The 72,089-nt window shown below is 39.2% G+C and overlaps 1 protein-coding gene across 1 annotated transcript; it reads right to left on the bottom strand.

Moving 5' to 3' along the window:
- Positions 1–15,784: 15,784 nt before the first annotated feature.
- On the bottom strand, positions 15,785–57,595 carry KATNAL1 (katanin catalytic subunit A1 like 1). Its single transcript, XM_070943870.1, has 11 exons — positions 57,479–57,595; positions 50,000–50,175; positions 44,576–44,736; positions 43,429–43,594; positions 42,275–42,402; positions 39,882–39,987; positions 26,017–26,175; positions 25,540–25,666; positions 22,922–23,056; positions 20,271–20,397; positions 15,785–16,213 (listed from the first exon to the last, which is right to left on the bottom strand). The coding sequence occupies exons 2-11, from the start codon at positions 50,159–50,161 to the stop codon at positions 16,015–16,017; spliced, it is 1,470 nt and encodes a 489-aa protein (XP_070799971.1). The 5' UTR covers positions 50,162–50,175; positions 57,479–57,595; the 3' UTR covers positions 15,785–16,014.
- Between the last annotated feature and the right edge of the window lie 14,494 nt (positions 57,596–72,089).

Below are 72,089 nucleotides of genomic sequence, written 5' to 3'. Positions count from 1 at the left end.
CAAGATAGATAGATGTTATTCTTCTTCTTTTTGTTGATGACATTATTAGTTTGAAATGTTGTACTTTAGATTATAAAGTACCATTGCAAAATAATTCAACAATAACTGAGGAACTTCTGAGCACAATAGAGATAAATCCAACAATTTACCTCTATAGGTGACAAGGATCTACTTCAGCTCAAAAGACAAAAAAGTGTTTTTGAGTGGTCCATGCCAGGGGTGGGTTCTAAATTTTCTTACTACCGGTTCTGTGGGCGTGGCTTATTTTGTGGGTGTGGCTTGGAAGTCATGTGACTAGGTGGGCGTGGCTAGCTGGTCAGAGTCATTTCTGGAAGGTCCTCGCACTTACAACCAGTCCTCGTACTTACGACCCGACTCATTTGTTTGCTTTTAACACTGATCAGCTGTAGGACGGCCCTTTGAAGCCCTGCAGCAAGAGTTTAAACAGTTTTTTTCCCTCTAGTCATCAGCTGAGACTCAGGAGGCAGCAATAGATTGGGGGTGGGACCAAATAAAAGGTAAGAATAATGTGGGGGGTGGGGGGGTGGGAGGGCGGGGGGAGAACTGGTTCGGTGACATCATATCGTCACTGCTACCGGCTCGGCCGAACCGGACTGAACCGGGAGGAACCCACCATTGGTCCATGCCACACATCAGTAACTGTTTAAAGAAACAACATTCCCCCCTCTCCAGGCTCAAATGGTAGCCATACACTCCTACAAAAATACATATTTCAAAGAGGTGCAAGCAGTGCGCCCATACTCTCTAGAGCACCTTATCGCTTGCTGTTAGCACCTTCGCAAAGTTGAATGTAATGCTCTATACCTGTGATGGCGAACCTATGGCATGTGTGCCCAAAGGGGCACGTGGAGCCATGTCGCCTTGCACTCACAGCATCACCCGTTCCTATTTTGGGTTTCTGCCGCGCATGTGCGTGCGATGATCAGCTGGCCTTCGTGTGTGTGGCAGTGCCGGAAATGGGAAGAGCTGGTCTTCTGTTTTCTTATGTGATCATGTTTTGGTCACCACGATGTAAAAAAGATGTTGAGACTCTAGAAAGAGTGCAGAGAAGAGCAACAAAGATGATTAGGGGACTGGAGGCTAAAACATATGAAGAACGGTTGCAGGAACTGGGTATGTCTAGTTTGATGAAGAGAAGGACTAGGGGAGACATGATAGCAGTGTTCCAATATCTCAGGGGTTGCCACAAAGAAGACGGAGTCAAACTATTCTTCAAAGTACCTGAGGGTAAAACAAGAAGCAATGGGTAGAAACTAATCAAGGAGAGAAGCAATTTAGAACTAAGGAAAAATTTCCTGACAGTTAGAACAATTAATAAGTGGAACAACTTGCCTCCAGAAGTTGTGAATGCTCCAACACTAGAAGTTTTTAAGATGATGTTGGATAACCATTTGTCTGAAATGGTGTAGGGTTTCCTGCCTGGGCAGGGGGTTGGACTAGAAGACCTCCAAGGTCCCTTCCAACTCTGTTATTCTATTCTATTCTATTCAATGTGCACTGGCCGCCTGATCATCATGCGCGCATGTGCTCTAGAAAACCAGAAGACTAGCTGACCAGCACATATGCATACGCTGGAAACCGGAAGTTCATTGTTCAAGTGCGCGCATGCGCCCTGGGCAGCTCCTATTCTGGGTTGCGGCACAGACTAGCCCACACACGCTCTCTCTCTTTTCAGCATTCAGTGCCGAAAAGGTTCGCCATCACTGCTGTATACAAACCACTTGTGCTCTCTTAGTTTTATGATGCCATCACCTTTTCACAGAAAAACATCTTCAATTGTCATGACAACCTACATGAGAGAAAGTAAATAGCAGAAACTAGTACATTAGCTGGGGTAGGAAAAACAGTACAGAGGAAGTAAGACATTTTAGTATTTTTAGATTTCATCTTTGTGGATTTAAAACCCATATTAAAACTCAACTGGATCAGTTTTCTATCATGAATGAAGATATACATGAAATGCTACCTTGCCATTATGCCATTGTTACATTATTCCTACGGTATTGATACAGGAAGTTTGTTCTCTTGCTGATTAATCAGAAATTAATTGATTGTCCAGATTGTATTATATGGGTGGTCAGTGAAGCACTTTTAAATATTTTTTACATAAAATTGACAAACCACTTCACATTAAGAGAATTCTGAAGAGAACACATGCACCCCTTAGCAACTAGTTTCAACGGCAGTCACATTTTGAACTGAACCAAATTGGTTCCAACCATCAACTTTCTGTCATGCTGGCAAACAGCCAAGTGTTTAACTTTTGGCCCTTCGATGCCCCAATAGTGACAGAGAGTTTAGAAAAGCTCTCACTGACTCCCAATTTTGATAATTTCCATTTGCCTGTTCTTGATTCGGGAATTATAGTGATCAGCCAACATATCAAAGGTTGCTTCCATATTTCATTTATTCTTTGAGGCTACAAAATGGCAGCAATCGCAAGCCCACCAAATACAATCCTTTAAAGTAGGGGTGGGCAATGAATTTTCTCAAGGAGCCACATAAGAAACGAGGACCAACATCATAGGCTGAACAGGGACAGTCAAAGGGACAGATAATAATAATAATAATAATAATAATAATAATAATAATAATAATAATAATAATAACAACAACAACAACAACAACAACAACAACAACAACAACAACAATAATTTTATTTCTATACCGCCCTTCTCCCGAAGGACTCAGGGCGGTGTACAGCCTATTTAAAAACACAAGACAAAACAGCGATTAAAATTTAAAATAATTAAATAGATTTGGCTCAAATTTAAAACCCCAGAAATTTAAATACCCCAATTTAAAACTATTATGTTGATAGCCCGGCCTGGCGGAACAACAGGGTCTTCAGTGCGCAGCGAAACACCCGGAGGTCGGAGATCTTACGTATTTCCGGGGGGAGTTCGTTCCACAGGGCTGGGGCTCCCACAGAGAAGGCCCTCCCCCTGGGTGTCGCCAGCCGACATAACTTGGCCGATGGCACCCGGAGGAGACCCTCTCTGTGGGAGCGAACTGGTCGGTGGGAGGCTATTGGTGGCAGAAGACGGTCTCGAAGATACCCGGGCCCTATGCCATGGAGCGCTTTAAAGGTGGTGACCAGCACCTTGAATCGCACCCGGAAGACCACTGGGAGCCAGTGCAGCTCGCGCAGGAGGGGTGTCACGTGGGCACAATGAGTTGCGCCCATAACCACCCGCGCGGCCGCATTCTGGACCAGTTGGAGCCTCCGAGTGCTCTTCAAGGGGAGCCCCATGTAGAGAGCATTACAATAGTCCAACCAGGAAGTAACAAGGGCATGAGTGACCGTGCGCACAGCGTCCCGATCCAGAAAGGGCTGCAACTGGCGAATCAGGCGAACCTGATAAAAGGCCCCCCTGGCCACGGCCATCATATGCTCTTCTAAAGACAGCCGTGCATCCAGGAGGACACCCAGATTGCGAGCCCTCTCCGTGGGGGGCAAAGATTCACCCCCAATAGTCAGCGATGGCACCTGCTGACTATATCGGGGCGCCGGAAGCCACAGCCATTCGGTCTTGGAGGGGTTGAGTCTGAGCCTGTTCCTCCCCATCCAGACCCGCATGGCCTCCAGGCAGCGAGACATCACATCAAGGGCATCGTTGGGGTGGTCTGGGGTGGAGATGTACAGCTGAGTATCATCAGCGTACAGATGACACTTCACCCCAAAACCACAGATGATCTCACCCAGCGGCTTCACATAAATGTTGAACAGGAGGGGCGAGAGGACTGACCCTTGCGGCACTCCCCATGCGAGACGCCTCGAGGTCGACCTCTGTCCCCCTGCCAACACAAACTGCGAGCGATCGGAGAGGAAGGAGGAGAACCACTGCAGAACGGTGCCCCCTATTCCTAACCCCCTCAATCGCTGCAGCATGATACCATGGTCGATGGTATCAAAAGCCGCTGAGAGATCTAATAGGACTAGGACAAAGGAGCAACCCCTGTCCCGAGTCCTCCAGAGATCATCCACCAACGCGACCAATGCCGTTTCTGTGCTGTACCCCTGCCTGAAGCCAGACTGGTACGGGTCTAGACAGATGTGGTCCATGGGCTGTAAAATGTCCAGGTCCACCTTAAAGCCTGTAACCGCCATCAAATTAGCCAGCCAAAGGAAGTATTGTGTAGCTAGCCTAGTCTTGGTCTCCTGGATATTACCTGATCCCTCTTCTAAAATTTGAGGCTGGAAGCAATTGTTTCAAGAAAGGGTTGTTTTCAAAACCATTCTGTTTTTGGATGTAATGGAAGAGATCCTGTTCCAATTAGGTAGCCAATATATACAACAGTACTGATAGTGTCCCTTGAAGATAGCTTGTGTACATAATAAGCCATGGAAACCTGATCAACGTACATCATGATATCAATGACCAAAATGATGAAACAAATCCTACTGATTGATGCTCTATTTTTTCCTCATAAGCACTCCAGATGAATAAAATTGTGAAGAAATACATCCAATATCTATACAAACTCTTTTGAGTGCTTTCTTAAAAGCAGAAAAAGTGATGGCAAAGCATAACTGGGTCTGTGTAATATAAATTGAGAGCAGCAGAGAAGTCCCAATTAATAGATTTTAATTATTGCTCCCTAGAAAGCAAGAATCAGTAGAGCTGGATTAAGGCTCAGGTCATTTTGATTCAACAAAGAATCAATACGTTCAATTTCGAAAGAGTCCGTTCAGTTAATTCTATTCTGCTGCATTCATGAAATTACGCAGAGCAAAATATTCATATTGGGCCCGCCCTACCATGAAGCAAAGTGAAGTAGTTGCCTAGATTTCAATGGAGGGAGGGAAGGAGTACTGGCAAGGGACTGTATGTTCCATACAGCATCCCTTCCATCCCCCACAGGTTGCCTCTACCGCCTTGGCTGTCCCCTTCCAGTTATATTGAGAAGCAATTGTTGACATTTGCAACTGAACATTTTTCAGAGGAGATAGCTTTGGAAAATATGAGATATAAAAATATGAGACATTACAAGATCCTGGCTGCTTCTGAAAAGAAGCAACCGATTTATTTAGAGCCAACAGACATTCAAACATCTGTTGTATCATTTGCTGTAGAAGAGCATTATCAGAAAATATGAGGTCCTGGTGCTTCACATCTTAATTATCATAGCATTTAATCTTCACAATATGAAGATTCCTCAACACTTAAGACTTGCATGTGCTCAGTGGAACTGAACGAGCCAGAGTTAATTAATTGGACAGGGTAAGAAATTTTGTGGCATTTAAAAAAAAAAAATCAAATGACAGACGTACGCTTTGAAGGTTAGAGTCCCTTCCATTTGTACTTGGAAATATCTTACATGTAACTGGTTTACATATCACATGAATTCTTAAGTCTGTAGGCCTGATCTGGTCCATTGGGTTGAGCTGTGATTATATTACTAGACGATAGAGAAATGATTTTAAGTGTCTCAGTGCATTTAATACCATTTTATTAAACATGTAGGAATTCTAAGCTATTGCTCAGCAGAAACGCTTCAGGTTATTCAACCCAAGTCTGCTAAAGTATATACTACTATGTTATTTCTGAATAATATTAATAGGAAAACAACTATTTCAAGAAAGCCCTTGGGATGTGATGTGGAAAAAATGAATGATCACAGCCAGAAATCAGCATGTGGTTTCTGCCTTCACAATACAGACATACTCATTATGAAGAGCGGTTGGCGGCAAACATATTTACTCACGTAATAGTAGTTTTAAATATTGCTCTGAAAATACATATTTCAAAACATAATACAATGTGTGTGTGTTGTCATAATATATGCCTCAGTATAGTGCCTTTTCTGTGCTGTTGCGACTACTCTGGAAAATCCCTAGAATTATATGCAACCTTTTCAAACTTTTCCACAGTGTATTTTGCTGCAGTGTTTCAGCATCCAGTCACTTTATTGTATTGTTCCCAACATAAATACTGAGATGATGGTTATCTTTAGGCTCCAACAGGTTTACATTTATAACATGTGGGATCCATAAAGCATTAAAGAAAAAAAAAATCAAACTAAAATCTGAATGCAAGTTATTTACAGCAAAAGTTCCTTAGAACTGACTGCCATCCCAAACCTAGTAGAGGACATTATTTGGATCTTCAGAAGTGAAGGGTTCCATCAGTGGTGAAATCCAATTTTTTTTACTACCAATTCTGTGGGCATGGTTTGGTTGGAGTGGTGTGGCTTGGTGGGCATGGCAGGGGAAGGATATTGCAAAATCTCCATTCCTACCCCACTCTGGGGCCAGCCAGAGGTGGTATTTGCCGGATCTCCAAAATACTCAAAATTTCCGCTACCGGTTCTCCAAACTGCTCAAAATTTCTGCTATCGGTTCTCCAGAACCTGTCAGAACCTGCTGGATTTCACCCTGGGTTCCATAATGGCAGTGATGAATAAAGGGAGAAAGCAGAAAATGCTGGGCTTTAGCACACACCGGCTCTGATCTTAACAGGACTCTGTGCTTTTTTAAACCATTGTATTAGATTTTTTTCAAATAAAAATAAAATAAAAAGTCTATCATTCTGGACTTTTTGCATGGAACAGGTGAAATATATATATATAACCTATGGATTTGATGATTAGGAAAAATCAGTATATAATAGAAAAAAAGAAAGTTACGGTGTCAACAACTTAATGTTAATTTGTACTTATATCTGATAAAAGAAAAAAGTCAGAAGTCATTTCTTTGTATTTCTTTTTCTCTCCACACTTTTGGTTCTCTTTTTTATTCTTTATTTTCTGCTCCTTTCTATCTTAATCATTACTTTTGTTAGTTTTTTAAAATCTTTTTATTTGAAAATAGGGATAGGAATTCTCCATATGCCCCCACTGACTTAATCTTCCGGATGAGATGATTCCCATTAAAAAAACAAAAAACAGTCCTGCAGATACTACCTGCCAAACCATTAAAGGCTTTATAGCATAAAACCTGTATGTTTGATTTTTAGAGTCTTTTTGTTGTAACTAGAACGGGAAAAGAACTCATTTGAGATCAAGCATTTCTGGGGAAAGTAAGAAACAGAACGAATAGCTCCAAGGTAGAGTATCAACTTTAAAATGTGCTTACTTCAGTCCTTCATAACTAGGTAGTTATGAAGGACTGGGAAAACTTTCCTTCATAACTATTAAAAGGTAGGGAAATCATGCAGAGACTGGCTTCAGAGGTTTTTTTCTAACGCCTTCACAGGTAGTCCTTGACTTACAACAGTTCATTTAGTGACTGTTCAAAGTTACGACACTGAAAAAAGTGACTTAAAACTGTTTTTCACACTTACAACCGTTGCAACATCCCCCTGGTCACATGATCAAAATTCAGATTATAGTTATGATGGTTGCAGTGTCCTGGGATCATATGATCCTCTTTTGTGACCTTGTGACAAGCAAAGCCAATGCAGAAGCCAGATTCACTCAACAACTGTGTTACTTAATTTAACGATTGCAACTATCCACTTAACAACTGTGGCACGACAGGTCGTAAAATGGGGCAAAACTCACTTAACAAATGTTTCACTTAGCCACATACATTTTGGGCTCAATCGTAGTCATAACTCAAGGGCTACATGTACTTGCAATGGCATAACCAAGTAACATTTGTGTCTATCTTTCTGTCCTTTTCTACCCAGGAATTTATCTGGATGTGGGCATATAAACAGATTGTATGTACTTCACGTATGAGTGAGAGATTCTAATCTAAGCAGGTGCATATCAGGGGTGAAATGTAAAATTTGTTACTACCGGTTCTGTGGGCGTGGCCTTTTTTTTTTTTTAACTTTTCAAAGCATTTTTTCTAATGCTTTGAAAAGCCTCTCTGCCGATCAGGCAACTCAGCTGGGATCGTCAGAGACTTTTCAAAGCATTTCGGCCAAGAGGTTGCAGAAAAAAATGCTTTGAAAAGCCTCTGATGATCCCAGCTGAGCCGTGCGATCATCAGAGGCTTTTTTTTTTAACTTTTAAAAGCATTTTTTCGTCGGAAGAGGTTGTAGAAAAAATGCTTTTAAAAGTAAAAAAAAAACAACCTCTGATGATCATGCGGCTCAGCTGGGCATAGTGGGGAGAGGGGGGCGCAGGGATTTTGCTACCGGTTCTCTGAACCACCCACCGCCATCGCTACCGGATCAGGCAATCCGGTCTGAACCGGGAGCATTTCACCCCTGGTGCATATACTGATGTATTTCTGCTGTCCTGTCACGGTGCACCTAAGCTTACCTGTGTAGGGGTCCACTAGGAAGCACAGCACCAGTTACACTATCTGCTCTGGATCACAGGACCAGGATTGGGAGGAATGGTGGCTTAGAATGACAGACAGATCACAACATTCAAGCTGCTATCTCTCCCAGAATATTTGGAGGAATTTTATTTTCTGAAATATTTTTCTCTAAAACTCCCATCAGATCTGGTTCATCTAAAAATATGATGGTTCTTGTGCTCAATTTTCCTACCCCCAAACCAAATTCATTCAGTTACTCTTCTTCTAGACCAGGGGTTAGCAACCTGTGGCTCTGGAGCTGCCTGTGGCTCCTTCACCCCTCTGCTGCGGCTCCTTGTCACTCAAAATATGCGTCACAACCGCCAATGTGTGACACCTGCCAGCACGCGATTTATTGAGCTTTTCAATCCCTGGTAGGCCAACCATGGATAAATCCAAGAAAAGAAAAGTTTCAGAAGAAAACAGAACATTTAATTCAAGTACATATGCTAGTTTTGTGGCCGCTCAAGAAATAGTCAGGCATGGGAAGGGTTTTGTGGCTCCCGGTGTTTTCTTTTCTGTTGGAAACGGGTCCAAATGGCTCTTTGAGTGTTTAAGGTTGCAGATCCCTGTTCTAGACGAATAGATTGATGGGGTCTCCATCCCCTTAATTTCTTTCCATCATTTCACTGGGTTGGAAAGAATAAAGGGAAACCTGGGAGAGAAGAGAAGTCCCTAACCTGAGATTTTGAACCAGGGTCAGGTAACATTTGGCCCTCCAGAGATCGCTGGATTAAAACTGTCAGCATCCTTACCTTAGTGATCCTTCCAGAAATTTTCATTCAGCAACTTCCTGAGAGCTCACCTCTAGATTTGAGAACCTCTGTCAAGGAGAAAATATGCCAGCCTAAAGGAAGAAATTGCCTGATTTTTGGCAATTTCCTCTGAGCAGAAAATATGTCTCTAACTCTTCGGTATCTAATGTTGGCAAACCTTAGCAAGATACAAGAGTGTTTCTGTCTGTTTCTCTGGAAAGCAACTTGGGGATGTATTATGACTTAGCTCCCATTATTTCCAATCAATATTCCAATGGGAATTTGGAGAATTGACCGAAGTCCAAAATTCTAGGGAGCATCAATTTAGAAAAAGACTGACTGAAACAAAAGAAATTTTTTTTTTAACACAAGATAGGGCTATTCATGTGCATACTGTTTTGTGATTTCTTAGCTTGGATACTGCAGTGTTGCCCAGAAGTCCTTTGTGTAATTTATTTAGTTCAAATTACTTATATTTATAACTCTTTCTTAGGGTTGCTATGGTTTCCGTTACATTCATCCCCAGCTAATTTTCCTTTATCTCCATCACTACAATCTTAGTGTGATTTCTTTTTAGTTACAATTTGTGTCATTCCAGACCAGTATGGACTAAAAAGCCCCATTAAGCCAAGGACAGCAGAAAAAGCATTAGAACAGTAAAGAATTAAAACCATTAAAACAGTAATTTTAGGCAGCCATAATGAGAAAGGGCCCATTTTTGCCCATTCATTGACCAAACCTAGTAAAGTTAAAGGGATTGATTTCTTCTAATTAAAACAATGTCACTAGAGATTTATATATCATTATAAGCTGCAGCAAAGTAATACACTGCAACTGCATTTCCTTTGTTAGGTAGTTGAGAAGCTTAAGTAATTCCTAAACTTTGTAAAATCTTATTGAAAATGTACTTGAAAATATCTATGTTAAGAGAAAGTTAAAGAAAAAGATATATTAGCTTAAAGAAAAACCTAGAGCAGGAATTCCCAACCGGGGGTGCTCGCATCCCCTGGGGTTGCGAGACGATATTCCAGGCGGTGCGAAAACGTGGGTTTAGAAGTTTCAAAATTATAGTGTATATATATAATTATATGAATATTATATCCATATAATTATTTATTTTTTTAAGGGGTGTGAGAATATATCAGAAGCTTTCTAGGGGTGCAGGGTATAGAAAAAACTGGGAACCCCTGATCTAGAGCTTTAAAAAGGATGTATACAAGAAGAAAAAATATTCTGAGGGTAACTTGGAGGGAGTGATCCAAATTTAATGAGGTAATTGGAGTTAGTTGGAATTTTATTAGTCTGAAAGTGAACTTTAATGTATGCATGCTAAGAGGAAGTTTTAAAAAAGATGTATTAGAATGTTTTAATTTTAGAAATGTTTTTAAAGAAAAGCTTAGTATTTTAAAATGGATAAAAATATTTTTCCTTTTAAGGTTAAAGAATCTGAAAGAATACAGTGAATTTTGTTAATATAAATGGTGATGGTTTATAAAGATTATTAAAGACAAATAGAAATACATATTATTTCAACAGCAAGGAAGATAAAACAGTAATGGTTAAATTGATTGTTCTATTCAAAGAGAAGAATATATTTGGATGTTTATATGGGTATCATTTCTAGATTTTGTGCTTGTGATAAAAAAATGAAATTTTAAGACTTTGGTTCTGCTGATTAGATAGAATTGTTGTTATAGAAATGGCTAGTTATATACTAATGTGTAAAAGCAAAAAAGTTGAGATTGTAATATTATCTTGTACTATTCTAAAGAGATGGAAATCAACGCCTTTTTTCCTTCCCTTGTATCCCATATTTTCTTTCTCTCTTTTTTTGTCCCATAATTTCCTATTTTTATTTTATTTTATTTTGTATTTTATACATTGATAAAACAATAAAAGTTATATATTAAAAAAAAGAGAAGTTAAGGGGAGGAACTGCTTCCTTTTAAAGATATTTTTTCAAATAAAATAATCAAAACTATCAACAGTTGTTAAAGAGAATAATGCAGACACATGTTGTTTTTCTGCTGTAATCTAAATTGCAGTCCTTAACAGTTGCTATGAAGTTTAAGAAAGTAATTTTAATTTTAAAAAATCACACATTTAATTATTGGTTTCCTGCCCAATATCTACTTCAACCCAAACTTACTTTTAACAGACATACTGTGACATTATCAACAGCTATAAGAACATTAATTCTTGGCTCAGCAATTTACTCATTAGTAATTTTAGGCATATTGTTTCTCAGCTGAACTCCGTTATCTCTATAAAATAGAATTGTAAACCAAGAAGAAAGGAGAGAACAGGAGTGAACAATTCTAAACACACTGAATAAATGTTTGGTAATTCTAAATGATACCATATGTTTAAAAAATTGGGTATGTTTTATGAAAATCTTGAAAGTGCAACCCCATGCAAATAAGGAAATATTGTTCTTGGCAGTTAATAATAGTAAACATTGTTCTATAACATTCCACAATAAAAAAAAGCTACAGATAGTACTGATATTTAAATTATTCTTTCCATTTCACACTAATACATTTTTAATTCATTGTCAAAACTGCGCTGAAAATGCAAATAAAAATAATAAAAATTAAATAAAACAATTTAAAAAGAAAGCAAAGATCACTACTATTAGAAAGCTCTAACTGGAAATCTTATATCCTGGGTCATCTTTAACACTAGATCAAACATCAACGTCTGCCTATCCCAGATGTTGGGAAGGACGCCATGGATAAAAAAATGCCAAATCCAGTATAAATATCTGGCTGATTGTGCAACCAACCATAATAATAAGCCCCAGATTCTAGATGGTTCAGCACTCCTCCAGATGAGTTGGTATACAATTCAATAGGTCCTCCTAACACTCATCGGTGGCAACTATGTCTAGGAAGGGCCTTTGCATAGATCTACCTGATGTGCCAATTGGGAAGCTTTGTTCAGAGTCACTCATGCCTTGGTCACCTGTCATTTGGATTACTGCAATGAACTCTACATGGGGCTGCCCTTGAAGATCACCTGGAAACTACAACTGGTCCAGAACATGATGGTGCACAGAGTGATGTATGCTTCTAGGTTTACCCATGGAACACTGCCATTGCATGAGCTGCACTGGCCGCCAGTTTCCTTCCAGGTACAATTCAAGATGCCAGTTCAAGATGACCTGTAAAGGACCCACTTATCTGTGGGACCAGCTTTCTTTGTGACCATTTGAAGCTACAACGGCACTGAAAAAAGTGACTTATGACCGTTTTTCACACTAAAGACCGTTGCAGCATCCCACATGGTCACGAGATCAAAATTCAGATGCTTGGCAACTGACTCATATTTATGGCAGTTGCAATGTCTCAGAGTCATCTGATCCCAATTTGCGACTTTGCAAGCAAAGTCAACAGGGAAGCCAGATTCACTTAACAACCGTGTTACTAATTTAAGAACTTAGCAACTGTAGCAAGGAAAGTCGTAAAATGGGGTAAAACTCACTTAACAAATTTCTCACTTAGCAACATAAATTCTGGAGTCACTAGAGATCGTAAGTCGAAGACCACCTATATAAATGTTCTACATAAATAAATAAAATTAATAATAATATGAGATTTGATTAGATGTTCCCCATCATAGTATCAGGAAAAAAATTGTCTACAGTTTTCAGATTAAAGTATCTTGTATCATCAGAATTAGAATAGTTGCAGTGACCTCTGCAAAGAAACTGTTGCACCTGTGTTAAATCAGTATTCAGTGATCCCGTCCCAGTATTTCCATCAAAGAAATACTGATAGCTAACTCCTCATATCATTCCTTTAGCAAGGGACTAAAGTGGTAATCCAGAACATCTGGGGTACACAATTGATTTTCCAGAAGATGAAACAAAATAAAGCAATCCAAATCAACTGGGAAAAACTAGCAAAGATTGCCAAATCCTGTAAATAGGTAGGCAGTTAAAATTTTAGGAATTATTTTTACTTTTAACATACAAGGTCTTTATTTTCAACTTATTTATGGTAGTATCTAGTTTTCCAAAAAACATTTATGTGCATATACTCTCAATAAATTATCATGCTGAAACTATCATGCTGATATTTTACAAAGATTTCAAATATTTTCTCTATTTTTTCTATTTCTGAAGTACAGAAAATGTGAGAGCAAAAAAGCATGCAACTTCTAGTAAGAAAACAGCAGAGGGTCCTAAAAGAATTTTATGTTCCCTATGAGAGCCCTTATTTTCCTTGCAAATTACAATGCCAGGCCACTTTGTTCACAAAGGAAAACAATGAATGGATCTAAAAGAGATAATGTTGTTAAAACTGGAAGATTTATGAGTTACTGATTTCCTCATATGTTTTCAGAACATCACTGCCAACTCAGCTACCGCAGGAGTGCAAAATCTGTCCACGGAACAAAAACTGCCACATAAAAGAAAAGTGAGTCATCATTAGGACATTTATTACCACTTCTTCTGTTCAAGGTAAAAAAAACTGTCTTTTGTTGGAAATGAACACAATGCACCATTCACAGTCTTGATACCAGATGACTTCAACTGCATTTAAATTGGAAAAAAAAATCTGGTTTAAACAGATTCATCCTGCAAATGCTTATGCTGCTTGATCATTCCTACTTGGCTCCTCCCCAAGTGGGTGTGACTAAACAAAACAACAAATCCATCTTGGGTGGCTTAGCGTTATGTTTGTTTAGCACTGGTTGAGTTCTTTCTTCTAACAAACCAAAGAAATACGTTAGAAAATGGCAAGATTATGTTTATGGATTTTAAGGGAGAGAGAAGATGACAATTCTCAGTTCTCATGTACAGATGGGACATTATGATTTGTTTACCTGCTTCTACTGGCAGAAGGAGCCAAACACCAACAAACGTTCTAGATTACTTACATTTAATATTAGGTGGAAATTGGTGCAATATCTTGTCAACATAACCTGCATAATTTGTCATATGTAGTGTAACAGGTCTCTGCCATTGGAGCACTGGCCTTTCTCTTTCCTACTGAGCCAAACCAAATTTGTCTCAGCTATTTTATTATCTCTTTCCTGGGTTTAATACAAATTTTATTTGTACAAATAAAATTATTAATACTGATCTATAACTGTAGACATGGCCAAAGATTCTACCAAAAAGTTGGTAATCACAATGTATAAGCAATGACACATGGCATCATTGTAAAGCAAATAAAAGCTATGGGTTAACTGAAATTAAACTAAAGCTGAACCTAAAGTACATCAATAAAGAAGAGATGTCAGCTAATTCTTAATATATGCTAGGGAGGGCAGAAAGGTTGCCAGGGATCCATTTCCATTTTATTGCTGGCATCAAAAATGACAAAAAAAGGGCAGCTTTGGGGTGCTTTACCTCCAAGTAAAAAATACTTAGAGAATCAGAACAGAGTACCTAAATAATGTTTTGACAACAAAACCTTAAGCTTGGATTTTCATAACATCTGAAACCAACAGGATGCAATCCCTTGACATGTAGACAGTTTGGTTTGGAAATCCCAATCCATGTTAACTTTTCTAGAGCCACATTCAAAATCAGAATCTGCCAGGACTTTTTATCACACATCTTTCTTCAACAATAAATAAATAAATAAACCAGTTCCACTCATTCAGAGGATCACTTCAAGATCTCAACTATACTTCGTGTCTACGTACTGTAGACATACCTCACAAATGATGACACTGTTTTGTAACACTTCCCATGTACATCATAAAAAAAAATATTTAGGCATGAATATACATTGTTACATCTGGGAACAGCATGTTATACAAAACCAATGACAAATATTAAAAGAATTTTTTTTTTCTAAAAAAAGGAAAAGGAACAGAGTAGTTCTGGATTTCAAGAACAACAATTCTATAGCTTCAAGTTTGGAGTGTCACTGTGTTCCACTTCAATATCCTATATTGTAAACACACAACTAGTGTTCATAAAATATAAATTAATGTTAAGTTAAATCAGTAGCCATTGGAATACATATGCATACAGTCGTAGAATGACTAAGATAGTTGAAGAATTAATATTTTCCTCGCTCACAGTGGTACGCAGAAATTGGTATAGTTATATATCAGCATAAAGCAGAAACAAGAGCAACAGTGGTTCTGAAATTTCAAGTAACAAAAGTATAAAGCAAGTTGTCAAATACCAATGCTTCCAATTTTGATGCAGCAATTGAGCTAATTGCATTTAATCTGCTGCTGGCTACAGTAAACATGCACAGATCAAAATTGTTTTTCAAATTTCCACAAGTGATGGGTACGATGTCAAGAGCTATCTTTGGAGACATATATCTCCTTTCCCTCATAACTTAACTCTTCCTGAATTGCGTACCCTCCCGGTGTGCTTGGAATGTAATTACCAGAATTCCCAGCCTTCTGGAAATGTTTCTGGAAATTATGGGAGCTGTAGTCCTGGTATATCAAGAGAACAGCAGATAGGGGAAAACTAAAACAGTTTTGCTTTATTACTGAATTCTAGCAAATATCATTGTAGCCATAGCAACCTGAATGCAGCATAAAATGATCCCCAATATTTTTGATGTAGATCATACTGATAATCTCTGCATAAAGGGGAAAAAACAAAATAAAAACCTTTCACCCTCATTCAAGGTAATGCAGATCTGATGCTAATCTGACAAATATAGCCTAATATTAAGGATGCAGTATTACTTATTTTAATTTCTTCCCATCCAATCTCATGTCTGATTAGCAGATGAAACTATGTCAACAAAAATAGGACACAGGCATTCACTGTTAAAGTGCAGAACACCAAAATTAGATAAGGATTTCTCCATTTCAAGCTGCTTCTATGGAATACTATGACCTCATTACATTTTCATTTGTTCCTCTAAAAGTGCAAAAAGCGAAAAAAAGAGGAATATTGTCCATAAGAAAACCACAAGCCTAAAAGGTTTCAAAATCCTTCCAACATTTTATAATTAAAAATCTAAAATCCTTCATAAAGAGATGTCTCCAGGATTAAGCAGAGCCAAACTCTGACATCCACTTCTCGTACTTCTCCAGATCTGCAGCTGAAACTGATTTGGAGATTTTCTTCAGAGCCAAGTCAAAGTCTCCCTTGGTGACGGGCATCTGAAGCTCTTCTTTAGAGAGGGCCCGGATCTCTTCTGGTGACAAGCCATTAATGCGTCGCCTCATTGCCATCAATGAGGCATCCCTAAAAATAAAATCCATAAACATATTAGTAATGATGTATAACAGCAAGGCTGAAATACCATTTTACTTATTTATAACAGGGTGGTGTTGGGGTTTTTTTGCATGGCCAACAATGATTCAATTACATTTCATTTCCTATATTTAAAAACAACAGCATAAAAATTTGTATTTGCTTACACATTTTCTTTAAAGGATAAATTCTTGTATAACCGATCCCCTGAAATTTTCTACTTATCTTCCAAAAGAGGTCTGCAAAATTTGGATAAGTATACAGCCTGAAAGCTAAGAGTTTGAATTGGCATGTTAGTCCAAGAAGTAGTTAATTAAAAAAAAGAACATATAGATTTCTATGTACCATGTTTCCCTGAAAATAATTTAATTTAATTTAATTTAATTTCCAATTTCTATACCGCCCTGTCTTATATTTTTTTGAACCCTGAAAAAAGTGCTTGGCCTTATTGCCATGCGCTCAAAAGCCCGATTGGGCTTATTATCAGGGGATGTCTTATTTTGGGGGAAACAGGGTATCAGTTGTAAATTCCCAACATGAATAGATAAAACACATCCTATCCTGTCTAGCTGCTTACCTCCACTTCCAATATAGAATCAAAATATATGAGTCTACATTGGATATGTCCAAAGGGCAGGTGGAGGGTTAGACTCCATGGTCTAAATTAGAATTTATGAGTTCACACCTCTTAAAGCTGCTAAACTTAAGAAACATTGATCTAAATAGTCTCTTCCCCTATGATTTTATAATCCTTCACAGACAAGGTTGGAACTAAACATGATACAACACTAAGGATGAAATTCACGAATAATTCTAGCAAATGGGCAGATGTAAAGGAAGCTATAAAGCAATTGTTTGTTATAATATATAGAGGTACTAAAGCATTTATTTCGATTATGAACTAAAAGGCAGTTTAAATTCATCACTGGACTTATTCTGCATTATACTATGTAAAAAGTTCACAGTCTGGTTGAAAAACCAACTCAATACATATAGATTGATAGATAGATAGATACAGAATATTAAAAGAAAACTTTTACGCTTCCTTCTGGGCATCATATCTTTCTCAGCAATTGCTTTACATCACAGAGCTGTTGCTAATATTGTATGTCAAAGAAAAGGCCAAAAATGATGTAAAATGGAGAAGGTCACCTACCAAAAGAACAAAACAGCCCAAACATCAGCTTTATATATAAACAGCTTTATATATAAACTGATCCATCAGATTACACTCCTTCAAACAGTTTTAGGCCTATTATGCCATTCTAAAAGGCTTCTTTCTACTGCCACAAACACTGCCACTTGGCAATGGCAACTTTTCTTCTATATAAAATTAAGCTGTACTACAGAACAGTGTTTCTCACCCTTAGCAACTTTGAGATGTGCGGACTTCAACTGAATGCAAGCTGGATGAAGAATTCTGGGAATTGAAGTCCACACATTTTAACATTGCTAATGTTGAGAAACACTTCTATAGACAGAATTAAAGTTCAGCCAGGCAACCTTGCCAGTACTGGAGACTTAGTAAATACTTGCCCCGTTCCTCAAATATACACAAACCAAATTGCAGATTTGGCACATCAATTATTGTGGCTGCTGTGACCTCCGCCTAATCACAAAATGACAGAGGACTATAGGGATGACAAATCCTAAGTCATAAATCATATTTCATCTCAGAAAGCAAATGGATGAGATGTGCTCTCTATCTTCTCATCTGGCACTTTCACCTAGATGTTCAATATAACTCCATATAAGCTTTTTTTTTTCTATCCATGTGAGAACATTTCCAAATAAGTACTATTGAACAGCCACCCATTATTTTCTATCTTACAACAAAATGTTTGTTTTGTTTTTTCCCCCTTTCATTCCCTGATTCTTGGAGACTACAGTTTTCTTGGCAAGGTTTTTCAGAAGTGTTTTGCCACTGCCTCCTTCCTTAGGGCTGACAGAAAGTGACTAGTCCAAGGTCACGCAGCTGGCTTCATGTCAAAGGCAAGACTAGAACTCCTGGTCTCCTTAACCTGTACAGCAAAGTAGTTCTCAACAAAATATTAGGCATACCTAAATATATTCTTGCAAATAAAAATGGTAGCTAGAATTTGGCGCTTCACAATATGGTCATTTTATTTTTTCATTAAAAGAATCTGAAGGAAAAGTAGATGGAGCAGGAATTTTTTTTCCCAGTGATATCTCCTGATGGATATTTCAGGTGCTACTGTCCAAGGGACCTAGAAAGTTTAACTCTTCCCTGAAGTGCCTGGAAGTATCTCTCCTAACTCTGGTTTAAAACAACATTAAAAACATGCCTCTTTCCTCCAGGGTTGAGACCAGGCTGAGTAGAGTTTCCACCTGGAGGAATATAATGTATATTATGGATTCCCAACTGTTTTGATTTTAACTGTAATTTGTACTTGTTTCCTATATGCTGCCAAGTTCTATTTCATGCTCATTGTATACTGCCCAGATTCACAAAAATGGGTAGCCATATAAATCTCATACATAAATAAGTCTACACAGCCTCCAAGAACAGTACCCAGGGGAACCATAATGGTAAAGTGGAATTCTAAGGACCAAGTTGAAAGCTCCTAGCCCAAAGATGTCTTCTCATGGAAAACAAAGCACTGACTCAGCTATATGGTGTCAAACTGGGTCACTGCTCCATTACAAAACACTTTAGCCACAGGACATTCAGAAGGCCAATCAGTGCTAAGTTGAGGGGGAAAATACTGGTAAAGAACACAGCTGAGAAATTCTCTAAAAAAACACCTATATTCATGGAAAACTGCCTCTTTGTTCTTTCAAGCCCCCATTGTTTTGTAGTCTTGGTTCATTATCTCAGTTATATTCTAATTACCTCACTGACTTCACTAAACATGATATGTTATATCCAGTGAAATGCCCAACTGCTATATCGAATCACAGGTATATTCTAATTGGTTAAATCTATAAAGAGAGACTATAATGCCATCTCTATATAGGCCTTGTTTGCTTCCACACTATCAATAATCCAATTTGTGTTCCAATGTAGCGCATCCTGGTCTCCAGTTTAAATGAAGCTACTCGAGGAAAAATATTTTTGACTACATTGGGAACAAGCAAACACCATACTGCCCAGCTACTAAATAAGCATAGTAGAAGTACAATTAACATAAATGCAAGAAATATATAAATGACTGAATATATTTAGCAGAAAATAATACTTTTTCACTAGGTGCATGATATTAAGAAATTTTATCTTGGAACAAATGGTAGAAGTAGACTAAATCTAATTATTTCAGTGGGAACAATCTTTTTTCTAATCCTTACTCAGTATTTTACTTATAAATCATGTATGCACTCTGACAAAAATATGCCAAATCTTTATTCACTAGTTCTAAAACATACCACTTTGCAAAATGTCAATCTCAACAGTTTCAATGACTTTCAGAAGCCATTTTATAATTACTAACATAAAAACCAATTCCTGTTACCAAGATCAAACCATTTGGCTTTAGTCATAAAACACTCTGTTAATCTGATTATTCTTTCATTTTCAACCTTGAAAAGTAATATAATAGTAAAAACTGAGAATTAACCCATTACTCTTCCACCAGTTTTTGCAAATATTGAATTTTACAAATTCAACATTTCACTAAATAAATATAGTATCTGCAGATATATTAAAGATATATTATTTTTAATTGAATCCAACCAATGTTGGTGAGTTTTGTGTTTCTTCAAAAATATCTTAGAGAGCCCTAAGTCAGAAAAGAAATACAGAGAAATATGAATATACTTCACTAACTGTTCATAATAAGCAAGAATAACACTTAGTAAGCTTGTTCAATTTCCTTTGTGTAGAAAGTGAATATCCTAAAAAAAATCCCAAAGATTTTCTGTTTTTTATAAAATATAAAAAGTGAGCAAAAAGTGCTCATTCCTGGGCAAAAAGTGAGAGGGGAGGAATTACCAGGAAAGTATGAAAAATGTATATTCTGAAAGATTCAGAGTTTAACAATGTTCTTGGAAAATGTGTGTTCTGATTGGTCTAGACAGGAAAACAGGATACCTGCAGACATTAGTGATATCAGCACCAGAGTAGCCTTCAATCTTCTCAGCAATTTCTTCCAGACTAATGTCAGGATCCAGTTCAACTTCCCGGAGATTAATCTTAAGCAGCTCCACTCTGCCTTTTCCTGTAAAAATAAATGTTTATAAAATTCTTTCATTATGGTTTCCTCAATTTTAGCTGAAATCAATTTCAACAGTTTTCTGTGTCAGTTGGTTCTCCATAAAGTCAAAGGTAAACAGGACTTTTATATTTTATTCTCATATGAAAGTTTTTCTTCTCTTCTAATACACTACTGTAACTTTTTGAAAGTTGTTTTTCTTCTTGTTAGGTGATGAATTTAACTTAACTTCAGCTTCTGCAATTGTTGTTGTATTAGTTTCTGGAACTGAAGTGAAATATATTTGACATCATGAATGAGCCAAACATTCTAAAAACATTTATAATTACTCTCTAATTTTTGAGTTGTCCCCATCATATACATCTTTTAAATAATAAAGTTCTTTCCCTTTACCAACATTCTTTATCTTCATCATAAAAGAATGATGAAATATAAAAGGCTGAAGCAGTAAAAAAAATTCCAAGTTTTGAAAACATTCATAACAAATGATTTCTGAGTAAGTTCCAATTCTTAATAAATATTTCTGGGAAAAAGAAGTAACCTAATTTTCACTGATGTTATATTTATACATTCCATTTCTAGTCATGATGTTAATTCTTCTGAATTTATCAGTCTAGAAATGTTTGTGATTAACATCCTAAAAATATTTAATATTTGGAATACCAAGGCTACCTTCACTGAGATATTTATAGAGAATATTTGAATTCTTGTTTTTTTGCCCAACACATATGCTTATTAACCATTTTCTGCCATTTTTTCAGTAATATATGTATATGTCAGGAAGAAAGGTGTTTAAGAAAGAAGTTCAAATTTAAAAAGTAATGACATTTTTACTGCTTTTATTTAACCAAGCATTGTAATTTTAATTTTGACCACTCTTTCAAGTAATGGTTTCAAGTTTAACTTGAAGTTCATATTTTTAGGAATATGGACCCTTAATGTGAAAGAGTATTTGCAGTATTTAATTCCTACATTTCTGTACTATCATAGGGGTATTTATGCACATACATTCTTAGAAAAGTTGCTAATTTGCAAAAATGGCAAAATATTCTGGAAAATATCTTAAGGGAATTTGAAACAATGTAAATCAGTGCAGTAACATAAGATAAATGAATTTATGAATATATAAGAATAATTTATCATGTATCAAGATGGATGCAGAATTCCTCACCCCATCAACAGTAACAAATATGAAATGAGGTAGGGAAATTCACTTCAAAGTCCTTATCTGGAAAATGATGGGGTTTTGTTCTTTTGTGTTTTATAGCTAGTGAAATTGCAGAGCCAAGACCAGGTGACAAGAAGAAATGGTGAGTGGAAAAAAGGCAAGAATTATTTAAGTAGTATGTTCAGAGATACTTGTGCTGGCCTTGTCATGGACTCATCTAGGTCAAACTGGGTTTTACTGACATTCAGAAGCAATTCAGGATAACCAATCCCAAACTGACAGACTCATTATCCACTTTCTTCCTGCCCTTTGCTGTGTTTACTTCTAACTATTATGAAGAAGATAAAGTTCAGGGATTATATTTTTTATATCCCATTTTAAAGAATACCCAGGTAAATATCACAAGGGCTACCTGTCTCTCTGAATTTGACCAAGACTTTGACATATTTTCTAGGTTGCCCAATTCTTGAGTCTTAAGTTAAAAATATAAGGGAACAATGCACTTGTTTTAGCTTCTCACTGTTCCCTACTTGAAACACTCTTAAGGGCGTTTTTTTCATTAGAACCAAATGAGAACATTTCAATGGAATGCAAGGCTTTTTGTCCAAGCCTTGAAACAAACTGCTTTTATTTTCATTAAATGCACATCCCTAGCAAGCAGGAAAAATAACGCATCAAGGTTAAGACAGTCCTCCTTTCCACAAAATTTCATCAAAACCACTGTCACACTGTGTTCTTATTTAGAGTCAAGTAGTAAAAAGCAGGTAGTATGCTACCCTAAATCAAAAGAAGAGATTGCTTAAAAGCAAACCTAAGATGATACAGAATCTTGAAGTTAATAGCAGTTCTGACTGACAACCTGGAGAGTCATTCTGCAATGAGGTTTTCTCAAGCAGGGAACAAATCAGCCAACCGTTCTATGAAGAGCTGAAAAATCTAGTCATAAAGTTCAGGCAGGAGTTGATTTGCAACATGGCAAGCTTGAAAGTTAAAATTAATGGCTTCGCTTTTCTGTATTCATCAATAGGCACACAGGAAAATGCATTGGCAATAATTCTTTAAAGATGTCTACAAGGCTCAATCTGTGCTCGTTTAAGGAATGCCTGTTAAACATTCAAAAAAGTTTACAAATTCATTAAAAAGCTTGATCCCCCTCATTGAGTCTACATTGAAAGACTGCTACGGCTCTTTCATTCTGCAATCGCCAGCAACTTTTTTACTTTTTTTCCCCAATGATCAAGATAATTATTAAAGCCTGAAAATCCAATGTTGTTGCATAAATTTCAATGTGTTCTTTAACAGCTCCCTGAGGAAGTGTCAAATAACAAGTGCCAGACAAGCACATTTAAAAAGAAAACCCACCTGTTGGCAAAGGTATATAAATTCTTTTTTCCAGTCTCCTTCTCAAAGCTTCATCAATATCCCAGGGAAAATTTGTAGCTGCAAGCACCATCACCATTCTTGAAGGCTCATCATTCTCCAGAGCTCCACCTACACCTAAAGGAGCAATAATAAAGCTAGAGTACATGGTGCTTTTTTATTGTTGGTCCCTTTAATTTGAGGTTTTCGTGCACTATATTATAATCTGAATTTTGGAAGCAAAAAAAAGTCACATCTTAGTTTCAGCAATACCACATATTGTACGGGGGGGGGGGGGGAATAGACAATGAGAGATCCTGCATGTTTAGACAGGGCAAAGAAATTTCAGAGGCCAATCCTTAATACAGTAGGAAAAAAGACACTTCATGTAATATCTATTTCTGTCAAAGCTTTATTATCTCCTTCACTCCCTTTTCAAGCTGCTTTTTAATGCTTTCTGGTTCTAGACATAGCTGGCTGGGTGACGTTGAGCTAGTTTCTCTCTCTCTCTCTCAGTCCAACCTACTGTACAGGATTGTTGTTGTGGGGAAAATTGGAGGAAGTAGTATAATCAGTGGAATGGCTTGCCTTCAGAAGTTGTGGGTGATCCATCACCGGAGTTTTTTTTTTCAAGAAGAGATTGGACACCCATTTCTCTGAAATGGTAGAGAGTCTCCTGTTTGAGCAGGGAATTGGATTAAAAGACTTCCAATGTCCCTTCCAACTCTGTTATTCTGTATTTTCAATGACCCAAATTACTTATAAATAATAAAGATGGGATAAAAATCTAAATAAAGAAAATAACAGGGAAAACACAGACAATACCCTGAAGGTGATGTACTTGAAATTCCCTGGATCTGAGAAAGATGGAGCAAAAAAACCCCTCATTTGAAAACAGCCCAACCAACTGCAAGCAGAAGAATTGGTCACAAATTTTCCATTGAAGAATTTTCTGTTGTCCTTACTCTCTAATTGCCAGGAGGGTGTTGTTTTGTACGATTAACCCATCGGTATCCTTTTGCAGTCTAACTTATGTTCAAAAAGCCACTGTAACTGTTCCATTATCTATTGGATTCAGATGTTGAGTTTTGGAACAAAAAAGTCATCATGAGAATTATTATACGGTGTTAAAATATAAATCAAAAAATAGCATGTGGCAAATATCAGTATTTGTCTCAAAAACACATTAGGAACTGTAATATTAACTTTCAACAAAACACAAGTAATTATGATTGAAAATGTGTGATTGAATCATTTGTGATTTCTAAAAAAAGTATATAAGCATCAGATCTCACTGAGCAATTCTAGCAGCTTTTGGAAACATCACAAGAGAAAACAAAGGTGAACAGGACCATTATCCTTCCCCTTCTCCCCATCTCCAATCTGATCTTCAGAGCAACCTCTTGAGTATCTCGATTACAGAACAGGCATAGGAAAACTTAACCATATACTATATTCACTGAAGTCTTTATGATGATTTTCATGCATACTTTAGATATCATTTTTCAAATTTCTCTAAAACTGTATGGGTCTTCATTTTTCTAACTTCTGTCTGCATTGATTTATTTACATTATTCTTACACTATTCAAGACTGGAACTCCAGGTGTCAAGTACTAACCAAATCTCAGCCACCATGCCACTCTGCCACTGTCCAGTATACTTAAAAGAACAATGGGCAACCTGTGAGAGACATGTGAGTTTTTTGGAGTTCCTGAGTGTCCTTCAGATTATGTCCTCAAATTTGTATTTGTTGGGATGGACATAAACTCCCGATACCTGCTTGTATTCCTAGTATCAGAAAATTGACACATAATTCAAAACTGAAATAACAATATTGTGAAAGCTAAATTAAATATAGGTAGTCCTCAGGTTACAAACACTCATTTAGTGAATATTCAAAGTTAGAATGGCGATGAGGGGGACTTATGATAGGGCCCTGAAGTTCTAGCCATTGCAGTAACCCTGTGGTCACATGACTATTATTTGGAAGCTTGGCAACCAGCTTGCAATTACGATTGCAGCATCCCAGTCACATGATTGGCTTTTTCAGCCTTTCCCACAACAAAACAGGGAAGCCAGCAGGAACTGGTATGTCACCCCCACTCCTGCTGATTTTATGCCTGCCTGCCCACCCACTCACACTTTGTAGCACTTGCCCGCAGTACCCACTCATCTGCCCACAGTTCTCACCCATAGCTCTCATCTACTTATCTGCTTACCTGAGACTCCCTCCTCTTCCCACTTTAGTCACCATGGTGCTAGGATTACAATGGCTTTATGATGGCACAGCTTAGCAAGAAATTCCAGTCCCAATTGCCAACATAACCCAATAACTATCTATCTGTATGTTGAACTTTTTTAAAACTATGCCACAAAAAAGGATAATGTTTTCAGCCCCATTCCTTCAGGGAAATCCACAATTCCTACAGTTCTCAGAATCCCCAAAGGTCAGTTTTTTAAAAGTGGTCTCTGGATGCACCAATTGCCTGAACCAAATTTAAAAAATGAACATATGGAACTTTTTCTTTAAAGTCCTTCCCTCCTTCACACAGTCTATTCTACAACAAGGTATAAAACAGGAAAAAGACTCCCCAATGCAGGCAGAACAAACCCTATTTACCATCCATCTGAACCAGCAGCTCTGACTTGACTCGGCGACTTGCCTCGTGTTCATCCACGGTGCCTCTGCGACTACAGATAGAGTCTATTTCATCAATGAAAATGGTCGTAGGTGCATAAAACTTGGCCTTAAAACAAAGACAAACATTTCTTACGTGACTTAGGGATTCATAAGGGTTTTATGAATTACCAATACATTTTATTAATGCTAAATCAAAACAGCTGTGAATTTAAGGAATGTCCTATGGATGCACAAAAACAAATAGTATAATTAAGCTAAGACATAGATACGCAGGAAATTGGTGATGTTGTCCATTTAAACCATCAGCTCCAAACCAATTCGGTATGGACATTTATAATATGATACACTCATTACAATATATATTGATTGCCCTGAAAACATTTTACAAAGAAAAGAAGCCAGGAAGAAATTATGCAAATAAAGAGTTTAATATCTGAGGGAATCAACAATACCTACCATTTCAAACAGCAAACGAACTAGTTTTTCAGACTCGCCTCGATATTTTGATGTGAGAGTAGAGGAAGACACATTGAAAAATGTAGTTCCACATTCTGTAGCAACGGCTTTTGCTAGCATGGTTTTACCAGTCCCCGGAGGGCCAACCATAAGTACTCCCTGAAATTAAAATCCAAACAACTGAAGAAACCACAAGCCTGATGCAAGCATATAACAACATAGTGCAATTAAATTCATCTAAACATAATTTAGATTGTGGATCTTCAGACTTAAGTTTTCTCAAAGGATGTGATGAGGCTTGACTATCTACAAATTCTGTATATCCTGGATCTCTTGACGACTTTCAATACCATCAGCCATGGTATCTTTCTGGGCTAGCTACAGTGATTGGAAGAGGCATTTTTGCAGTGGTTCTTCTCCTTCCTATGTAGCCAGTTGGTGTTGGTGGGAAGGGAGAGGTCCAGCCTTAAGCCCCTATAACTGTGATGGTGGCACGCAGAGCCCTCTCTGCGGGCATGCAAGCCGTCACCCCAGCTCAGCTCCATGTGCGCGCGCCTCCCGCCGGCCAGCTGATTTTCGGGTCTCTGCCGCACATGCACGGGGGGTGGGGCATATGTGGGAAACGCGTGCCTATGCGTGGGGGGCGGGGGTTGAACGTGCATGCACGGGGGTCGCAAGGGGTTCTTGCATGCATTGTATTATGGGTGCAGGTGCGCACACGCACTGTCGCGGGCGCGAGCTTTCGGCATACAATGGCAAAAAGGTTAGCCATCACTGCCCTATAATGTTGAACACCTCTACCCAAAACTTGTGGGTGGAGCCAGCCAATGGAATGGAGTTCAACATTCAACAGCAAGTTATATCCAGTAATGATACCCAAGTGATGCCATCACAATGCTGACCCAAGTACCCAGAGGTTGTAAGCGTCTGAAGGCTGAGCTTCTTTTTGGGTGCAATACAAGGTGCTGAAAACATTTTAAAGCCCTTTATGACACAGGGCTTCTTTTTGAGGGTATCTGCCTGCCTCACTAGATTGGATAAAGTAGGTGTACTACAGGTCCCTTCCCTTAAATGTTGCCTTTAGTGCAGCATTCCCCAACCTTTCCAGCTTGGCAGACTGTCAGGGAGAGGTGAGGGGATGGTTCAATGCGAGGGGCAGGCGCATGCCATTTGAGTAAGCGACAGGTATGCGTGCCTGTTCACACAAATGGAGCTTTGCACACAAGCGTGAACGCCCGCCACTCACACAAGTAGAGCTGTGCGCACACACTCACCCGCTTGTATGGCCCAGTTCTGAATAGGTCGCAGCCCAGTAGTGGGCCATGGCCTGGGGGTTGGGGACCTCTACTTTAGTGAACCTAGGAAGCATGACTTTGTCATAGCGCCCCTGCCTTCTCTTTAAGATCTGGTAGGATTCCCACCCTCTTAACCTTCCAGAAAGCTACTAAGAGGTGAGTTTAATCCCAGGTATTAAGACTGCAAGGGTAGAGCCCGGAAGACTACATTGAGGGAGGGATGTAATTATTGGACCAGGTGTATGATTTTTTTCTTTATGTTGTATTGTTTTTATTGTACTTTTATTATTTTGTTAGCAACTCAGAGTTGTGTCTTACAAAATGGGCAATTATATAATTTTTTTTAATTTAATTTTATTTTTTGCTTTAATTTATATGCCGCCCTTCTCCTGAGACTCAGGGCGGCTTACAATGCGTTAAGCCATAGCCTTCATACTTTTGTATATTTATACAAAGTCAGCTTATTGCCCCCACAATCTGGGTCCTCATTTTACCTACCTTTCAAAGAATGAAAGGCTGAGTCAACCTTGAGCATGGTGGGATTTGAACTTGCAGTAATTGCAGGCAGCTGATGTTAATAACAGTGCATTAGTCCACTGTGCTACCAAGGCTCTTTTTAAAACCACTCATTCACTCCTGGATTCTGATGTTTGCATTTGCCTTGTAAATAAAGATAATTAAACATTGGGCCAAATTGTATTTCTTTGATTATTACTGCTCACAGAAAGAACTGTCAGCACATTTTCAATAATTTATTTCATTTGTAACACATCTTTCTGTAAAAATTCAGAAGCTTAGTTTCAGCTAAGCTTCTACAGCACTGAAAGCATTTTATATTTAATTTATATTTATTTATTTTTATCCCATCTTTTTTTTTATAAATAACTCAAGGCGGCAAACATACCTAACATTCTTTCCTCCTCCTATTTTTTCCCACAACAACCCTGTGAGGTGGGTTGAGCTGAGAGAGAGTGACTGGTCCAAAATCATCCAGCTGGCTTTCATGTCTAAGGTGAGGCTAGAATTCAGTGTTTCCTGGTTTCTAGCCTGGCGTCTTAACCACCAGACCAATTGGACTAAACACTAGACAAAACATAATACTTTTTATCTATTTAGGAATATAAGAACTGGATGTGCTAAACAACAATGAGAATCTGAAGCCTTGAAATGGGAGAGAAAGCTACATCATTTGACCTGGTAGTTTCTAAATTTTACAGGGGTCTTTCTTCAGACGTCGAACTATATGCACCTTATACCCGTATTTTTCGGTGTACAAGTTGCACTCTCCCCCCACCCCCCAAAAGTGAGTGGAAATGTCTGTGCATCTTATAGAGCAAATGTTGCCGAAGCCCCATCCACCAGCTGCCCCCCCCCTTCGGCCTCTGCCTCCCAGCAATTTGCCTCCTTGCAGCAAACAGCCTGGTCAGCTTCAGCACAGCCTGATTTAGCATGAGCAGCTGATTGGCGGTTGGATCGGCCTCCCAGAATACCGCCTATCAGCTGTTCCAGGCTGCGGGGATTGTAACCACCCATCACCGCCGTCGCCACCCATCGCTGTTGCTGCCTATCACCACTTCCACACGCTCCATTTTCGGCCTCCATGCATCCCATTTTCGGCCTCCGCATGCCCCATTTTCGGCCTCCGCCCGTCCCATTTTCGGCCTGTTCCAGGCGGTGAGGATAGGCAGTGGCGGCAATCCCCGCTGCCTGGAACGGGCCAACAATGGGCCCACGGAGGCGGCAATAAGTGGTGGCGGCGATGGGCGGCAATGGTGGTAATGGGCACTGGCAATCCCCGCAGCCTGGAACAACTGATAGGCGGTATTCCAGGAGGCCGATGCAATCGCCAATCAGCTGCTTGTGCTAAATCAGGCTGTGCTAAAGCTGACCAGGCTGTTTGCTGCAAGGAAGCAAATTGCTGGGAGGCAGAGGCAGATTTTTTTTCTTGTTTTCCTCCCCAAAAGCTAGGTGCATTTTATAGTCCGGAGCATCTTATAGTCCGAAAAGTAATTTAAAGTATAGTAATTTTAATTACTTTACTAATATAATAAAGAGTAGTAATTTTAAAAGAAATGTCAACTAAAATCCTATTTCTGCAGTGTCTGTCTTCCTGTCAGGCAGGATCTCTACCCAAGCCTAGTGTTGAAGTTCCTTCATCTTTGAGGGTTGGGTGACTTTAATCTCCATGCACTGGCTAGAACCAGGACAGCTGGGATTTCATGGCCTCCACCTATGAAGATCAAGTAACCATGAGTAATCTTTGGCCCATCATACTCAGGCTGTTATATTTTTGACCTCATTTTGCCTCAAAGCACTTGTTACATGATCTTGATATGACTAGCATTTCTTTTACCCCACTGGTCTGCTTAGATAATCTAAATACAATTGTCATCCAGACAATCAGGCAGATTAAGATAAACCACACCATGTGTATTATGAAAAAGAATGTATTCAAGCAAATGCTCAGGGGAGTTCCCAGGAACCGTAGCCTATTCTGTTCAATGCCTGGTGAATTGAAAGCAACAGGAGGTGACGTAGGCCCTTGAAGTTGATCATTCCCAACCAGCCTCAACTCTTGGATTGCCTTTTCATGGGCATGGTCTGTTGTAGAGGCAGGGGAACACTTCGCAACATTAACTAGATTCTTTTGAGGTTATGGACTCTGATGAAATGTAGAGGATGTAGTCTTCCAGGCCCTCTGTCATCCACAGGCTAGATCTTTGCCTTAACTGAGTCCTCCAGGGGAAGAATAAATGCGACTAGCTGATGTAATAGTTTCCACTCCTGGTTTACAATAAATGGGCAGCTCCTAACTGTGTTTAGATTTCTGGGACAATCCTATCTGGTCTGTGCCTGTCTTGGAAAGCTGCACAATTATATATCTTAAATGGTAAGTCCACAGCACAACACCAGTGTGCCTAGCAACACTTAGTTCTCTCCAGAACCCACAGATCATCTGATTTTATTCTTTTGTTCTTGACTTCTTTTAAATAGCTGGTGGTTGCCAAAAAAAGGAGTACAGAATATCTTGAGAGGAAGATTTATCTTTTGCTAAATGTCTGTTTTATGAGCAAACCCACCACACTAATAATTTTGTGAGGTGCCCACAAAAGGTTTTGAAAAATTCCAAATATACCCAATGGTTCCAAAAGTTAAAACTCACGATTTAAACTTCACTTGTTCTTTTGCACCCAACTTGAAAAGAATTTATAATTTACTCTGGAGAAAGTATGAAAGAGCCATTGATGGGGGAAGAAAGGACAAAGCCATTAAGGAAGGACTTGAAAAAGAGACTGCACACTCTAGAGACTGAAATAAGTATGAGAAAGAAACTCAAAGTAATCCCATCTTGATTTTGTTTATATAAAATGAGATAAAGAAAACTTGGACATATTCCTTAAATCTCTGAGGTATCTGGTCAATCTCAAAGAACTAATTCCATCTGTCCTTCTGCCTAGTTCTCTAACCATAATCCTTAAAGTTTTCCTGTTCTGACTGTGCAAGGTAAATTTTCCATCTTGATCTGTTGTGAAATGTGACTCATGAATGCTTAGAATGAGTATTTCAAGATCTTTTATCTTTTTTCATCAATGCATATTCAGAGCTGTTGAAAAGTCACATATAATTCATGAAGCAAAGGTTAACTGCTTCTGTGTAAAACCAGGTTCTTAATTACAGACATTTATTTCATAAAAGGAAAGCAATGAATAAAGACAATACACACATCAGTTTTGCTACTGTTACTGAATATCTTTTATCCACCTGAAAATTACTATCAAAAGATTTCTAAGGAAAAATTGTACTTTTAGGATAATCACATTAACACCAGACATCAAAATGAACTTTACACCATTAACATCTTACATATTTTTACAATAAAAGAGCTAATGAAAACTAAAACAAACAAATTTTGCAAAATGTGTACTTTTTTAGGGGGGAAAATAATTCAAAATTAATTTTTAATTATAAAAATAAATATAACAAAATCAATTATTCAAAAATAATGTCCCTTCATAAAACGTTGTAAGGTAAAGGTTCCCTTCGCACATATGTGCTAGTCGTTCCCAACTCTAGGGGGCGGTGCTCATCTCCGTTTCAAAACCAAAGAGCCAGCGCTGTCCGAAGACCTCTCCGTGGTCATTTGGCCGGCATGCTGTTACCTTCCCACCAAAGGTGGTCCCTATTTTTCTACTTGCATTTTTTACATGCTTTCGAACTGCTAGGTTGGCAGAAGCTGGGACAAGTAACGGGAGCTCACCCTGTTACGCGGCACTAGGGATTCAAATCGCTGAACTGCCGACCTTTTGATTGACAAGCTCAGCGTCTTAGCCACTGAGCCACCGCATGCCTTAAAATGTTGTACTCTCCTAAAAAATTCCTAAACCAGTATCCTTCACAACAAATAAAAGTTAACTACCAACGCTATTTCTACCCTGGACCTCTATCTACATCAGGACTTTGCCAAATCAAGGCAGTAAACCTATGTACCACAGATCTTGCCTTCTGGAAGAAAAATAAGGGGAAAAATTTCCAAACATCTATAAACAACCATTCACTGTAATGGGAAGGTTTCACAGACCTACTAGAACATCTATCCAGTCATATGCTCAGCCAAGCTGAAGAATTTATGCTGAATTCTTGCATGAAGCTTAAGAACCCATACAAAATATACTATTCTGTGCAAACACTGAAGATTTTTTTTCTCCACTTCAGACATAAGCAAGAAACAATTCAAGATATTTTATATTTCCCATATCCTGGGAAAGCATACAACTGAAGATCACCCACATAGATGTGTGTTTATATGATAATTCACATCAACACAACAAAAAACACAACATGCTTTTTACTGGACTGTGCGCCCTTGTACTCACTCATAACTTCACCTTTGCCATAACATGTAACTGCAGATTAGTGGCAAAACTGTAGACACATGCATGGCTCCCAGATCTTCAAACATATTCATAGCTACCTAGAAAAACATTTTCTCAATTCTTATCCCTCAAAATTATCCTTTGTTTGAGATTCCTTGATGACATTTAATCTTCTGTATCTATGAAAATGAATATCTTTTTAAATTCCTTCATTATTTCAACAGCTTCTACCCCACAATAGTCTTCAGCCTCAATCTATCTACGAAACAAGCCCACTTCCATATAATGGCAAAACTAGAAACTGGGCACATAAAAAACCATGTTATACAAGTAACTACAGATCTAGATGCATACTGTGTGCTTCAATTTCCATTCAGAATACATCAAATATATCATCTATACCTGCGGTGTCAAACTCAATTTCATTGAGTGCCGCATCAGGGTTGTGTTTGACCTTGGAGGGATGGGGGATGGGGTGAGGTGTGGCCAGGTGTAGGCATGGCCAGGGGACATGGCCATGGTGGGCGTTTGACACAGGTCAAGATGCATTTTTCCCCCTTTGCATTCAAAACAGCTATTCCAAACAAAGGGAGATTTACTTTCTGGCACAAATCATCTTAATTCCATAATGTATAGATTAAAGACATGTAGAGTCCCTAGCTGCTATGGGGCTTGACTCTTTTGTAGAGGAGCAGAGCATAAATGAATTGACAATTTTTCCAGATGTCTCTAAAAAGTGTCTGTCCAACAGTCTATCAATCTTTGTTATTACCTGACACACCCTAGAGGAGGACTTAATATTAGTAATAATTTACAAAATTGTTATACCATCTAATTCTCAATGACCCTGAGAATGACCCTCAAAAAAATTACAATTAAATCAATTGCAGGTAAAAGATTGAGATAAAAGATGGCAAACTCAGTGATACGAGGGCCCTCACTCTCTCTCATCAAAGACCTGGGTAAAGAGCCAGATTTTTTTTGCTCTTCTGAACAACAGCCATCCAGATCTTGGAGGATACCTACTTCTAGTTGGCAGATGTTGCTAAAGAGAAGGTGAAGAAGGTGCTGCCTCCTGCAGCACTCTGCCAGCCAAAATGGGGCGTGGCATGCCTCTACCTCTTGTAGCACTTTGCCTCCTGCCTGCAGGGCTGGTCTGGAAATATCAAAGGACCAGCCTGCAGTGCCTCTGCTGGCCAAAATGGGGCTCCCCCCGTGGCCAGTTTTCGGCCTCCAGAGCCTCCTGCAGCATTCTGCTGGCCAAAAATGGGTCATGGAGGGGCCTAGCATGCTCCCCCGGGGCCCGCTTTGGCCGTTAGGGGCACCGCAGGCCATTATTTTGATATTTCCAGGCCGGCCTCACGGACCAGATCTAAGCACTCCGTGGGCCGGCCTTGAGTTTGACACCCCTGATCTATAACTATATCTGTACAACCATATTTTAAGTCAAAACAGGAAAAAGCCTTATCAAATGCCTACATACCGTATTTTCCGGCGTATAAGACGACCCCCAAATTTTCCTGTTAAAATATAGGGTTTGGGCTATACTTGCCATATAAGACTACCCCTCTTCCAACGCACACCAAATAAAAATTAAAAAAACATCAACTGGCTCACCCACAATGTAAAAGCAGCTGTGCTAGACCCAAAATGGCCCCTGAAACAAGCAGGAACCTCACACAACCACAAAAAGTCCAAAAACTCAACTTTCACACTTTACACACACAAAATTCCACATACAGCTTTGTGAGATTTTGTGTGTTTGTGTAGTTAGAGTGAAACACTACAGAAACACACTAAATCTCAGAAAGCTGCACAAATATTATTTTATTTTATTTTATTTTAATTTTTATATGAAAGCTAAATTTAAAACTTCCTAAACTTTAAATGGCTAGGTCTAAAAAAGAACAACTAAAAAAAAACCCCAATTAACTTTTTTTTTTTAAAGATCCCAAAGGGGAAAAAAACTTACCCAATAGAACAGGGGTCTCCAACCTTGGCAACTTTAAGACTTGTAGACTTCAACTCCCAGAATTCCTCAGCCAGCTTTGTTTTGCTAGCTGAGGAATTCTGGGAGTTGAAGTCCACAACTCCCTGCCTGCTTGATTGCAGGCAGGGGTTGCTTGCTGATGGAATGGATTCAGGCAAGCGAAGCAAGGCAAGAAGCTAAGGCAGTGGTTCTCAACCTTCCTAATGCCGCGACCCTTTAATACAGTTCCTCATGTTGTGGTGATCCCCAACGATAAAGTTATTCCTAAAACATCAAAAATATGTGTTTTCTGATGGTCTTAGGCCAGGGGTCCCCAACCTTTTGGACCTCAGGGACCACCAACTTCATAATTTTAAATTTTGCAAACCACTAATACGAATCCAGTGCGCCGCTTGCTGAAGCACCTGGACTCCCAGTACGGGATGGGGTCCTTCAGGCACTCTCCCTCCTCTCTATCTCTCTCTCTCTGTCTCCCACTCTTTCTCTCTCATTCTTTCTCTCTCTCTCATTTTCGCTTTCTCTCTCTCTCTCTCCCTCTCTTTCTCTCCCACTCTTTCTCATTCTCTTTCTCTCTCCCCTCTCTCTCCCCCACTCTCATTCTCTTTCTCTCTCCCTTTCTCATTCTTTCTCCCCCCTTTCTCATTCTCTTTCTCTCTCTCCCACTCTTTCTCTCTCATTCTTTCTCCCCCTTTCTCTCTCTTTCTCCCACTCTCTTTCTCTCTCCCCCTTTCTCTTTCTCTCTCTCCCACTCTTTCTCTCTCATTTTCTTTCTCTCTCCCTCTCTTTCTCTCCCCACTCTCTCTCTCATTCTGATTCTCTCATTCTGATTCCCTGTCATTTTGTCTCTCTATCTCTCATTCTCTCTCTGATTCTTTGATTCTCTTTCATTCTGTCTCTTTCTCTGTTCTCATTCTCTGTCTCTCACTCTCTCTCTCTGATTCTCTCTGTCTCTTTCTCTCATTCTCTTTCATTCTGTCTTTCTCTTTCATTCTTTGTCTCTTTCTCTGTCTCATTCTGATTCTCTCTCTCTCATTCTCTCTTTCATTCTTTGTCTCTTTCTCTTTCTCTCTCTGTCTCATTCTGATTCTCTCTCTTTCTTTCTCTCTCATTCTCTCTCTCTCTCATCTCATGGGCCAGCCAGTGTCTTGGGGCTGAGAGGAAGTCAAGCATCTCCCTGAGAGACTGAGGGCCGGAAGAAGTGTGGGAGCGAAGCACTACTTGAACTTGTGCGGCATGAGCATTCGCCTTGGTATATTTGCGCCAGCCGATGGCCAAGGCAGCCCTCATCTCTCTGCTGAAAGTGCAGCGTCAGGATTCTGCCTTGGTATATTTGCGGCGCAAGGCAGCCTTCGTTTCCTGCTGCTTGGGACTCAGAGCGGTAAATGGTGACTGGTCCGGGGAGCAGCTGGATTTTGCTCTCCATTGCGGACGCCAGATCAGCCCCCTGCAAGATCTCATCTTTCAAGGAGCGCTCCCTGAAGTGGCACTGGAAACTTTGGTCAGGCTCCTCGAGAGACGAGAGCTTGCAGGGGGCCAATCTGGCATCCGCAATGGAGAGCAAAATCCAACTGCTCCCCGGACCAGTCACCATTTACCGCTCCGAGTCCCAAGCATCAGGAGATGAGGGCTGCTTTGTGCCGCAAATATACCAAGGCGGAATCCTGATGCCGCTCTTACAGCAGAGAGAAGAAGCCGGATTTTGCTCTCCATTGCAGATACCAGATCGCCCCCCTGCAAGTTCTCCTCTCTCAAGCAGCCCAACCAAAGTTTCCAGCCCCGCTTCAGGGAGCGCTCCTCGAGATGAGAGTTTGCAGGGGGCCGATCTGGCATCCGGATTAGAGAGCAAAATCCAGCTGCTCTCCGGATCAGATGCCATTTACCACTCTGAGTCCCAGGCAGCAGGAGAGGAGGGCTGCCTTGCGCCACTGGCTGGCACAAATATACCAAGGCGGAATGCTGTTGCCGTACAAATGAAAGTAGTGCTTCACTCCCATAGCTTCCAGCCATCGCAAACGCCGCTTCTTCCCGCTTCTGCCGCCCCCTCCCCCACCGCCACAACAGCACCATTCATTCCGGATGGCGAGGGCTGCGCTCGTTTTTCTGTATTGCACCACCTGCAAAAATACAAAAATACAAAAATTTCTCCGCGGACCACCAAAGGACCACCGGTTGGTGACCACTGTCTTAGGCGACCCCTGTGAAAGGGTTGTTTGACCCCCAACCACTGAGCTAAGGTAAGCAAGCTGGAGGGGGAAAAGTTTTTCCCTTCTCCATGGCTCTGGCGATCCCAGCTGAGTTGCCTGATTAGCAGATCGTCAGAGCTTGGATCGCCAAAGCCATTTAAGGCTCGTCAGAGCCTTTCGGGCTGGTCTGCCTGGTTACAAGAGAACGACACCCGGCGTATAAGACGACTCCCGACTTTTGAGAAGATTTTCATGTGTTAAAAAGTCATTTTATACGCCAGAAAATATGGTAACTATTTAAGCTTCAGTGGAAATAAGTTGCATTTGCTTAGATGTATCGAAATGATCCTCATAGGCTTATCTAACTAGAGATAGAATGGATTACTGTACAGGTCAGCTGTGTGTTCAGTCTGATACATTAGGGATCTCTAGAAGCTTGGCCTGCTGGAGATGCCCATTACAGAATCAGATAATAAAGCAGTATGGTAATTTAAATTTAAAAAGCCTGAAAATTAGACTGGCAGGTGTCTGGGAAATGAATGATAGCTACATCTAAAACAGGGTTGGTTAGCTAACACAAGGCTATTGCTGAGCACATTGTAAGCCACCCTGAGTCTCCGGAGAAGGGTGGCATATAAATCAAATAAAAAAAAACAAAACACTGTCTAAAATGAAAGATATTCAGTGAAGCAATAATTCAATCTAAAATCAAAACGTAAGGGTGAGGGGAGGAATATGCAGCCACAGAACTAAAGCTTTAAAAAAAAAACTTTTTCCTAAAAAAAATACTATTTGATAATAGCCATATTCCCATTTCATAATAATGGGAATAATAATAACCATATTCTTCATTTCAACACAAGACAGATAGTGAACTTGTTCCAAATAAAAACATTGAGCCATAGCATGTCCCATAATTTCAACCACCTCTACAAACTTGTACTCCCCAAATAAAATCAAACATGAGCAATTTTATCAGCAAAAGCTTGCAAATTCATCTGCAATAAAGATACCTCATATTTTAGAAATGGTTTGTGGAAGGGCATAGGACATTTTACTTGGAATAAATCCACTGAATGAGATTTGCTAGATAAATGGCAATGGAGAAGCTGTTAATACTATTACAGCAACAAGATAATCTGATGCTATCTTAGAAATAGCCAATCTGGTGACCTTATCATATAACTTCTGCCCGGGCCATCACACAGCTCCATTATGTGTAATAATCAAGACTTCTTCACTCATGGTTAGTCATCTCTTGCTTGGACCTGTACAAGCACTTTACGTGGATTACTCTTAAAGAACATTTGGAAGCAACAGATGATTCAGAATGCAGCAACTTGAGTAGTCACGGGGATACCTTAATTCAGTCATATAAGCCCACTACTTTAGGATTCAATTTTATATGCAATTTCAGGTTCTGGATGGCACGTTTAAAGCCTTCATAGATCAGAACCAGGTATCTTTGGGACTACCTGTGTATCTACCCATCCAATAATATCTCTATGTCTGCATTCTGGGAATGTCATCCAAAAACATCACAGAAGTGAGCTTTATCAATTGCTGTCCCCCTTCTATATCATTCCCCCTGAAATCCAAAAAAAAGAAAAAAGAAAAAAAAAGAAAAAAATTAGTTTTAGTGTTTTAGGAACGGCATTAAAACATGGCTTTTCCAGCAGAGCTTTGGAGTTGGGAAATCCTAATGTTATTCCCTCTGGTTTTGAAGTATTTGTTCAGTGTAACTGACATTTCCAGAGTTTATATCTATAGACATATTCTGATTTTTGTATTGGAATTTTATTAGTTTTAGCCTAGTTTACAGAGGACATGCATGATGCTCAGAATCTGAAGGAAATAAGCACAGCAAATAAATAAATGAACAAAATTCTAGCCTTATGTCCTGTACAGGAAGAACAAGAGCCTCAATTATTTGTATCAAAAAAGATACTCCTCGACTTATAACCATAATCAAGCTTGGGACTACGAGTGTAAGTGTTGTGGGTCATTAATTGACCAACTCAATTTTACGAACAATTTTTCCAGTGGTCCATAAGTGAATCAGCATCAGGGGTGAAATGCTCCCGGTTCGCACCGGCTCGGGCGAGTAGGTAGCGATGGCGGCGGGCAGTTCGGAGAACCGGTAGCAAAAATCCCTTCCCCCCCCCCCCAGCTTGCTTACCTTCACACGCCTGCCTTGCTTCGCTTGCTGTAATCCCTGCAATCCATTGCATCAGCAAGCAACTGAATCTCCCTGCCTGCAATCAAGCTCATCAGTGAGCAGCTCTTTCTGCCTGCCTGCCTGCCTGTGTTTTTCCCCACTTTGGGAGCTTTAAAAAAAATAGTTAATTGGGTTTTTTTTAGTTGTTCTTTTTTTTAGACCTAGCCATTTAAAGTTTAGGAAGTTTTAAATTTAGCTGCTTTTATATAAAAATAAAAATAAAATAAAATAAAATAATATTTGTGCAGCTTTCTGAGATTTTGTGTGTTTCTGTAGTGTTTCACTCTAACTAGACAAACACACAAAATCTCACAAAGCTGTATGTGAAATTTTGTGTGTGTAAAGTGTGAAAGTTGCTTTTTGTGGCTGTGTGAGGTTCATGCTTGTTGCAGGGGCCATTTTGGGTCTAACACAGCTGCTTTTACATTGTGGGTGAGCCAGTTGTGTTGTGTTGTGTTGTGTGTGTGTGCCTGTGTGAGGTTCCTGCTTATTGCAGGAGCCATTTTGGGTCTAGCACAGCTGCTTTTATATTGTGGGTGAGCCAGTTGGGTTGTGTTGTGTGTGTGTGTAAAGTGTGAAAGTTGGTTTTTTGGCCTTTTTGTGCCTGTGTGAGGTTCCTGCTTGTTGCAGGGGCCATTTTGGGTTTAGCACAGCTGCTTTTACATTGTGGGTGAGCCAGCTGTGTTGTGTTGTGTTTTGTAGGTTAAAAAAGGGCAAAGAAGTGACGTCAACTTGGCCACACCCACCTGACCAACAAGCCACACCCACCCAGTCACCTGACCACTAAGCCCCACCCACTAATTAAGCCACGCCCACAGAACTGGTAGCGAAAATTTTTAGATTTCACCCCTGATCAGCATGGTCAAGAGAATATGTGGCCGTTAAGCAAACTCATTTTATCTGCAATAGGTGTTTTGCTTTTTTTTTTGTTGGAAACCAGAAACAAACACCGTTTTCCAGCCAAAAAAAAAAAAAATCATAAATGAAGGTCATTTGATGATAGGACACTGCAAACAGCCATGAGCCAGTTGCCGAATGCTCAAAATAGGAATACATGGCTGTGGGGAGGGAAGAATCAGAATTTCAGATCCAGATCGTAACACCCTTTTTTTTTTGGATCTGTGGAGTCAAGGACTCTCTATTCAGAATATTTCATTTCCTTTTTTTTAAAGTAATACCAAAGATTACATTTAAATATGTACCCCCAAGTTGGTAGATTTATTGCAAGAGAAAATGTTTGAATATATACAATGTTATACATGAGTATATATTTTCATAAGGACACACATATAATCGCTAGCTTACTTTCCAAGGTCTTCTGATTCCTTTGAAAAAATCTGGCATCCACAGTGGAAGAACAACTGCCTCTCTTAATAATTTTTTGGCTTCTTCTAAATCTGCGATATCATCCCTATGTGAAATAAAACTCAGTTTTAGGAAGATAATATACCTTTTTTCCCCCAACAACAAATATATAAATAAATGTTAAATGCTTGCACTTCATTGATAAAATATATAATGACAAGTTCTTGCACAGGATGATAGCACAATTCAGTGTTCTGAAAAATGACCTTCCATTTAAAAGACATGCGGAAAATGACTTGCAGCTAATCGCGGAACAGAATGTTCTGTTTAAAAATAGGTTTCTTGAAAACATGATTATCAAGGCAACACCTAAAAAGCTTTTCAGCATTGTTGCACATTTTAATGAGTGTCTGTAATGAGCCTTTTGTTCGTGGTACTATTTAGACATGAAGTGTGCTTCGTAAGCAAAATAGCACTCACAATTAGCTCAAGAAGCTTTTCTGTTATAACAGAACTGGAATGAACAATTCTAGTCTGATATGGATCTGCCATATGGACTTGCTTCATGTCTGCTTTCTAGATTTGGCTACCAAACTCTAGGGCTGTGATGGTGAACCTATGGCACGTGTGCCACTGGTGGCACGCAGCGCCCTCTCTGTAGGCATGCAAGCTGTCGCCCCAATTCAGCTCTGCTGCATATGCACACACGCCTCCCACTGGCCAGCTAGTCGTCGGGTCTCTGCTGCGCTTGCATGGCGGGTGGGGCATGTGCAGGGGCCACGCATGCATGTGGGGGGGTGCATGCGGGGGGTGCAGTATGCACGGGGGCAGGGGGAGTGGGGCATGGGGAGAGCGTGCACATGCAGGGGGTGCATGCACATTTCATTTTGGGGGTTCAGGACGCCCCGCATCCGTGAAACCATGTGCACATGCAAGGGGGTGGGGGAGCATGCACCATGCACGCATTGAATTTTGGGGGTTCAGGTGTCCGAACCCCCAAAATTCAATGCACGTGCAGCCCTGGGCATGCGCCCCACCCTCACGCATACGTGCCCTGCATGCGTGTGACTATGCGCGCATGTGGAGGGGGTGGGGGCACATGCGCAGGCACCGTGCACACCTTGCATTTTGGGGGTTGGGCTCACACATGCGCATTTGCACCCTCGCAATTTGGGCATTCGGTCTGGAAAAGGTTAGCCATCACTGCCTTAGTCTTTCAATAATTCTGTTTTAGTCATATTAATTATTTTAGTCAAGGACAGGAAATCTGCATACCTCTGCAGCCCAGGGCCCAATATATGAGTAAAGAAAACCAGCAATGGTTTTGCAGATTAAAGACAATTAAGATGATATTGTTATTTTAGGGACAAGCAGAATGAATAGGAGGAAACCCTGGATCACGTTCAGAATTTCAAATGACAGAGTTGCAACTTTTCAGGCAGCTCCTTAAAACACTACAAAGTTCAGTTCCCTATGATCCACAGAGAAAATGAATAATATGGGAAATGTTAATGAAAGATAAAGTTTTTAGGTGCTCACATAGCTCACCTGCTAACTTAGATAGAAACACAACGGCTGCTAAAATAACTTGAGAATTAAAGGTATTTCTGGAAATCTTATTTTCAACCCTTTTTCAGTTTCACATGTTTATGATCCCATCTAGACTTAACAGTAATTATTGTATTATTATGGGTGCCTTGTGAAGAGCTATAATGCTTTAAGGCTAAAGTATCTCCATATGGTGTCTGTAACTTGCAGATTTCTCCAAGTAGATATTTATAGCTCTATAAACAGCTTCTTACAGCACAATCTTTCATAAAACAATATGCAATAATATATTTAAAATTTAACATCATCACACTTTTATGTAATGATATGGAAAATTATTGGTAATTATCAGTTTTTCAAATCTCAAAATTCTATTATACACGCTTCCTTTATTCAGAAGGCAAGATTTTCAGAATACTCAATATACAAACTGCCCAAAGGATTTTAGCTGATGAAAGACTATTCCTTTTTGATCTTCTCTTGACAATAATTTGCTATTTTAAATGTTATGCATCTATGAAAGATTATTCTATTCTTTTAAAAAAGGAAAAGTACTGCAAAGATATCTGAAGTGTTATCCAAAATAACCCCCGATATGTAAGAAATAGTTGTTCTTATGTATTATACTCTCTTTTTATATTATTGTTATATTGTTCTGCATTTGGATTAATCCATCAAGCCTTACAAAACCATTAATCTTTAATGTGCAACAAATCTCTTGAGTTTTTCTTAATATCAGCAGTTACCACAGAATAAATACAGTCATTGCCCAAATGTCAACATCTTCTGGATATGTATCCCCAATAAATATTAATATATCTCATTTTACAGAAGAATTACTATACCAATGAATACTTAGATTTCTTGACACAATATCTCTCTCAAGAGCTTCAACCAGATCTTTATCATATCCTGTTCCATCAAATTTCTGAATTTCACTGTCACCACCACCATCCTGGGGGATCTTCTTTCCCTGGATAAAGGAGTTAGAAGCGCGTAAGTATTCATCTATATTTCTTTTTCTTCTCTTAAACAATTACCTGGGTTCTACTCAGATAAATTTGATGAATTGTAGTTATGGGATGAACCAAAACCAGTCATCATAAATACCAGGGATTTCCAATATTATCTCTCATGAAAAATGGAAATTTGAAAGATCTGAAGGCCAGATGACCATTGTGGGAGGGACAGAATAAGTAGCACTCAGGAGTTGTTTAGATATGCCCAGCTTAATCAAAATAGAACAGAATTATTTTCTGGGTAATACTTTTGAGGACTGTATTTCCTCTGAGTTACTTTCAAAACATAAATGCCTACTACATGCAAGACCGAATCAAGCCAACGTTGGGAAATACATTATTTGGGGGGGGGGGAGGAAGGAAGGAAGGAAGGAAGGAAGGAAGGAAGGACTCTATCTCACTCGTTTCTGGACTATTTATAAATTAAATATAGCATATTGGAACGATGATAGTATAGTAGCTATAAAGAGCTGGCTCTACCCCTTGCCTTGTCTGTGACACCACCTAAATGCAGGACTAAGAGTGCAGATACTTCTTGGCTTACCCATTCTGAGAGCACAGTCCCAATTTCTTCTCAGTCTAGAACCAACGGTCTTAGTATCTGTGATGAACCAGTGACCATCACAGCCTATGCCTGGCTGAACCTGGCAAACTGCTGCCCTAATTCCAACAGTTGCTCTCTTGGTGGATGTGGGTGTAGTGAATGTGGCATTTTCTACTGTTCTGGACTACAGTCAAGATGGCACCCTTCCTTTCCTTCCTTTCTTGTCTGCTGCCCATCTGTTTAGTCTGCTTTCATTTATCATTATCACAAAAAATGGGGACAGCAATGCCTCCTTCTGTTGACCTTGATCTCACCAGTCAATAAATATAAGCCTGTATGGTTTATTCGTACCCTTATAAAGCATCCTGTGAGTTACAGAAAATGCCTTCAGGGTGCCGCAGGATATAAATTGGAAACCTCTGCTCTAGACCCTTACCTTTTCATCTTTCCCTTTTCCTTTAGATTCCCTCTCTCGACTACTTGCAGGTTTTTCACTTTTTGATATTGGTTGAGCTCTGCCCACAGGTCCCCGTTGTAATCCTGGCAATTCTCTCCGCAGAGGTTTCACTTCTCGATTGGGTCGTTTTATCTGAGGTGGGACTCTGTGTCACGTGAAGGAAGCACACAAGAAACTGCTAAGATGAGTAAAACTATTTCCATCTTGTACTGCTAATCAATTTCAGTCTTCCTAACACAGTGTCCTCCAGATACATATATACTATATCCAGAATTTCAAAACAGCATAGCCACTACTGAAAACTCTTATGAACTCAGTTTTGAAAGCTGCCACAACTCAGGAAAGCTGCTCAACATTGGGGAAAGCTAATGTTCAAATTGCGTATCTTGATTTCTAAGGAGCCATGGAATGGCTACGCTTTGGGGCCTCACAGCTACGCAGTTCTTTGTATCCACATAATCCCGTCATCCATTTTCATTGCTGTGCAGATGATGATGATAGAAATTAAGTGAAGACATTGAAAAACTACACACACATCTCAAAAAATGGAGCAGGAACTAGGAAATCGGGGCAATTATAGAGAGAGAGATGCTAGGAAAAAAAAGTAGAAAGATGAAAAAAAATAAGGCTGAGGAGTTAGCAATATAGTCTGATAACAGGTACAAGAAAGAATTGGACCAGAAGCTCAATTCAGGCATCGCATCAAACTGTAATTAATGAAACTTAGCTACAATTCTATGTGAACTGCAAACTAAATTAAAGTTTTCAACAGTCCAGCATACTGGAATCTAGGAATTGTAGTTAGAAGTGGTTTTGAAAGTAATCGTATTTTGGTAAAGTTTTCCATAAAAATCTGTAATTAAAACTGAAGTTCCGTTTTTAGCAACCATCATACTAACAGAAATAGTCACAGAAAAAAACAGACCTTAACGTTAACTAGCATACTAGGTTATGAATAATAATTCAAATGTTTGATGTGATTCTATAGTCAATGCTCACATTTTAAAAAGGGAAAAGGAGTAATAAGGTAAAATAGCTCTTTTCTCAATCATTATACTATTTTCTCTCATAAATTTAGTTGCTACTGCCTGCAAGTAAACATGCCATCCTATTTAAACCCAATTACCTGTGCTCAACTGGAACAGGAGGTGGCCACACAATTGGATCTCTAAAATGTTCATCTTGATAAGATACAGGAATATCTGTAGGCTTGTCTATTTTAAAACTCTCTAAGGTGTTGACAATGCTCTTTACTTGTTCAAATTCTTCTAATAATTCTTGCCGAACCTGAAAAACAAATAAATGTGAAGCCATTCAAAAATTAAACTCCAAGATATTATAGCATGCAGTTTAAAATAGAGAAGATAAAACTGCTGTTGGTATAAACAAAAGACAATTTGGAGGGGAATTCTTGTTGATTTCTGGTATTCTTTGCACAAGGCAAACTAAACTGGATAAAACTCAAGTCACTCTAATACAAGGGCTATGCCAGTCTAAGATCTGCATCATAGCTGTTTTATACACCTCATATGAGCAACCGGAGAGGACTGCCCGTTTGCTTATTGTTTGTTTTCACCAGCAGAGCTGGAAGGTTTAGAACATAAAGTAAATTTTACAATTCTGCTAGATAAAACATTTCCCTTAATTTTCAATCAGAAACACAACTCACCAGGCCGTTGCTATGTACCCCAGAAACCCAACCTCCTCAGTTTTGCTTCCTTTTGCCAGCAGTTCAAAACTACCACAGCACTGCTGCCAATCACAGTAGAATAGTGAGTTTCTCCCTCTTCCCAAGAAGGGGAAAAAATGAGCCCATAACTTTATTTTTCAGCAGAGGTTCTAGAAATGTCTTGCTTTACTGCCAATGGTACAAAGTGCAGCAGAATAGAAGATTCTTATGAAGTTATCACATAAATTTCCTTGCAATTTTTTTGCAAGGAAAAAGAGATTCGGTTACAAAGATCTCAAGATTCCTTTCATGTAGCCCCTATTGCTAAGTGCTGCAGAGCTTAGTCCTTTTTCCTTCTAACTATTTGAGAGGTGGAGAGGTAACTGAGCATTTTCCTGAATATTCAGATGTTTTAAGTGAATATTGAGAAGCATTACTTGCTTTCTCAGGCTTCAAGAAATCTGTAAGACAGGGGCTGTTTGTGTAAAAACCTCGGTGTATAAATATATGACTGTATATTTGTGGTATGTACATTTTTGTATTTCCATGTAGGGAGGTTACACATTTTAGGTTATACATTTTAAATGTGTACACATTTTAAATGTACAAGCATATGCATTCATTTGTTGAGCTCAGTGGCAGGTGCGCCTATTCTCCGTACCCCCCAGGTTCATAAGCATGATTTGATGTCAATTCCTTGAAAAGACTGCCTTAAACCTTTAATTCTCACTCCTTATCAAAGCAATTTTAATCAAAGCAATCAACTGAATTTTCTCCTAACTTATGTTCATCTCTTTATCGCTATTTCTTTCTGGCATTTAACTCTTGACTTTATTGAATTTACATTTAGAGGTATGCACAAAAAGGAGAATATATTTTCTTTCAAACCCAGAAGAAATCCATTACATTCTTGTTTTGCCAGACTATTTTGGGGCAACTATTACAGTTTAGTTCACTGGAGTTGGGAGGCTAATAAATTCAAATAAATATATAAATATAAATACAGGTCAACAGACATAAATCCCCAAGTATATTTGTTGTTCCAGGTTTGGGGTGACCAATACCCAGAGAAATCCTTGCTTGATTTCATGAGGCAGATGCCAGGCTTCAGGCAGCAACCTGGGCTGAAACTAATTACTATAATTCCAGCAAGTTTTAACTTCAAATTCATACAATTATTAAGGAGGCTGAAATAAAAAGAATTCTGGTGATTATGTATAAAAGAGGGGAAGCTTGTCTCTTTTATGAAGGAGAGGCAGCCTGCACTTACTGGCTTTTTGGAAACCACTTATAACCTGAGAACCATTTTTACAAGTAGGCTGATGTGCATCTCCACCTCTCTCCTCTTTTAAGCAGCTCCCAGAGCAGCAAATCCTGTCTGTCAATCCCCTTAGACTTCCCAATGCTTACCCTTCCTTCCCATCAGCCACTGCCAATGTCTCAGATAAGGTTGCTCCCAATATCCCAAGTGCCTTTTTTTTTCTCCCATCCTTCAGCCTGTTACCCACTGCAACCACTGATGTCAGAGAACAGTTGTCAGATCTTTGCTAGCTGCCTGAACTGAGGGATTTCTTCCCCAAACACAAATTATTGTGTTTTTTTCCAAGCTTTATTCAGATGAAAGCAGCAGTGATACGTGAATTCCAGCAAGTGAATTAATTATCTTCAGTTTAGAACCAATATCTCTGTGTATATTAGGACAAAGGCTTCCTGTGTCGTTTTTTTTCTTTACTCTCTGTACACAGGGAAGAGACAAGTCTCTTCTATAGCCATTCTTGCCAGTCAAGAGGAGCAATAATTTTAATTTATTCTGCTTTGATCAGACCCCACTTCAAATACTGCATCCTTCTGGCACTTCAGTTTAAGAAGGATTCAGAGAAGGACAATAGGGATGAAAAGAGGATGAGACATAAATCCTATGAGAAGAAATTGAATGAATTGTGATTGTTTAGCTTTGAGAAAAGTGAGGGGAGGTATTGCAATAACTGAAGAACCTAAAAGCAGCACACACAAAATACTGTAATGTTAACTGACAAGTAAGAGGACTGTAGTGGATTTGTTAGGAAAACTTTGTAACAATAAGAGGTGTTAATTACCCAGAGAGATGCTGGATCCCCCTCCCATGATTTTTTAAAACAGAAGTTAGATAGTTTTCTATTTTACTGTATATGCCTTTTGGATTTTTGCAAGAAACAAGGGCTTGGACTCCGTGGCTTTGAAGCTCTTTACTTTAAGTATATTATTCTGGGTGATCAACCTCTACCTCTTGGTCCTTCAGGAAGTCTTAGAACCTGGCCTGGAGTCTTGATGGGGGTGTTCCATGCTTGAGATGGCTAGTGGATTAAGAGACAATTCTACTTCCACCATTTTGTATATCACTTGCTTCCTTAGCCATCTTTATTCATTTTAATTTCAACATTTATAATTTTAATATTTTGATGTTTTATGCTATCATTTTTATGTTGCTGTAAGCTGCCTTGAAGAGATGGGCAGCATATAAATGTAACAAATAAATAAATAAAGTTATCACCATTCTAGAACTGATATTAAGAAGCATGACTGATCTGCTGTTTAGGGCACCAGATTAGAAACCAGGAGACTGTGAGTTCTAGTCCTGCGTCAGGCATGAAACACAGCAGGGTGAGTTTGGGCCAGCCACTCTCTTAGACCAACTCACCTCACAGGGCTGATAATATTGTAAAAATAGAAGGAAGGTGTATTAGGTATGCTTGCCACCTTCAGTTGTTTTCAGTTAGTAGCTATGATACCAAGCAAGTAGCCATTTTTAAAACATCTGTACACATCTCTCATTTGTACAGGAATCTAGATGTAGTATAGATTCCTGAACAGAATATGAAATTGGTCTCAGTGTCATAAAGGTCAGGTGGGAATTCAGTCACAAAATGCCTTAGAATGTCCTGAATAGCTTTCAATCGTGGTTCAGGTATGGCAAGGAACAGGAACAGAACTGATAATATTGGGAGATGACCTCTAGGAGGACTTGTACTGTAAAGCTTTTGGCCCTATTGGATTTCTCAGTAGCCATCAATTCCACCAATCACTGTGGTATGTTCTGAACCGTAATGGAGTGAGAGCCAGAGGTCCTATTCTGCAGTATCACTCCTTCCTTACTATGCAGTTTCAGTTGGCTTAATAAACCCTAGGGAGGTATTGCAGGGTTAACTTCTTTCACCACTGCCCCAGTTCTTTTTTAACATCTGCATGAAGCCACTGGAAGAAGTCATCTGTCAGTTCAGGATGAAATATCATCAGTGTGCTGATGATAGTCATGCTGCTATCCCAGGCTGCAGTGATGTTGCTATGGAAATCTTGTCCTAGTATCAAGAGGGTATAAGGGTCCAATTGAGGCAAAACAGGCTGAACCTAACCCAAATAAAATGGAGTTACATTTCATTCAAGATTCTTGGTCAGTTCCAGTACTGCCTTTTGAAGAGAAGCACTACACCAAAGGTTCTGGGCTGCCACTGGGGGGGTTCCCCTGGACTTATGGTCTACAACTGAAGGAAAGGTAAAAAAATGTTCTCAAAAGGACTATTTTTCAGCTTTGGCTGATACACCATTTGCAAGCCCATGAACCACAAGGAACTCACAACTATGACTCACGCCCTCATTTCAAACCAGTTAGACTACCATAATGCACTCTACTTGGGGCTGTCTTTGCAAACCACTTGGAAATTGGTTCAAAATGTGGCAGTCCATTTATTGGCAGATATTGATCACCAACTGCCAACAGATTCTTCAAAGTACTGGCACTGACCTATATGGCTTGGTGCCCACCTGCAGGATGCCTTCTCCAACCAGAATCGATCTGTATTGTATGTTCAGGTCAGGAGAAGCATGTGGTTGGTTGCTCCCCATAGGTACTGTTCTCCTGTTGCAATTGTCTTACAGAAGAGAGTCTCCTTGAAAGTTAAGTATGGCCCTGCTGTTACAGGTTCCATAAGTTAATTCAGATGGGTGGCATTCAGTAATTAGTATCTTGTTGCCATATTTGGTATCTTTATTATGTGTTTTTTTTAATCATGATTATACAAAATAATAAGCAGGATTATTATTTTATTATGTTGCTGATTTTTACTGGTTAATGATTATTGTGGATGTGTTAATTGCTTTTATTGATAATATTTACCATGATATATTAATTACTTATTTATTTATGATTATTAAGTTCAGAATGTCTATGGTAGATTTGGCAACACATAAATGGAATAAATAAATGAGTACTTCCAATCCCACATTTCCATAATTTGCATAATTCTTGAAGAGATCAGCAGCAATACTATTAAATAATGTTATAAAATAAAACAATTCATAAAAGGAGCAACATTATTTATAAGAAAAAGAAGCTGGAGAACCACCAACATAAACAGATAAAAGCACCTAGAACAAACTGGTGTTGGATTCTAGCATATCATAGAGATGTCATTCTGCACAGAGCAGGCATCACTATGGAAAAAGTCCAACTCTACATCATTGCTAAATGAAATCCTGCTTTCTAATTTTGGATGCAGAACAGCTGAAAGGGCACCTTCTACAAATGCCCTCCTCAGTTTATGTAATATATAAGGAACTGTATATTCCAAGTAGTACTTCCTGCCCAGAGAGGTTCCTTATTAGGCAAGGCAAATCTAGCGAGTTCAGATAAGGAAATATAATCTATTTTTTTCCGTTAAGAAAAATTTTAATTTGACTGATGGTGAAGGACATTTAATAACAGAAGTTACATGTTCTGCTCTTAGTTTGTTAACATTATAGAGTCATATTGTCTTTCAGTGAGTTCCATTTTCATATTGTTATTCTACTACATAAGAAACATTAGCAGCAATTAAACATTTGCATTTAAACCTTTTGTTATTATACCTGCTGCCATTTGCCCTTTAATGTTGGGTCTCTGATCGATTGACAATGCCGTTGAATTTGCTGGATGACACCCTGGTAATAAACCATGGAAGAATCATAATTTCCAAGTAGTGCATATTCTCTTCCTTTTTTAGCATTATCACAAATCTCAGCCAAATTCATCTTCTTTGAAAAACCTACAATACAATGTGAAACAACACAATAAAAATTAAATTACCCTTTGGCACAAAAAAAACTTTCTTTCACTTAGAACCATAACTGCAATTTTTATTAGTGTGTGTTATTGTTTTGTTATACTACTTATGAAACCTATCAATCATTCTAGAGAAGCTATGCAATCATTTTTTTTTTACTTTTGAAATTTCAGCAAGAACTGCCCACATGTTTTCTGCCAGTACTGTATATTCAGAACTAGAAATCTGATATTCTGAAATAAAAATGTCCGCTAAGTTCTTAATACTATGTGTTATACTTTGTCTTCATTTTCCCTCTTCCAAATTGCAATGCACACAATACATCCTTAAGAAATGCGTTTTTCAGCTCAATACAGAAAAATCATGGGTTTATAACCAAGAAATTTGACAAATAGCCATAGTCATAGTGAGTTCTAGCTCTCTGATTCCCCTATCTCTTTTCATTCACTATTAGCTTTGCTTTTTTATATTTTTGTGCTAATTGTATAAGGTTAACATTTCTAGGGAATCACTTTGAAAATTTTTCATGAAAATGCTAAATGCTAACACAGTTTCTGATGGGGGATAGGTGATCTTCATAAATAAAATATGTGAATGACCTACATGTATAAACAATATATTACATCGCCAGGAAATCAGCTGTATCATTCATACATAAATGGAGCTGAATGATAAAGTCTATTAGCTTTCTTCCGAAACTTAACTGCTCCATAAAAATAATCTTTAATCTCCTCTAATCCCAAATTTAAAAAAAAAAACCTCACAATCTCAAAAGCCAACAAATTTGCCCTATTTTGTTTGTATATGCTTCAGTCTTCCAAAAAAAGTCTCAAAACATGAGCTACATGATATTGCAAACAAAGCTGTTTCATTTTGAATATACTAAACTATTAATTGCTGGTAGCTGGCGTCTGTTCAGAACATAATCCAAACAAATTAATTCACTTGAGATACACCAAATCCATATAGATGATTTCTCAGTGCATAGCTGAAGAAAAGCTGACGTCACCCAATTATATTTGGTATATGGTGACGCAATTCAACATTACAACTTATGTGATACAACAAGAAACATGTCCTTAAAGATTTGTATAGTTCAAGAACCATCAACCATTACATTCCAGCAAAATAAAAAGATTGTCTGTCTCAGAAAGAATATTATCCATATCAAGAAATGTTCTAAGCCAGGCTGAGGACTCCATTTAACCTTTGTGGGATGTGTCAGGGCTGCCCTTCAACAAACAGTGCTAAGACAAAATTAAATTGGGTTATTTTATTTATTTACTGGATTGCTTTATTTACTACCAAGGGGGTTTACAGAAATAAATACAAAAAATAGAGCAACTATAGCAAATAAATAAATACATTTACAAAATTGTATCATCATAAAACCATAATTACATCCTAGAAATCAGACCCAACACAGTGCAGGTAGTAAAAATTGAAAAAAAAATGACTTATGACTTTTCACTCTTACGACCATTGTACCATCTCCATGGTCACATGATCAAAATCAACATGCTTCACAACTGACTCATATTTATGACAATTGCAGTTTCCTGAGGTCATGTGATCACCCCCTTTTTTTACCTTCTGACAAGCAATGGGGAAAACCAGATTCACTTAACAACCGTATCATTAATTTAATAACTGCAGTGATTCACTCAACAACTGTGGCAAGAAATTTTGAGCTCAATTGTGGTCGTAAGTCAAGGACTACCTGGAATATGATTCTTCTCTATTTTCTAGGCTTCTTTCCTGTGACAATAAATATTGCAATTTGGTTGATATGAGGTTTATTCCCTAGAGCCCTCAGAGCTAGTAGGGAACAAATGAATTCTTGGAACCTCAAAATGTATTTCCCTGAAATCTCAAACCACAGAAAGCAAACTATTCATTTTCTATCTCCTTGCACAATGGCTACTTTGATCCGTGTTTGCCAATACTTCCACTCTGATGTTAGGTTTATTTCTAGTAGTCATTACATCTTTTCAAACTGGTGTTAACAGAATTTAAAAGTAGATAATTCTCAGTTTGATAGTGGATAAATTACATGCATATTCCATGTTGGCATTAAATCAACCAACTTAGACCGAAGACTTGACAAATCACACATTCAAATAAGATCCATGTCAAAAGTCTCTCTATCAGCAGAGTTGCATTAAGAGAATTGTACCAGTTAATTGCATTCCCTGTCACTGGTTCCCATCTGTTTCTATTTCTTACCTTACATACAATTAAGCCCCTATTAGCACCTTTTTCAATGATTGAATAATGCAAATCAAAACATCAAAATCCTTTTTCGGAAATGAAACTTAACTTTTCCAGATTATGGTTCCTATATACCACTGATGGCTAACCTTTTTGCTGTCGCTTGCCAAAAGCAGAGGGAGTGTGGGAGGGTCATGTGTGTGCATACCCACACCCATAATTCAATGCGCCCTGTCCCCCCATGCATGCGCACGCGACTCCCCCGTGCTCCCCCCGCTTTTGGCATGCGATGGCACAGTGGACCCGGTAGGTCCATTTTTCGCCCTCCCCAGGCTCCAGAGGCTTTCTATGAGCCTGGGGAGGGCAAAAAGGGCCTTCCCAACCCTCCCGGAGGCCCTCTGGAGGCCGGAAACGGTTCGTTTCCCTACTTCTGGTGGGCCCGAAAATCAGCTGGCTGGCGGGCACATGTGCGCTGGAGCTCAGCTAGGGCAACAGTCGTGTGCCCACCAAAATGGCTCCGCGTGCCACCTGTGGCACACGTACCCTAGGTTCACCATCACGGCTATATACTATACTTCATGGATCTAAACTGCAGAAAATTATGCCACCCATGTTTAGCACACACGACGGAATTTTGACTGTGATTTGAAAAAAAGATCTGTGATGGCTTCCTCAATTGCCAGTTCAGATGATGAGGAAGAGCCGGCTCTGGGGACATCTGGCAGGGCTTATAGGGAGCACCAGGGGGATTTCAGAACCCAGGGAGGTTCATGATAACCTCAAACGTGGTGATCTCAAAGTGACCAGTTGCAAGTCGAGGATTACCTGAATCAGACAGGACACATGACCAGACGAGCTCATTCTACTTTATTATACGGCTATATTAACAAAATCTAGCAAGTCTGGTAATACAAATCTACCATCATCTCTTTTTCAGCCTGAGAAGTCAGGGAGGTTCCTGAGTTTCTTTCTCTGCCCATTATGATCGGCAGCGATTGGCGGTGGCAATCAGTAGCAGCAATCCCCTCCGCCTAGAACAGCTGATCAGCGGTATTCCAGGAGGCTGATCCAACCGCCAATCAGCTACTCGGCAGTGAAGGCTCCAGCGTTCCCCGGCAGTGGCGAACGGCACCAGTGGTGACAGGCGGCGGTGAAGACTGCCACCGCACTAACCTGCCTCCCCTGCTGCAATATTCACTCTATAAGACGCACAGACATTTCCACCCACTTTGGGGGAGGGGGGAGTGTGTCTTATAGTGTGAAAAATACAGTACTTTATGGATGATTGTGTGAGAATCTCTGATTTTTCAAGCAAAAAATTAAAATTTGTTTATTTATAATCCTGTCATATAGTATTTCTCAGATGTCTTCTGATAGGATACCTTGAAATATAGGAAATATGAATTTATTACTTGGATGTGAAGGACCAACACTATAGATTCATCTTTATTACTATTCATGGGCCTAATATCTATTAAGGTCAATTCTACAATACTATTATCAAACATAATCTCACACTAACAACTGTGTACATTAAAATACAAGCCTACATATCTTATCAAATAATGCACACATAAATTCCTACTAAGCTATCATCAAGGAAAAACCCTCTCCAGATATTGCACAGAATAATTAAATTAATGGAGTTAAATTAATAGTAGCTGATTCACATATATCAATCATAATTTAACTGTATATATGTGGTATATACATGGGGTCCCTGAAACATACAAAAGTACTCTAAAAAAATACATTGAGGGACTGCTATGACTTTCATTCTTTTTATTACAAAATCCTAAACCCGACATGAATCTTGAGATCTTTTAAATATTTACATTAGATATTAGAGAAAAAGCAACACAAAAGTGAATTACCGCATCCACAATTATATTATTAACTGTCAAGTTCTTTAAGATGATATCTGAGAAATAATAGTTTCAAAATACAGTTTTGAGAGAGTGAGTCATAAACAATGATCTCGTACAACATACCTAAATTGTATGTTTGATTGTAATGTTTTCTGTCCCATGACATTTAGCAAGTTTTATCTGAGGAAGAAATTATATGGTACTGTACACATATACATACCCATCAAGCTTTCCTTTTTGGGATAAACCATAATATAAGTATAGAAATGAATAAAACAATAAGCCAAAAAAATTAAAGACATAAGATAAGAAAAATGAAAGGATTCTAGCTAAAGAAAAATGACAGGATTCCACTATACCTCTCCTTATCTTTCTACCACTGCAAACCACCTTTGCAATCATTCCACCACATCTGTTTTATACATTGCCTTTCTTGACTCTCTTTATGAGCTCACTAATTTCATCTAACCACAACTTTCTTCTCTTTCCTAGAACACATGAGCTACTTGGGGTAAAACTAGGATGGGCTACACTTGTGGCATACTAGCCAGAATGCACCAAAACTGACCAGTACAATATTTTCTTTAGTTTTAGCAGGGATTGCTGCTGAGTGGGCAGGTATACAAGTGAAACTGATAGGCTACACCTTCTCTATCTTACTAAAGTGCATTATGTGAAAATTATTACATGTTTGTTGACTTAGATATTGAAGGGAAACAATAATAAGGATATAATAAATAATACTAGAATATGATATACTGGTATGCTAGATTCTGTAACCATTAGGTTCCTGTAATACATATATGCCTTTGTATTTGTATCACATATATTATGCCTTTATATTTGTATCTCCTGTAACAAACATATTCTGTTATTAGGCCTGTAATGTATCTGGTATTTGTCAAACATATGTCCCTGCCATTTGACCTGAACCCATATCAATCTTCTCCCTGTTTTTTTCTTGTGCCATCTAAGAGCATGGTACGTATCTCCAAGGGATAATTTACACCTCAGTCCTAATTTATGTTGATCTGGATAGACTCCTACTTTCCAGGGCCAGGGGGCCAAAGTGGCCAATTGAGTAAACAAAGAAATGCTCAAGATGACTAATTGGAAAGTTTCTATTCCCCCTTGCAGGGCAACAAGGAATGCACGGGCCTGGATTGGGAGGCCAGAGTTGGGTACTAAGCTGACGTCTCTGAGGGTATAAAAGGACGTCATACCTTCCCCAAGGTGTGGCTATCTCCTTGCATACATTGTATCTGTATGTTCTGGATATAGTTCCACCCAGTATTTTGTTTTTGGCCATAAATAAAATCTGTTTTTTTGCAAGCCTCGTCTTGAGTCTCTCTCTTTGGCATTCTGGTGACTCAAGTCATTTTGAGACCTTACAATATTAAGAAAGTAAATAGGTTGGAATTATGAAAAGTTTTACCAAATAGGGAACTGAAATTTGAATGCCGAATACAAAATAAATAGTATGTGATAGACATCAAACACATTTGTTAATAAATAGAATGCATAGCAAATAGTTCAATATAAAATTGGGAGCAAAAATTCAAAAGTGTGATGATGGCCTTGGTTATTGAGGGTATTTATATATAAATATAATATAATATTATCTATCTATGTATTTCCTTCAAATACAGAAGGAATGTTTATGGTGATGTTTAAAGGTATTTCAGTTGGGAAGATAAATGTACATGTATTTGTGTGTGCAAACATTATCATGTTATCAGCTGCAACAAATGGTAAAGTATGGATTTGAAAATTAATGTACTAAAGACCAACATACAGTAATTGTGACTGATGGAAAAAGGAGTCAATGATTGATTGCATGTTATAGAAATGAGGCAAAAAACTAGAACAAGTATAATGCTGTTGATCTGTTGTGTGTTGTTGAAAGAGACAAATTCTTGTGTGCAAGAAAGTGCTTCTATCCACTGTGCTACATAGAATTTCTGCCCACTATGTTCCATGGAAGTGAGAGTTGGGTATATCAAGAGAAACATAAAAGAAAAATGAGTGCAGTGAGAATAGAGTATTTAAGATGTAGTAAAACAATAAAACATAGGCTCAATAATGAACGGGTGATGAATGGACACAATAGTGAGCAAGCAAGGATGAAATAAATGTTCTGAAGAAAAGTCCAAATTGTAAACTGGTCTTAAGGAGTGAACACGTCAAGGGAAAGAAGGCAGAAAATCATAGATGGAGTTCATAATATCCTCAAAGAGATGAGACTTTTACAGAACAAAAGGCAATGTTTAAAGTTGTATAGATATGGTGAAATCAATTGATTGTTGGATTACCTGCTGCTGAATTATTTCAGACACCTTCAGATCCATGGACTGAAATAAAGGACGGTTTGCAAAGACCGAAAAACATGGAGCCTATGTTTTTGTGAGATGAGTCGTCATATAAATATGATACATAAATTAATAAAAGGGAAAACCAGAATTTCCTTTCTTATCTCAGGCCTGTAATTTCTTTTGCTCGTTATTTTTACTCCTTTATTTATTGCTTCATGTAACCTTGTTTTATCATGAAAGTGAGCATCGTGGTTGGTATGTAACTCCTCTTGTCCCCACTATTCCTTTCGATTTGCAATTGCAATACTGCTCATTAACTTTCCGTCTCCTCACTATCCCTGTATCACATTTATGCTGATACCTCTGATCCTGCAGCACAGGAGCCACCCTGAAAGGTGCTGCATGGGCAGCCCCCATCACCCTGTGTTATACTCTGTGCCACTAGCTGAGAATGGAGGGAACTGAGTTCCATAAATCTATAGGACCTCAGACTGGAGGAGGAAATCCCAAATGATCAGGCCTTAAAACTGACCCTCCCGCCTCCCACCCCCCACCCCATCATTAAAGAGGGAGGTCTCTGCGCCGTTATAATTGGGACCCAATCCTAGTTGCAATGGCTCCGCGCCGAACTCCACCCATTGCACAGGTAAAAACATGTCTTTGCTCACCCTCCCTTTAAAATAAGCAACTGAGCATCCCAAACCTGATTCCCACCCCCCACCCCTTTCCAAAAGGCACATGGGAATCGCCGGCATCTGTAAACCTTTTGAAGCCCGCTGTCTCCGAGCAGCCAGACCAATCGACCGCCAGCGAGACTACAACTCCCATCATGCTTCTCGAAAAGAAAATCTTTTTTTTTTTTCTTCCAAGGGGGGGCCCCTCTGACTTGCTCACCTGGGGAGGAGGAAAACGTCTTGTTACGAATTCCAGGGGTTCCCGATTCCGAGCGGGGAGGGCGGGTATCGCATCCTCCGTCTTTCTTCGAAGCTTAATCCTTGGGTCTAAAAAGCAAAAAAAAAAAAAAAAAAAGGATGGAGCTGCTGGGCCTACGGAAGGGAGGGGCCGCCGCCTTCGCGTGCTCGTGCGCGCGGGGCGCGAAAAGAGAGGAGGGGGGGCGGCACCGCCTTCTGGGTCCCTCGGCCCGTTGGCGCGCGTGCGGGACAGTAGCGGTGGCGATTGGTTACCATGGAGGCAGAGGGAAGGCGGGTTGAAACCTCCTGACGCTCCTCCCCCTATTGGCGGGAGGGAGACCCGAATCTTGGCTGTGGAGCCGCTTCTTGGCACAGTCCAAGATTGGTCGTTCCTGGGTGTTGTTTTTTTTCCCTCGTCTGTGCTTTCTTCCTTCAGCCTGAAGGAAACTCCACCAACAAAAATTTTCCGCGTGTATAGAGAAAATTGCTGCTTTTTTTATTGGTGTGTGAATACACACTGTCTTAAAACCATTTATGGGGTTTTGTGGACCTGGTCAGTTGGAATTCCTTCATATTAAAATAAACTATAATTAAGCACAATATGGGGATGACACCAGTGAAGCCAAGTTTTGCCTCGTGGTTTGTTGAATAATTTAGAGTTGGCTGAGTTCATAGGGTACCTTAAACTAGGAATGTAAAAGAAATGTGAATCTGGAGCCCCATTTAGACCAATGGCTTGGATAGCATAAAAACCTTCTCAGTCCATCCATGGGGTGGCATCTGCAGCAAACCAGAATGGGCAAATGCATAAACCCTGCAACAGTCTTGACACCTAACACAAGTCTTGGAGTCTTAGTGGACAACCAATTAAATATGAGCTAAAAGGCAATGCAATCCTAAATTGCATTAACAGCGGGATACAATCAAGATCAAGTAAGGTACTAATACCACTCTATAAATCCTTAGTAAGACCACACTTTTTTTTTTTAATTTGATTTATATGCCGCCCTTCTCCGGAGACTCAGGGCAGCTTACAATGCGTTAAGCAATTGGAATTGCTTAACTTGGAATACTACATCCAGTTTTGGTGGTCACACTATAAAAAAGATGTTGAGACTAGAAAGAGTGCAGAGTAGAGCAATCAAGATGATTAGGGGACTGGAGGCTAAAAGATATGAAGATATGAAGACCGGTTGTTACAGGAACTGGGCATGGCTAGTCTAGTGAAGAGAAGGACCAGGGAGACATGACAGCAATCTTCCAACATTTGAGGGCTGCCACAGAGAGGAAGGGGTCAAACTATTTTCCAAGGCATCTGAAGGCTATACAAGGAATAATGGATGGAATAATGGAAACTGATCAAGGAGAGATTCAACCTCGAAATAAGGAGAAATTTTCTGACAGTGAGAACAATCAACCAATGGAACAGAAGTTGCCTTCAGAAGTTATGGGAGCTTCATCACTGAAAGCTTTCAAGAAGAGACTGGATTGGCATCTGTCAGAAATGTTGTAGGGTCTCCTGCTTGGGCAGGGGGTTGGACTAGATGACCTACAAGGTCCCTTCCAACTCTTAATTTGTTAAATCTTGTTGGAAAAAATGTCCATCTCGGTTCAGTTCCAAGTGGGAAGAAAGACACTGGAAACATGGAGACTGCTTGGAAAGATGGCTTAATGGTGGACGTGACCACATGGTTTGAGATCCTGGGCAAAAAGAGCACATGGGTGAGAGAGAGATTTATACCCTCTCTTGGGTCCCGCCTTGGAGCTTCCTGTTTCTGTGTAAGAAATGATTGGTTGTCAGTCTTCCATGGGGCCATGCAGGGGTAACTTTGTAGGTTGTCTCAGGCCTGGTTGAATCTTGCTGGGTGATGATGTAATGAAGGGGCTTTGGGCAATTCCTACTATGGCTTAATGGCTTTGTCCTGGTTTGGATCTTGAGTGAGGGCTTATCCTATCATGTCCTGTGGGCCATGTCTTTTGTGTTGTAGATAAGCTGGTCCAGCCTTTGACTTGTACATAGGTTGGCACCAAAATATATGCTGAGGGGGGAGGGGCAGGGAGCTGAGGCTCTGAGTTTGTCTTTAGAAACATGTTTCTCCTTTAGGGAAAATACAATATTCTGCCTTTTTAATACTTCCTAAAATATTTTGTTCTTCTAGGAGAGGGGTGGGTGCTAACTTCCTACAATCTGTTACAGTACGCCCACTCTTTCAGCATTTGAAGATGACCATACACATAAATCCTCTTAATACACTGAGTCAGCCATTCACTGCTGGTTCTGTTCAGCAGTATTGGGCTTCAGGGTTTAGTGAACAGATTTCCTGATGTTTTGCTGACAACCGTGACTTGCGTCTTCAGAGGATGATGCTAGCCACAGTTGGCAAAACATCAAGAAATATATTTTTTTAAATCAAGGTCACTAAACCCTGAAATACAACAAGGCCCAATCTCTTTAATTTTCTTTACCTGTTCACTGTTTCTACTACCTGTTTACTGGAACAGTGGTGATACTAATAAAATAAATACAAGTAAATATGTTAAACCAAAAGTGGGATTTCCTCTTTTTGGCTAGTAGCCACACCAACCTTTCAACAGATGGTCACAAAATGCCCAGTATGTAATGGAGGTTTCACACTTTGCATCAGATATTAATAAACCCACAAGGCTGGGATCACACAGGACACAAAGCAAAACCCAAACAAATTCAAACAAACCACATGATGATTAGTATATGTATAGCCATTTAACTTCAACATCCAATCTGCCTCCTAATAGGATCCTCTGCATTGTGTTAAACTTTCCATGTGATTAAATAAATAAATAACTTTATTGTCATTGTATGTGTATACACAGTATACCCATACAACGAAATTCACTGCATAATAACGAGATTACTGCATAAACATAGTAAAAACATTGTTTCTTTATAGAACTATGTCAATTCTGTACTTGAATAATTAATTTGTTAACCATTATTACTTAAATTTTCCCTGAAATAGAGAATGGATTCCTGCATTTAATAATTTTAAATGTCTTTACAAATTATAATCATGCACTTTTTAATATAATTTTAATTGCTTTTTAAATAATAAAAGTATAATCATGCACTTAATAATTACAAATATACCACTAATTGAAAATAAAACAATAAAATTCTAGACACGTTTACCCAGAAATAAGTTCCACTGATTTTAGAAAAGTATACACAGCCCATATTCACATATCATGCAAGCCATGGTTTGTATTTACCCTAAGGTTTTCAATAAAATACAATTGCCTGGATTGAAATACAATGCCAAGCCACAGATCAGATGCAGGCATTTTTTTCAGCTTGGGGCTCTGCTTCCTCTTTCTTCCTTGTCTGGGAACCTCAGGGAATATGACTGGTAATGTTATCATATTATCAAACTGGACAGAAATATTAAATGTTTTCCAGACTGGGAGAAATGAAAAGAGTGAAATTGCTTCTCCATTTGCTCTTTAAAATTCCTCCAAAGTAGAAAATCATTCCAATTTAGGGCAAAGTAATTCATAAAACATCTGTTATCTGGGACTTAATCTTAGACACTTGTGTTGTAATGCATATCGTAGATCTGGCTGGCAGAAGAGGAAGAATTTAACTTTTCGCAGATCTGTCCTTTAAGTTTCTACCTGGTTTAGCAAGTTAGGACTGGAGGAGAGAGAGGTGTGCTATTTGAGAGTCAGCCAGTTTTGAGTAAATAGAGCTATGTTTAGGTTGCCAAGACAATTTAAGCTGTTACAGTGCTATCTGCTCTGTTGCCTAATAGCCAATTGCTGTTCCTGAACTGCCTGAGCTTTGGCATTAACAGGCAATTCTTGTCTGAGGGATTTCAAAGTCTATGCTGAGCTTGTCCAGAGAGGAATGGCCAAGGACTTTTTGTACTCTGTGAAGACCACAAACTTATCCTAATTAGTTGCTGATCTCCTCCCCACTCCCTGTAGCAGGGCCCAGGCAATGGACATGTTAGTCCCTAGTCTTTTTTACCCCTACAACTGTTAGACACCTTTGCAAAAGGAGATGTCCCATTAAAGTGATCTCAACCCATTAATTGCTTCCTGACACATGTCCCTCTGCTCCACTCAAATCTCAGTGACATCCCACATCTGAGACAGTTTAAAATACCATACTCTGAAGTGGTATTTTCCCTAATAACTCACCTTTAAACACTATATGTTAGCAATTGATGAATGTGTATCAGGGAAGCAATCAGGCCATTCCAAAGTGGTATGGTTTGTGCCTGAAAAGTTGAGATTCTAGGTCAGGGGTCCTCATGCTATGCTGGCTGGAGAATTCTGGGAGTTGAAGTCCACAAGTCTTAAAGCTGCCAAGTTTGAGGACCTCTGTTCTAGGTGGTTCTGCTAATTTACTTCAGTCTTGTCCCCCACAAATTCACTTACCACTGTCGAACCAGCTTCTACAGCCACTTTTATAACAACCAGGGTGGTGATGATGATGATGATTTGTAAAGCTTTGAACTGAGCAATTCCTGCCTGACTTAATGCACGTAATTGAAAGTGTGATTGAAAAAAATCAGTTTTTATATTTCTGAGGCTTGTCTGCCTATAGGCAATTCTATTTCCAGTGGCTACTGCTCCTAGAGAAGCCATGGATCCTCATTTTGTCTCTTCACATTGGGTTTCTAGGGGAACCTATAGCTATCACACCAATCCCCATAGATATTTTTCATTGAAGCAGTTATGCACTGAATTGTAACTTGGATATATAAATCCTGACAATCTCTAGATAACAATAGCACTTAGACTTATATAACGCTTCATAGTGTTTTAAAGCCTTCTCTAAGTGGTTTACGATTGCAGCCAAAAAGTCATAATTCCTTGCAGTATCATAGAGATAAATAGAGTGAATAATGGACCAGATGATGTGAACAGATAGTCCTTGGCTTATACTGTAATTAAGCCCAAAATTATAGTCATAAATTCTTACGTTTCTTAAGTGAGTCATCATGTGTCTGGACCCAATTTTATAACATTTTTTGCAGTGATCCTTGATCACTATGGTTGTTAAGTGAATGCATTGGTCTTTAAATAAATCCATTATACCAATGGGCATTTTTTGCCCAAAATCAGAAGTAAATGAGAGAAACTGGCAACAAACATCAAAAATCATGGTTATGTAATGCGGGTCACTGCAATCACCTGTAAAAGTGCCAAAATGCAATCATATGACTGCAAGCGTGTTTGGGCAGCTGTTGTAACTTCAAAATCAGGTTGTAAGAAACTTAATTATTGCTAAGAAACAGTCATAAAGTTGAGGAGTACCTATAATTTCAAGAAATATTTTTTTAAAATTCCATCAGCTGATGGTACAATGAGAAAGAAGAAAAGAGGAAAAGTTACAGTAATCAGAGCATTGATCATTCCATTGGAAGAGGGTTTTTATATGCTGAATAATGTTGGCTGGAGTTGGAATTTCAGCAAAGAGCACTCCAATACACAGATGTTGCATGTTAAAGCTGTAGAGACATATGTTCTAGCTATGTGACTGTAAAGGCACACTGAGGGGGCAGCAAAATCTAGGGTGTCATTTTCTTTTGCGGTCTAGGATGGAAAAAAAAAAAACTAGGGCAAAGCAGCTGTGTGTATGTGGCCTAAATCCTTAGTGTGTGTTTACTTATGTGCCTTTAAATCAGTGCTCACTCCTGGAGATTGGATAAATCCCTGCAGTTTTATTGGCAAGGTTTCAGAAGTGGCTTGCCATTACTTATTTCCTAGGGCTGTGAGAAATTGTCTGACCCAAGGTCACCTAGCTGGTTTTGTGGTTAAGGCAGGGTTAGAACTCATGGCTTCCTGGTGTCTAGGCTGGTGCCTTAACCACTACATCATACTGGTTTTCTGAGTTTCCTTACTGCACTTGAGGAATTTCTCACACTGCCTGTCAGCAATGCTGTCAGCACCCTGACTGAACTGTAAAATACAGAGACATCTGAGCAGTTTCCATAATGTATTGGGCTCTTACTAAAACAAGGAAGATCACAGCTAAAGACAATTTCTTTATTACAGTATATTCTAAAAAACAAGAAAGAAGGTCAGCAATTTCTGTACGAACAGAATGGTAGTTCAGAAGTTGGTCAGGTCTCAAATCCTCCTCGTCCTCCTGTAGCAGCATCCCACAGATGAGAGACTTGGATTTCCTATTTCTAATCCTCATGGTGTTCATTCATCAACCCCCCCCCCAAAAAAATGGGGAATCTGATGCAAGGATTTCTTCTTCCTTTCCACATCTTTCCCTCCATGCAGTCTCTGGACCATAATAGTTCTCTGCCTGCTGTCACTACTACCCTGGATCAGTGGTGAAATCCACATTTTTTTACTACTGGTTCTGTGGGTGTGGCTTAGTGGGCGTGGTGTGGCTTGGTGGGTGTGGCTTGGTGGGCGTGGCAGGGGAAGGATACTGCAAAATCTCCATTCCCTCCCCACTCTAGGGCCAGCCAGAGGTGGCATTTGCTGGTTCTCCGAACTACTCAAAATTTCCGCTACTGGTTCTCCAGAACTTGTCAGAACCTGCCGGATTTCACCCCTGCCCTGGATCCAAATTTGCTTGCCTTTCCTGGATAAGCTGACAATTGTCTCCATTCCTGCCTCCTTCCCTGCATAGTCTGGATGCACAAGGTCAGGCTAGCAGGACACTGTGAGCTACGATGGCAACTGTTACTATAAAGATAGGGCAATAGAGAAAAGCACTCCACTCTGGAAGCAATTGCTGTGAATCTGTGGAAGTGTATTGTCCTGCCAAAGTGTCTGACCAGAGCTGACCCTCCTTCTCAAGGCCCATTGCAACTCAGAATGTGTAGCTGCCTCAGCCAACCCAATGCCAAGCCAATACCCAGCCATTCCACTTCTGCCATTCATTCTACTACCATCATACATTGTTCCAGATCAAACCTTTCCTTACCACCTGTTATGACTGAAGAAAGAATGCAAGAAGGAAGGGTAGAACATGCTATCGTGCCATCTTAGGCTGCCAACAAATATCATCACAGGCCAAGCAGGACCCTTGTCCTTTCCCATTTGCGGCCTGATACCTGAAGAGGGAGAGGAGAATTAGAGAATGTAAATACCTGGTAGTCCTCACTTGTCAATCACAGTTAGGACCAGCAACTCAAGTGGCCAAACACCAAGGTCGCTGAGTGGAAAATCACATGACTACAAGGGGCTTATGACTTTATTTCCCCCCTGGTTGTTAAGCAAAGGGCCACATTCACTGAGCAAAAACTCATTTGACTGCAACTTATGATTTTACTTCCGCCTGTTTCATTAACTTCGCTTGTTACAAGCTAGTTGCAAAGCAAGCAAATGGTGATCAGGTGACTGCGGGATACTGCAAGAGTTGTAAATGCAAGGATTGGTCACAAAGTTATTTTTCAGCACTGTGGTAACTTGAAATGGTTGCTGCACACCATGCAGTCGGTAAATGAAGACTACCTGTAGATGTTCAGATAGAAGTGATCTAGTTGTTGGTTATATATAAATGAACCCAAATATAGCACGAACAAAACATATAGACAAGGATAAGTTAAAGAGTGACTGCAAAAGGCTGAAGACAAAAATATCAGAGGGAGAGGTAAATTAATTAGAGGAAGAAATTATAGAATTGTCATGTATGATGCCCAAAGAAGTAAATAACTGTCTTTTTATATTCTGAATAAAATTGCTCATTTATATTTCAAACACCGTAACCACTACAGTCAGAATTTTCTTGCGCATGTCTGTTTCAATTTCTGTGACAAATCAAGGTTTTCAAAACTGAAACTAATAAAAAGCCTGAAATCTACAATGAGTCAAGAAAAGTGATTGATCTGCCAGGAATTGCTGTTGAAAATGACATCACTTATACTGAAAAACTGATAGACTAATAGCAGTCTTTCTGAGACAGACAGCAAGGAAACTATGTTTTAAAAAATAACAGCAATTTATTTCTCATTGTCAGTCAATATTTCTCTAAAAGGAATTCAAATTTAAATTTTAAATTAAATGCATGTTTGAAGTTTTGTTTAAGTTCTACTATTTAGGACTATTTTCAACCTGTAGATCGAAGGATGTGGGCAGAATGTGTGGAAGGAACCCTATGCTGTCAACCAACATGGGGATCCAACAGTAGGATGCAACCCTGGGGTTGGCTGGTGGCTTGAGGATTCTCTCTCCATCTTTTTAAACATTGTCTATTTTTGTACAGATTTTTGTGTGGATTTTAATGGCTTTTTTAGGCATAAACTACCCACTTAACTAGTAGATGGGTATTGTATAAATTTGAATGAATGAGTAAATTAATTAATTAATTATGTACATTCTTGCTTATTGCCTTGTCCTTCCTGCTTATTTAAATTAGCTGGGATAGGGTTAGCTCCATGTGAAGAGAAATAGCATGTTAAGTGTTCACTAATGACCTAAGGCAGTGGTCCCCAACCCCCGGTCCGCGGACCGGTGCCGGGCCGTGGAGTACCTGGCACCGGGTACTGCAGCGCAAAGGCTCCTGGGCCGTGCGCAATGGGCCGTGCGCAAAAGCTCCTGGGCCGTGCCCCCACCCCTGCGCGCGCTCAGCGGGCCGCGGCGATAAAAAGGTTGGGGACCACTGACCTAAGGAGATAGTTACAAGATTTTTTTTTATTTTAAAAAGATTTCTCTAGCTTACAAGAACTATACAGTTATAGACATGTCTCAAATACTGCATTTTGGGAAAATATAATTGGAAAGATACTGGCCTTACAGTTTCTGGGATATCTGAATTAAACTAATTATCTGGACCTTCGTCAATTAGGCCTTCAGAAAGAATATGGTACTAAAACTGATTTGATTGCCTTAGTAGATAACCTATTCCAGAAAGTGGATGAGAAGAGTTCAGCCCTGCTAGATCTTCTGCTCTCTTGGCAGTTTTCAGTACCATCCACATCTGCACTTATGTCAGAATTGTGCCTTAAGGGTACAATTCTACAGTGACTACAATCCTTCCCGTTTAGATTTGTTCAGAAAGTGATGCCGTTTCAGTTTTGCTGGAAGCTGAAGCTTTTTATATACGTATGTGAATGTTCTTTAGAGCATGAATCTAACCTGAAGAAGGATCAGTGAAGCAGGTTTTAAGAGAAAGGAGATGTATTGACAGACAATATATTGTAGACATAGGGAAAGTCTAGCTAACAACATCCTACAAGAGAAATATGCTTTGTGTATGCATGCTTAAATAAAAAGGCAGAAGGAAGTGACCTCAAATAATTACCCATCTTTTAGACAAAGAGCAAGTAGAGAGTAGACAAAGAGGGGACCCAGATAAATCCTTAATCTCTAACCACATCTTTAGTACGTACCTTGATGGTCAGTAGACCATGAAATGCTGAAAAGTCAGTGCTGTTGGCTTTGTAACCTCTAATGTGTTTGACAGGGCTCCATCAACATCGAGATAAAATTGTTGGGTTTTGGAATTGAATATCTTCAATATCAGCTCTATTACTTCTTATCTCCAAGGATGTAGTTGGTATCCTCAAAGATTAGTGATGTTTGATAATGACCTAGCTGAGGGAGAATAAGATGATATTAAATCCAGATAAGATGGAGATTCTGTTATAAACAAGAAACTGGGTCCAGAGACTGAGGTTCATGTTTTGGATAAAGCTCCATTTCTCCTAAGGAACAGAGCACAGTGGAAATCTCCTTGATACACGGCAGATGTGACAAGGCATCTTTTCCCATAATTACATATGTTGTGCCAGCTAATCATTTGGCAATAATTATTCACGCATTACTTACATCCTGTCTTAAGTACTGTAACACAGGGGTCCCCAACCACCAGGCCGCAGCCCAAGACCAGGCTGTGGCCTACTTTGAGCCTCAATAGCCTCGAACTATACCATCTACGTTCTGACCTAAGTTTAGTTCATAAGATTATTTACGAAAACGTCCTACCTGTAAATGAGTACTTTAATTTCAACTGCAATAAACAAGGGTTATCAATAGATTCAAATGTAAATCGCTCTAATCTTGATTGTAGGAAATATGACTTCTGCAATAGAGTAGTAAATGTCTGGAACACTCTACCTGATTCTGTTGTTAGTCTCTCTAATCCCCATACCTTTTACCTTAAACTGTCTACCATGGACCTTTCATGTTTTTTAAGAGGTCCCTAAGGGGACGTGCATAAGCGCACCAGCGTGCCTACTGTCCCTGTCCTACTGTTCCCATTTATATGTACTCATTTTATATGTTTTATATGTTTTTATATGTTTTGCTTATTTATTTCCTTTTATTTGTGCCAAATTTTTTACATGTGTCCATGTCTATATCTATACTGTTACTCGTTTTCTTGTACTTGTTGATAAATACATACGTACGTACATACATACATACATACATATATACTTGGAACTGGGCCACACGAGATGTGGGCCAGAGCGCATGCCCAATCATGCAAGCACCAAGCCAGCGTGCACACATATGCACACACCGCTCCACTCGCATGAGCAGGAGGTTGGCGTGCACATGCACGCACGCACAGCTCCACTCACACAAGTGGCAGGCCGGTGCTCGTGCATGTACGTTAGTTTGCTGCTCACGCAAGTGGAGCTGTGTGCATGCACATAAGTGCCATCTGCTACTCTCGCGGCCCAGTTCCTCTCTTCCTCCCCAACCGGGCCTGCAAGCTCAAAGGTTGGGGACTGTTGCTGTAACATGTTCTGCATGAAAAGTATCTGAAAGCAGCACCTCGTATAAAATGCAAGGCTAGGTGTACCCATGTAAGTAGCAGTAGTTACAGGATGCCTCTATTTAAAGGTCTGTATTGGTTGCCAGTTCCTACCAGGCACAACTTAAATTTTTCAGCCCTTAGCAGTTTAGATCCTGACTATCTAAAAGCGAGTCTTTCCTATTACCAATCCATCCATCTGGCTATCCTGATCTGCAGGAGGAACCATTCTAAAGATGCTCAGCGTCTTGTTCTTCTGGCACAGGGGAAGGAATCTAAATTAGCAATTGACTCCCATTTGCATTCAGATATCTGTAAAGACAGCTTAGTTAGAACATGTCAAAGACATATATCCTTGGCTAAAACTTTATTAATTAGTGTTATTATCCATATTATGTTTTTAATCTTTGCATATTCTGTTGTAGTCTTTATTGGACAACACAATGAGACAAATACTATCGGGACTAACTCTCTGAAAAGGCAGTTATTCATCAACATTTTATCAGGCTGCAGAAATTACATGGAAAACACTATCAGACTAAATTCAAGAGTTTAGACACAAAACTGGTTTCCTAGAGGGACAAAACAGAAAATCTAGCAACCAGCAAATATTTAAGAGCTAAAGCTTCCCTGAAGGAAAAGACAAATGACCCAAAAAGAATGCTGAGAGTAGAGTTCTCCCAGCAGAGTCAGACAAGGTGTGAAGGTCATTCCATATGGCCAGCTAAAGCAAGCTGGCATTTATATAAGGCAGCAGCAATAGAGGAAGATGCTAGAAGCAGATTATCACATTAATGTCAACTGCAAAGTATCATTTCATATTGTGCAAGAAAATACACTGGAAAACCATGCCTGTATTTTACCAAGAAAACCGCATGACTAGAGACAAGATAAAGTGGTTGCTGATATAATGCCAAATTATGGGCCTCTCAGGTCAGTTGTTCCTTAACATCCTTAAAAGCCATAGTGGCACAGTGGTTAGAATGTAGTATTTCAGGCTAATTCTGCTAACTGCCAGAGGTTCAATCCTCACTGATTCAAGGTTGACTCAGCCTTCCATCCTTCTGAGGTTGGTTAAATGAGGTTCCAGATTGTTGGGGACAATATGCTGACTCTGTAAAACTCTTAGAGTGGGCTGTAAAGCACTGTAAAATGGTATATAAGTCTAAGTGCTATTGCTATTGCTATCCTGTTAAGGAATAACTGAGGAACAGTCTTCCACAATACTTGTGGTGCTTATGGCACAGCTATATTAAAGTGGATGGATGGATGGATGGATGGATGGATGGATGGATGGATGGACGGCCTGGGAAAGAGGGAGGGAGGAAGTCTAGGACCATAGCTTTTCTGTGACAAATGGCTCTAGTCTTTGTGTTTTTTTCAGGACTCAATGTTTGTTTATTGCTCAGTTCTAGTTGGATGATTATGCTTTTCTGGATTTTTTTAGAGTAGAAAAAGTGTTATTTTTGTTACTAACAGATCTCCTCAGAACTGAAAATAGTATTATGTCTTTTTAATATTCCAAGTCAGTAAACTGCAGACTATACCAATTTGCAGAAAGAAACCAAAGTTAAGCCTTAATAAGCTCAAGTGGCATATTTTTTTTCATTAAGAAAATTAAAGTGTGATTTAAGAGAAAATACAGGAAAAGCCTGTGATTTATGTAGTTTCTGAAAGCAGTAGGAGAAAGTGATCTGATCAGTAAATGCCCAAAGGATTCAAGCGTGCTGTAACTTAATAAAAGATACGCAGACCATCTGCCTACGTCGGGGATTGGCAACTTAAAGTACCTTTTCTACTTTTGACTCTGTTGACTGGGATTGAAGGAAGCTAAGGTCCCCAAAATAAGAAGGACAAGATGCCTATCCAAGACCTATATTTGTACATTTTTCACAGAAAAAGTGAGCAGCCTCAAAAACAGATTAAAGAGTTGGGAAGAGGTAATGTTAACTCTTTGACAAATTATCTTCCAGCCTGTCAGCAGCTCCTATATGCATTTTTGCAGGAAGTTCCCACTGGTTTCCAACACTTCCTCCCCCCCCCCAATGGTGCTGAGAGAACTGCTATTTGCACTTTTGATAATGCACTTGAATGGCTTTCAATCAAAATCACGACTTGTTTGGCTCTGACTTCCATACAAAAGAATATAGGATTGGTTATTCCTTTTTTTCAACTACATCTCATAGTTATGTACCACCTAGTGGTGTGAACAAGAAATGCAGTCTGAGAAGAATGCTTATCCTACAATATATTTTTTAAAAAGTGCCTTTCAGACAGTCTTGACTTCTGGCAATTGCTTGGAAAAGAGTTTTGCAGTTTTATTTGCAACGTTTTAGAAAATGGCTTCCTATTGCCATCTTCCTAGGCTGGTGTGGGGGGGATACTGGCCTAAAGATTCCCAGCTAGACTTGTGCCTAAGGCAGAATTAAAATTCATTGCCTGATCCCTTAACCACTACGCCAAACTGACTTGTTCATTTACTTACTTATTTATCAAGTTATTAAATGTATAGATCCCAATCTATTTAATCACACAGGACAACCACTCTGAATGATTCTTTTTTTTCTATTCTAATTTTATTCATTTAAAAAATCCTTTTGTATTAACCTTGTATTAACAAACAAAACTAGACAAGAACATTACAAATATAAATTAAAAAGAACAAGAAAAAACACACATTATCCCCCCCCAATTGAACACTGACAAATTTATTGTAACAATAATAACTCTCCTCCTTGCAAAGCAAGTCCAAAATTATTAGCTTCTACATTTATTTGTAACCTAATTGATCTATTATTAAGAGCCAAAGGAGGGTATTTGATTCTGGATAGATCAGAGATAGCGATTGGGACGATTTGTGGTAAATAAGAAACCATGTAGACTTTCAATAACAGTAAATTACTGTAGGAAGTTAGCACCCATCCTTTCCTAGAAGAATGAAATATTTTGGGAAATATTAAAAAGGCGGAATATTATGTTTCCCTGGATGAGAAATGGAGAAGCATGTTTTAAAGACAAAGCAGCTCCCATCTTCCTGCCCCCCACCCTTTGTTAATGGACCAGAGGCAGAAACACAATCCTTTATCAAAGGACCATCATCTACAACACAATAGAACCCATCTAGCAACAAACTAACACAATGGGACCCATCTAGCAACAGAAATTCACCACATGGCACCTGGGAAGATTACATCAGCCAGCAAGGCGAGCTAAAACCCCCACCCCCTGGAAATCTGACAACCAATCAGGATACTTTTTTTGGGCCCCAGGAAGTTCAAAGCCAGAGAGAGCATAAAACCCCGGGACTCACTGTATCTCGCCACTTTTCTGTTCAGGAACTCAAGCCATGTGATCCTGTCCACCATTAAACCATCTTTCCAAGCAGTCTCTGTGTTTCCATTGTCTTTTTCCCCACTTGGAACTGAACCCAGAAGGATATTTCTTCCAACATTACAATAATAGACCATTTAACAGAATGCCTTGAACTTTAACTTTGCTGTTGTTGTCCAACATTTCTGTTCTATGAAAAAGTAATTAGATATATTTATCTGACTTTAACACAGGATTCGATATTTTCAGATATCCATATTATTTTACATGAAAACTGATGCTGAACAACATCTGCCCCATTCAGATTGCTAAGAGACTGGCCTTTCAATATCGGAAACATAAATTTATGACCCAGGTACTTAGTGGATTAAAGATCTGATATAGCATGCAACATATACATGAATTGTTGATAAGATTTAGATTATGTATGAATAACTACGATGAAATATGCTCATCCTTTGTTAGAACTGCTATGTAAATATTGAGACTCCTTTATATTTTTATAAACTTGTTGTTGCACCTTTTTATTTTTCAACATTTTCCTTTGATTATT

The sequence above is a fragment of the Pituophis catenifer genome, unplaced genomic scaffold, assembly GCF_029215685.1.
Source record: "Pituophis catenifer annectens isolate HBS135680 unplaced genomic scaffold, rPitCat1.0.hap2 SCAF_4, whole genome shotgun sequence".
Lineage (NCBI taxonomy): Eukaryota > Metazoa > Chordata > Lepidosauria > Squamata > Colubridae > Pituophis > Pituophis catenifer.
The sequence above is the reverse complement of the archived record's forward strand: the minus strand, read 5'-3'. Positions and strand labels throughout refer to the sequence as shown.

Coding starts and splice junctions, on each gene's coding strand:
- KATNAL1 (XM_070943870.1), bottom strand. CDS start 50,161: ATGAATTTGGCTGAGATTTGTGATAATGCTAAAAAAGGAAGAGAATAT. Junction 44,737..49,999: donor TAAAGGGCAAATGGCAGCAG/GTATAATAACAA, acceptor TTTGTTTTTCAG/GTTCGGCAAGAATTATTAGA. Junction 25,667..26,016: donor TTCGTTTGCTGTTTGAAATG/GTAGGTATTGTT, acceptor CTTTGTTTTAAG/GCCAAGTTTTATGCACCTAC.